General features: G+C 44.0%; 2 protein-coding genes across 4 annotated transcripts; one reads left to right on the forward strand and one right to left on the reverse strand.

Annotated features, from left to right (window-relative positions):
• Positions 1 to 1052: 1052 nt before the first annotated feature.
• LOC101685242 (translation initiation factor IF-2-like) lies at positions 1053 to 5584 on the reverse strand. Its single transcript, XM_045077119.1, has 3 exons — positions 5238 to 5584; positions 3478 to 3618; positions 1053 to 1405 (listed from the first exon to the last, which is right to left on the reverse strand). Exons 1-3 carry the CDS (start codon positions 5582 to 5584, stop codon positions 1393 to 1395), a joined length of 501 nt encoding a protein of 166 aa, XP_044933054.1. The 3' UTR covers positions 1053 to 1392.
• A 14-nt stretch (positions 5585 to 5598) lies between these two features.
• ANAPC4 (anaphase promoting complex subunit 4) lies at positions 5599 to 42100 on the forward strand. 3 transcript variants are annotated; one of them, XR_006605583.1, is made up of 28 exons: positions 5599 to 5728; positions 8602 to 8707; positions 10454 to 10586; positions 12818 to 12892; positions 13231 to 13257; positions 13350 to 13394; positions 14048 to 14132; positions 14805 to 14909; positions 17002 to 17085; positions 18164 to 18250; positions 18658 to 18722; positions 19442 to 19484; positions 19607 to 19683; positions 21323 to 21423; positions 21504 to 21555; positions 27628 to 27683; positions 30139 to 30185; positions 31430 to 31486; positions 31836 to 31892; positions 33901 to 33994; positions 37417 to 37514; positions 38135 to 38196; positions 38275 to 38313; positions 38413 to 38514; positions 39301 to 39375; positions 40258 to 40431; positions 41069 to 41239; positions 41750 to 41775. XR_006605583.1 is itself a non-coding variant. In XM_013061515.2 (28 exons), the coding sequence occupies exons 1-28, from the start codon at positions 5600 to 5602 to the stop codon at positions 41972 to 41974; spliced, it is 2424 nt and encodes an 807-aa protein (XP_012916969.1). In that variant the 5' UTR covers position 5599; the 3' UTR covers positions 41975 to 42100. The 3 variants fall into 3 exon arrangements, 2 of the variants coding, with proteins under 2 accessions (XP_012916969.1, XP_012916970.1); XM_013061515.2 differs by having other exon boundaries at positions 41116 to 41239; positions 41750 to 42100; XM_013061516.2 differs by lacking the exons at positions 5599 to 5728; positions 8602 to 8707 and adding an exon at positions 8879 to 10269 and having other exon boundaries at positions 41116 to 41239; positions 41750 to 42100.
• Positions 42101 to 70489: the final 28389 nt, after the last annotated feature.

Here is a 70489-nt window from a genome sequence, read left to right on the forward strand (position 1 = left end):
CCATCTCCAAATATAGCCCCATTCTGAAGTACTGGGGGCTAGGGCTTCAGCATCTGGATTTAGAGGATGTGATTCAGTTCCTAACAGTAGACATACCTAAGATATGGAGAGGACTTGGTCTTTTTCTTGTATTTATTTTTAATTTTTATTCATTTATTTTTGTTAAGTATGTGGGACTTGAACTCATGACCCCTAGATCAAGAACTGAGCTGAGATCAAGAGCTGGATGGCCAACCGACTGAGCCACCCAGGCTCCCCTTGGTCTTTTCTCTTTCCTATAAGGACTGAAAAAAGGAGAACAGGCGTAAACAATATTGGGGGTTATTTAGAGTCAGGAGGAAGACCATCTTGATATTCAGGGTTTAGATGTGTAGTTAAGGTTGGCATGTGCTGTGTGAGCAAGACTGACAGCCTTGAAGCTTAGAATAATTCAGCTTCCAAGGTTATTTTAAGAAAAACACTTAGGTTGTTGTCTGGCCCCTTCAAAGTCATTTACAAAATACTAGGCATCTAGGAGAAGTTTGACTAATTTTTTAAAAGAAAATCACAGCCCACAGAAGGTTCTGGTGTGTTGCTTCCTCCTTCACAATGTCATTGTTGGGGTCTCCACTACATGTCTTGCCAGTGAAATAAAAATGTGTTTGTGTGTCCTTTCATTTCTAATTCTTTTAAGGTACTTAATGTATGCCTTGTATTAGATCGACTTTTTTGTACTTATTTCTCCTGTATAGATTAGAAGCTCATTGGTGGCAGGGGCCTGTGGACACCGTGGTGTGTGTTCTCTAGCTCCTAGAGCTGTGCCCTGTGCACAGGGAGGCAACCAGCTGCTGCCCATGTGACTTCACTAACCCACGCCCCCCCTCCAACCCCAGAAAGTGGGTGGCCAGGCTGACACGTTTCCTCACCCACCAAATGGTAGCTGCTCGTAAGTCAGGACTGAGTGAATGGAAATGCCGTGTCATATACTGCATGAGGTCTCAGCACCCTAACTGGGTTACATGGGGAAGAAGCTAATACGCTTAGAGCTGCCTTGGTAAGGAAGGCTTGCACAGACTGCAAAGGAAAATCCAATTTCACTTATTTGATGCGATTTTAATTGGAACATTAGGACAGGGTTACATTAGTCAAGGGTCAGCCAAGAAGGTCATTGCAATCAAGTGTTGATAAGATCTCGACAATTTGATTTCAAGCGATTTAGTATAAATGTTAACTCAGCAAGACTGAGGGAAGAAAGCTCCCCACAGTGAGCAAGCAGATCTCAGAGCTCGGAGAGGTGAGTTTTATCCCATTAGCTGGACAGTCACAAGATTCTCACTGTTTAGTTGCTTAGTACCAGTGCAGATGAGAAGCGTGACAGTTGCTGTTCTGAGAAATGGAACCCGAGGAGATGGGTCAGTTTCTTTGCCTGTGAATATAAGGGTGAGGAGTAGGAGAAACCAGAAAAATCAGACTGAACGTTATATATGCCTAATGAGGACAAAAAGAGAAAAAGGGCTTGCCTGTTAGCTTAACAGTTAATGCATGAGCCAGGTAAATAAAAGAAGATGAAAAGTTTCTCCAATCTTTCCATCCAGAGAGAACCACAGTCAGAACTTGTATGTGTGTTCTTCAAAGGTAAATTTTTGTATAAATAGCCATATAAATAGACACTCTAAAATTTCCCCACAGAAATGGAATTAGGAGTACATACTGTTTTATAATCTTCTTTTTCATAAACATCTGAACATCAGTTTATATTTACAACAGTAATACTCTTCAGTATGGGTACATTTTTTAAATCAGTATCTGATGTTTGGACTTCTCATTTGTTTGCATTTTTTCCCTCTTGTAAACTACCCTATGCTGAACATACTTATGACCAAATCTTTTATTTCCTTAGAATAAATTTCTAGACATGAATACCGGTCTGCAGCTCTTATTAGAACCTCTTTCTTCAGATTGGAATCGCATGAGTTGGTCTCTGAATTTCTTTTGCAGAGAAAAAACACCCTGGATTTAGACTCTCTGCTGGGATGGACAATCTCCCAAATGCCTTTTGTACTTAAAAACTTGGGTGGTTGTGATTGATGGTCATACTGAACAGTGTTGATTGGTTGTGTCAGTAGGATCTTTCCCATTCTCTCCATCGTGTGCCTATTGTGGGGTTTGGGAGAGAGATGACGGATATCCTCTCCAACTCTTGGGGAGGACTTTTTATTGGGCATAATTCCATGCCCTTCTGATTTTGGGTGGGTTCATGCTAGGGGTTGGTCTAATTACAGGAAAACTCAAGACTTCAGTCTTGTGATGGGTGAAGAGGTGTTTGTTCTCTCTCTGAATGCAGGTGCATGTAGATTAGTTGCTGTTGGTAGCTTTCCAGTAACCACATGGGGAGCTAGACTTATGATGTACACCATGAGCTTGGTCAGGGTTGATGACTGAGTTTGCTGGATCTAGCCTGACCTGAACTTGAGCCTATTTTTGGACTTGTAATTTACATGAGCCAGTACATTCCAGTTACTACTTCTGCCACTTTAAGTTGGGATTTGTTACCTAATAAATGCAACCATGGTAGGACAAGAGATTCTAACACCAATCTTCTACATTTATCTCTTGCCAGCAAATTCGGTCAAGTTCTTATTTTGTATGTTTCACCCATTTTAGGACTTGGAAATAGACCTCTCAAAATAACAGCCTTTCACATGGCCTAGATTAGACACATCCCACATAGTTCTATCTTCCATTCTTGTATACAGTGTTTCCCCCATCTTTGCTCAGGCCCTGACTTTTCCCCTTCAAACCTGCCATTCCAGGTTCCTGTAGGTCATCGTAGGTTCACACACATACCTCCACCTGAACATAGTCTTCACTCAGCTCCTTTCCTCTGGTCTGCTTTCCCTTCCTTCCCCTTCACACCTCCTTCATTACCTCTGCCCTAAACCAGCAATAACCATTTCTCTGCCCCCTGGTATATCTGCATACCCAAATATCCCAGTCTTGACTAGTCCCTTGCTTTCATTCCCTCAGTCTAATCAATAATCAGTTCTTTGTATTCTCCTTCAGAAACCTCTGGAATTGCGCCTCCCCCATCCCCACCTAACTAGTCTTCCTGCCCATCTTTACTCCTCCAGTCATCACCCCATCACATGAGTTAAGGTCCTGAATAATCAATGAACCAGTGTGATGCAACCAATGATACAACTCCCCCCGCCCTGCTGCCCGCAATAAATCTGTTGACAGCAGCCTTGCCCTTCAAAATCCAGCCTTATACCATTACAACACATGGAATGATGCCTTCAGCTTGAGCTAGCCCAAGGGGTGCAGTGATCAAATAAACAGCCTAGCTACCAAAATGTTATTTCACGAAAGCTAGTTCTTGCATTCCCTACCCCCCCCCCGCCAAGCACTAGAAAGAGCATGGAAATTCTTCAGGGTATTCTCCATTTCTCTCAAACCCTTCCGCTCCTACCCCTATACATTTCTGTCTCCTATCCTTACCTCCTTAAAAAGCACCTGGGCATTCTTCCCTTTTCCTCTTGATTCTGTGCCACAGAAGTGCAGGTAAACCAATTTGCCAGAGCAATGTTTTCCATGGAGAATGGGCAAGGCAAAGAAAAGGAGTAAGGTCCAAAATCTCTTCTGGGTCAGTGGGAAAAAGAAGAAGCTGGAAACACTGTGTTAGTGGCTACTTTGTCCTATGGCTACTTTGGACAATTTACAGTGTCCCCCAGTCCCACCAATATGCATGAGGCACTTGGCTACATAAAATCATTTGCTCTTTCCTGGCCACATCCTGGCCACACGTGGAACTACACCGCTATACTGTTTCCTGGGCAATTCTCCCCTGTGAATGCACTACTCTCCTGTTCAGTAGCACCTTTTTTTTTTTTTTTTTTTTTTTTTTTTAAGATTTTATTGAGAGAGAGAGCAGGAGCAAAGGTATAGAGAGAGAAGGAGAAGCAGGCTCCCCACTGAGCCTGGAGCCCGATGCGGGACTTGATTCCAGGACCCTGGGATCATGACTTGAGCCGAAGGCAGCTGCTTAACAAACTGAGCCACCCAGGCACCCCTAGGTAGTACCTATTAACAGTCTTCCTGTGTTATATGAGGAAATGGGCATTCCATTTCTGTAAGAATGTTAGGTGGGTGGATATTGCCTCCCCCAACTCCAGCATCCAGATTATCCATTACTGCCACCCCAAAACTTTAAATAATGCCTGAAAATGCATTTCATGAATAACAAAGGTAAGTGCATTCTCACCTTAGAAATATTGCCTCTGGAAGAATTTGGGAGTCATGCTAAATTGTTTGCAGCAAAGGCAAGGGGAAAAGCCTATCTCTAAAGAGGAGAGCAGGGTAGGCATCAGGTAAGAACACTGCCACAAAATAGTGCCTCGAAAATATGCTTGTGAATGAATGGGTCTACCTCTGACACCTACTTCCCCGGGGCTAGATCCAGATAGAGTGCAAGAAGATGGGTTTTGTTAAACTCGAAGATTCTACCATTTATTTCTCCTTTAAATAAGTGAAAGGTAGATGGTTTTCTACCATAGATTTTAAGTTCAAGAATCACAGGATATGGTCACGTTCTCTTAACCGGGGTCATAACTTGTGTGAACTTTTGCACCTGCTAACATTTTAAATTTGTCCGTATAAAGCAGTATCTTGCTTGTTGGTAGGCCGAATTGTAAGCCTTTTAGGGCAGAGCCCATGCCCTGTGCGTTTGTGTAGCCCAAATTCTTTCAGATTCTTTTTCCTGGTAGATCTCAGACAGCTGTAGGATAAGCCCTGCGGGAGCCCACAGCCCTCATTTATTAAGGGGGGCGGGGACTACTACCACCAATGAGTTGTTGAGGCTTAATGGGATAATCAAGGTATTTGACTACTCAGGGGTTTTAGGTAGAGCCCTTCCACCTTGGCTGCCAACCAGACTCACCTAGAAGAGTTGGTACTGGGTCGCATTCCTTATCAGTTATCTTTTCATTGATCTACGGTGCTGCCTGGGTTAGGGTTAGGGTTTAGAAAATAAATGTCTTCAGGTGATTCTACTGAGCGCCTTGGGACTGTTAACTAACTGTTTAGAGACTGTCCAGGGACGCTCCAGCCGATCAGGACCTAATGTTTCCCTTCCTTTTCCTCCTCGCGGTCTCTGAGGACTCACCCTCAACCCTATGCCCGCCCACCGACCCTCTAGCAGCTTTCCGGGACAACGGACCCGGCCAACGAACGCGCGAACACACGTGGGGAGCACGCCTCACCTGCAGGCGTTCCTGCGGCCCCGGGAACACCCGCGCGCCCCCGCCCCGCGCGCCCCCGCCCCGCGCGCCCCCGCCCCGCGCGCCCCCGCCCCGCGCGCCCCCGCCCCGCGCGCCCCCGCCGCCAGGTCCTCTCGCGAGGAAGTCCGGGCGCCGGAAGTGCCTGCAGCGCGCAGCGGCGGGGCAGCGCTGAGGCTCCGGCGCGAAGGAGGTGGAGGGTGGGTGAGGCCGCTGGGATTGCGTGGACCGCGGAGAGGGGTCTCACAGGTACCACCGGGGGCCGAGCTCTCCGGGGAGGGCCGGGGGCAGGGCGGTCTCCGGCCCCTGCCGGTCTCCGACTGTGGTGTCATTGCAGGGTCGCCCCCATGTTGCGTTTTCCGACCTGTTTCCCGTCCTTCCGGGTGGTGGGAGAGAAGCAGCTGCCGCAGGAGATAATTTTCCTGGTCTGGTCACCCAAGCGGGATCTCATCGCTTTGGCCAACACGGCGGGCGAGGTGAGTGAGCCCGACCCGACAGCAAGCGCGTTGCAGCCTGGCCCAGCCTCAGTTTCCCTTTTTGTGGACTTGCTGGGCCGCCTGTGGACCCCGCCCCCTTCCTCTCCAAGCAGCTGTAAACCTTAGGTGAAAGTAGAAGGGAGCATCTACGGGAAGGATCATCTGTGTGCCCATTTCCCCTATTTCATGGCGAAAATAATAGTTTTCACACAGCACACTCAGTCCTGCATTCCCCGGTCTCCTTTAGTCATTTGTTAGATGGGCTTTTTAAAAGCCCATAATGTGTCACTCATCAACTAGACATCGTAGATCCACAGACCCTGCCCTGAATTTGCTTAGGGTTCCGTAGCAGAAGGAAGCTGAGTTCCTCTCAGACCTGAGCTGCGAATGTGCATACAAGCAGCTGCCACAGAGAACGGGTTAAAAAATCGAGAATCTCTTGTCCAAGTTCCCCACTGTGGAGGGGATCACCACCTCCTCCTGAAAATACCTTTAAATTTAGGAAGGGAGTGATGCTTCCTTGGGTTCCTGATGGAGTGTACATGAGTGGTGTCACTTAGGGGTTCCAGTTCGTACCACACTAGGCTTCATCAAGTATACCCGCTGCATCTACTTTTCTCTGGAGAGTCCCTGGTTACCTGGCAACCATTTTTGGGAGGAAACCTTCAGCTCCGCATCTTTCCCCCTTTGGCCTTCAGGCAGGTTTCCTAGGAATTACCTGGCCAGGTGAGAGTGGTGTTGTGTGCAGACAGGCTTGGACACCAGGTGGTAAGCAATACTTAGCATCCGCAAAGCTGCGTCGCTGTGCTGACTACTAATAGCTTCTCACCAGGCACTGAGGTCTCCTTTTTCGAGGCCCTCTCGGATGTCTCCTGGTCCCTCACCTTTGCCATTGGGCCTTGGAACTCTTCATGCTCTGGAGAGGAGAGCCGCAGCAGCAAGATGGAAGGGAGAGAATGGGGCATCGGTGCAACTAGATGTGTAGATGTAATAGGCACTTGTTTCTGTTTCCTCAGTGAAGAAGAAAGAGTGGTGTCCAGGAGTGAGGATGGAGAAGAAAATACTGGAAGTTTGAGGAGAAAGGAGGGGTATGGGAAGCTGACGAGGCAGGCAGACTAGGGAAACTTGTAGTGAGATTGCTGGTTGGTGTTAAGAGCCATGGGAGGTTAGTGGTCTTGTACTTTGAGAGACTGTAGTGAGCACGGTTGTGTCTCTGTTGTTCTGTTTGACTGGGTGAGTGTAGACATGGTTGGGTTTCACTAGGGTTGTTATTTTGCAAATGAGACATAGCCAGAGAGATCCAAGGGAGTTAAAGTTACATGTCAGAGGCGCGATGGTAATGATCCTTGGATTCTAATATGATTACGTATGGAAATGGGGGTATGTGTCAGTGAGGGACAGTGAATAGGTGGAATCCATGGATTGTAGGACTTGGTGAGGTTGAAGAGTGAAGTCAGGTATTAGTAGGGATGAGCTAGAAGGGTAGAGGCACTGATGGAAGGTGGGAGGTTTGAGACATGGCAGTGCTTGTAACTAGAAGGATGAGGTCAGAGCATGACTCTGGGATTGGCTGAGGTGAGTAAAAGACATGGTTGTTGGAAGAAAGGTAATTGAGAACTGAAAAGTCAGGACATTGTGGGTCTTGAAATCCTCAAGAATGGTGACGAATAGTGTTGGAAAGCATGAGTGAACAGGACAGGCGTCTTTATCTTCCAGGAATGAGGGGAATGCCTAGGGGTCTTTAGGGAATGGCAATTAGGGGGAGTGGGTGGAATGGTGTGATTGGATATAATTCAGAGTTAGAGGATTTTAGAGAAGAAAAGTTATCCAGAAATGGCATCAGGGATCAGGGAGGAAACTTACTTTATCTCCTGGCCCAGTAGAATGGAGAACATGGGACGCAGAATGGCTATCAGCTGAGAATTCTCTGGAAAGTGGTGTCCTAGGGTGAGAAGCAGATTTCAGAGAAGAGAAGGAAGATACGAGCATCATGATGATACCTGACCATGAATTTCAGAGGGCGCAGAGGAAAGGTTTTGGAAGTAAGAAATGGCAGAGACGGGCTCAGAAAAGAGCAGTGTGTCTAGGGAATGAAGGAATCCGTGGGATTCCTGGCTTCCTGTGGGGTCTGATGGACCAGGAGTGAAGAGTGCTGTGAGCTAAGGGCAGGAGAGGTGAAGCTGTGAGTGTGGGGACCTGAGAAGGTGTGGAGGCTCTGTCGGGGTACATACCATTTCTTATTTTCCATGGTTGTATAGAGGATGAAGTAGGCACAGTTTTTGTTTTGAGTCAGAAAGAGCTCTGGGGGCAAGAAAGAGCTCTGGGAATTTTCCCTTGTGGAAGTGGAAATTTAGAATGACTAAGTGACTTGTCCAAGATCTATAGCCAGCTGAATTCCATCCCAGGATGTCTGATTTCAAGTTTGGTGTTATTTGACTATTACAGCTAGTTTTCTAGTGCTGTTTATGTTCCTTGTTTCTTTCTCTGTTGTGATCTTCTTCGACAACCTCATTTCTTTCTAAGAACTATGTCTCTTGTTGACATTGAAGATAGAAAAGTGGTGTATAGAGTACAGAGTTAAATAGGTCTTGTTTCACCCATCACTTTGAATATACCTTCAGTTCATTCAGACCTTGTTGTCTTCTCATTTCTTCTGATAGCTAAATATTATGCTTTGAGATTATTTATTTATTTTTAGTAACATATAATGTGTTATTTGTTTCAGGGGTACAGGTCTGTGAATCATCAGTCTTAAAGAATTCTCAGCATTATGCTTGCGATTATTTTTAAAGATCTTATTGTGATGATCTAGGTTTATTTCAGTTTTGGAAATGGGTTTTTTATTTTTTGCCGTTGTATCTGTTTTGTCTTAGGTTTTACTTCATCGACTTGCAAGTTTTCATCGAGTTTGGAGTTTTCCACCCAATGAAAATACAGGAAAGGAAGTTACCTGTCTGGCATGGAGACCAGATGGCAAACGTAATATAAGAATCTTTGAAAATACGTTGTTATTATTATTCCCCCAAAAAGTCTTTTGTAAAGAAAGCTTATTTCTAGAAAGAATGTATTGTTCTTACTATATTCTTATTACTTACTAAATATAGTTTATTTATTACTAAATATCTTAGTAAGTATACTAAATACACTTACTAAATATCAGTTTGGAAACTTTGCTTTTTGGAAGCTTTAAAGTGTTTTCATAGAGATGAGGTTAATTTTGCTGTGTTGTTCTCTAAAATGAAATTTGACTTCTTGGCAAAGGTAAAGCTAAAATCAAATCTGATGGAATGTGCAAAATACTTAGGCTTTGCTCTTGACACTATCTTGTCCTTCCATGATAGCCCAAGCTCCAGCTACATTCACTAGTCCGTTCAGTACCATTGTGGTCTTTTCTCCCCAAAATGTACATTAGCATTAAATGTGTGGCTCATAAATATTCTCTTAGCATGACTGCTTAGCTCACCTGAAGGACTATCAGCTCTGACCCCATCCCTTCCTCCTTCTCCTCTAATGTTTATTTTGTAGCTTCTTACAGCTTTGACGACTGAACTCTGCTTCCACCTGTTGTTTTTACAATGGCAGTCATAATTTGAGCTGCTGTACACATAGAGTCAGTACAGTAAAATGCTATAAATTACACAGGTTGAAATTCATCTCTTATCATTGGTGCTTTGAGAAAAAAAGCTGAATCATTTTTGTAAAATGATATGTACTCCGTATTGCCTGTTTTTTTCCTGGTAAATATAAATGAGTAGGGAAAAACATGCTGAAAGCCTCAACTACCTGTTCATATTCATTTTGTTCAGCTCTCGTTCTTTTAGTAAAAAAAAAGGGGGAGCATATGTGTAAAATTAGAGGACTTTTATAAGTAACATCATGAGATCTTGCACTATTCATCCCTAACCAGATGAAGTTTTTAATCATTAAAAAATATGCCTTGTGTTTTTGGACAGTGAAATAAGGTTTTTTAAGCAATGATTATTTCAAGATTGCCTTAAATTGTTTGAGGAAGAGGAGATGTGGATTGCCTCACATCTTGTAAAACTGTGTGTCTTGATGTACTGTGAAATGCATAGCTCCCTACTTAGAAATTCTTAAATTTGATGTGTTAGGAAGATATTAGTGACATATGTGGAGAAACTATACTAGATAATTCAGCCACAGTGAAAGGAGGAAGCCTCATCAGCATTTGATAGTCTCGTTTCCCATTAAGGGTTAGAGACAGAAGGGGACACTAAGCCTTCTAAGAACCAAGCAGATGGAATCGCTTCTTAACATTTTAGGCTTGTTCACTAGACCAGCGTCTCTTGGTGATAGGATATTGTTGTTTGTCTGTTGAGACCTATTCTGTGTCTTCTTCTGGGAAGCAGGGCTCCAATCCAGAGGCTTTGATGTGTGAGATGCATAAGACATTAAGTACAGTACACTAGGAAGTAGTAGGTCACTCACAAGACTTTAAGCCTTTGAAAATAAGCTTGGGTCTACGGCCATACCACCCTGAACGCGCCCGATCTCGTCTGAAAATAAGCTTGGATAACAGCGTAAGTACATGTAAAGATATCTTTCTGTATTTAAAAATGTTATTGGAAGGAAGGATTTTTAGGTTAAGTAATTTCTGTGATTATGATGCATTTAAAATAGTAAAACCGGGCAAGAAGTGAAATAGCCATTTTGTTTTCTCGAATGTTTACAGTAATTTGTCCTGATCGTCTCTTCTTGTTTCAGTTTTGGCGTTTGCTCTTGCTGACACCAAGAAAATTGTTCTGTGCGATGTAGAGAAACCTGAAAGCTTGCACTCCTTCTCTGTGGAGGCCCCAGTGTCTTGTATGCATTGGATGGAAGTGACTGCAGAAAGCAGGTAAAGGAGTAGAAGGAGGAACTCCAGCAGCCACAGTGGACAGTTGTGCACTTGCCGGGACTAAAACAGACCCTTGGGAGGATCTGAGTATTGAGCCTGGGCACACTGCATTTCACTTTGGATTTTCAGTTTATCAAGATAAGATTTTGTAATGCTTTGTTAGGTTTTTTTTTCTTCTGAAAAAAAAAAAAATTATTTTTTTCTTTATTGGAGCAATAATGCCTGAAAAGCTAAGATTTTTCTTTACTTTTAGTAGTTATGTCAGTGATTTGTACTTTATTATTTATTTATTTTTCCTTAACTTAAATTTTAGGTAGTTAGCAGTGCAATATTGGTTTCTGGAGTAGAATTCAGTGGTTCGTCACTTAAATACAGTGCCCAGTGCTCATCACAAGTGGCCACCTTCATGCCCGTCACCCATTTAGCCCATCCCCTGTCTGCCTCCCTCCATCAGCCCTCGGTTTATTCTCTATTGTTTAGAGTTTTTTATTGCTTATTTCTCTCCTTTTTTTCTTTTCCTCCCTTCCTGTGCATTTTTTTTTTTTTAATTCTACATGAGTGAGATCCTATGGTAGTGATTTGTACTTTCAAGTAATAGAAATTAAAATCATTGATTAACAAGTTGAGGTTCTTTTTGCCGCCAATTTCTTTTGGAGCTCGGGGTTATTTTGCATCTTAGTAAATATCCTCAGAATATAGAAAGTGCTAAGTTAAGCACTCTGGGGGTTTTGTTTTGTTTTGTTTTGTTTTTTTGTCTTAAGATTTCATTTATTTGAGAAAGAGAGTGAGTGAGCACGAGTAGGGGGAAGGGCTGAGGGAGATGGAGAAGGAGACCCCCCACTGATGTTTGACTCCATCCTAAGACCCTGATCGTGACCTGAACTGAAGGCAGATGGACCACCCAGGCACCCCTGAGCGCTTTGTTTTGATGCTGAATGAGCTCTTTCTGTGTCTGTGGTCCTGATAGCTTGCTGGTCTCATGAAAATAACTGCCTTAGTCTGCATTCAAGTCATATACCAGGTTTGCAGTCAAGATGGCTTAAAGGATGAGTTTGTTTAGCTAATACTGAAAATAAAAGGTTTTCTTGTTTGTTTGTTTTTAGGAAGTGTGATAATTTTCTTACCAATAGTTTTTCCTTTCTAATAAAGTGTTAAGTTAATTTCAAATTAACTAAGGAGGAGTCTATAATAAGAATACTAAGGATCTCACCTGGTGTTTGAAATTCACTATAGATAAAACATTTATCTATAATTGATGTATCATCAGATAATCCAGGGTTGCAAGTAGCCATGTGAATTTATCAATGCTTAGAGGAGCAGAGTATACCGTGTCATTTCTGTCCCATTCCAGGTACCTGCTAAGTGTATTCCTAATACACTTTCTGCCAATAGTTGAGAAATAAAATGTGGAGATTCCAGGATCTCTCAGGACACCTAGTTTGTGTTTTAAATGGGAAAAAAATGCATGCCAAGTTGCCACTTTTTCACCTTTTCACTCATTACCACCCTTATTTGGAAGTAGAATTGAGAAACAGGAACAAGCAAGACTATTTCAGAATGCGTGTTGCCGTCTTAGATACCTGTCAGGTTGTCAAATCCCAAATGCGTGTAAGCCATAGAACCCACAGTTAAATGAGGTAATAACTGCAGTATTCTTTAAAATCCATTCATCCTTGGTACTCATATATGTTAGTGTTGGTTCTCAGAGTTAAAAAAATCATAAATTCTTGGGGCACCTGGGTGGCCCAGTTGGGTAAATGTCTGCCTTCAGCTCAGGTCCAGGGATCAAGCCCCATGTTGGCCTCCTTGCTCATTGACAAGTCTGTTACCCCCTTTTCCTCTGCCCTCCCCCCACCACCTCCTGCTCATGTGTTCTCTCTCTCTCATTTTCTGTCTCTCAAAATCTTAAAAAGGAAAAATTCTAAATTCTTAGAATCTCATACTGAATACATAGAGAAAATTGTTTATTAGTATTTTTCCTCTAAGTAAAGTGGCTGGGTTTTTTTCCCCCCGGAAACAAAGCCCCTCATAAAGGAAGAATTTCCTATTTTTCTCTTTGTTGTTTGTGATTGTTACAATGACTGTTTTATAATAGTAAAATAAGTGTGGCATCTGTTTACTTGATAATGTATATATAATATATAAAACTGGGCAATTTTTTAAAAAGTACTTTTTAATGGAAAGACAAAATCTTTGGTATTTTTGTAATGCCTCTTTGTTTTTCTTTTCAGTGTTCTAACATCCTTTTATAATGCTGAGGATGAATCAAATCTTCTCTTACCTAAACTGCCCACCCTGCCAAAAAAGTATGTATCAGTTTAATTTTATTGGAATCCATGTTGCAGATTTCTCTTTCCTTTAGCTTTATTTTTTTAAAAAAAGATTTATTTGATAGAGCGAGCGAGCACAAGTAGGCAGAGAGGCAGGCGGGGAGGGGGGAGCAGGCTCCCTGCTGAGCAGAGAGCCCCATGGGGGACTGGATCCCAGGACCCTGAGATTATGACCTGAGCCAAAGGCAGAGACTTAACCCACTGAGCCACCCAAGTGCCCCTTTCCTTTACCTTTAAATATTGCGATGATTTTCTCATGTGTTTTGAAAAATATATTGTTACTGCTTTTTACACTAGTCTCTGTTTTTCTCTAGTTACAGCAACACCTCAAAAATTTTTAGGTAAGATATGTCTTTTTTGTTTTCAGGTAAAAGAATCTTTTATTAGTTGAAAGATGTAGTTGAAAGGTAACCCAGTTGTTTTTATATTTTAGTGAAGAAAACTCTGATGAAATTATTAAGCTTTTGGGAGACGTCAGGTAAATCTTGCCAATATCTTAAATAACAAATCTAATTTCTTAACATTGATGTTTGGTATTTGAGACAGAGTTCAGAGTTTCAAGGGCAGTTCCTTTATGTGTTATGTTATTTCCCTGCTGACAAACACCACTGAATAATATACAGACATTAGTGTCTATTATTTACTTGTTTTTATTGTATGGTCTTTTAAATATGAAGTATTTACTTGTTTTTGTTGTATAGTCTTTTAAATATGAAGTAAAGGAAGATAGATGTTACTAGAATTTCTAAAATTTAAATTTAAATATTCCAGATTTTTTAAGCCCTTTTAATGCATTTAGCATCAGAGCCATGATATCACTGATGGCGCTTTGCTCAGCTGGAAAAAAGATTGTGTTATTTAGAGTATATAAATACAGTAGTTGTTAAAATACTGTATTCTTATTTTACTATAAACTGATGTTTTTTAGGTGACAGCAAATTTATGTTTCTTTGAGAAAAAGAAGCAGCCCAGTGTGATTGAATATTGAGTATTTGTGAATTTGTTTGGGGCTTGTTTCCCTGCAGGGGAGCCTTAGCATGCAGATTATCTGAGAGCAAGAATAATTTATATCTTAGTTTAAGAATTTGGTCTTTTCTGTTGTCCTCAGCTTGTTACATTCCTTTTAATTAGGCTTAATATTCTTGTCCTCGGAGGAAGCTCTGGATTTATTGAGCTTTATGCATATGGAATGTTCAAAATTGCTCGAGTCACAGGGGTACGTTTTCCTTTAAAATTTTCACATCATTTCTCTTAGACTATACCACCTAGAATATACCAGCTAACTGATTTATAGGGGGGTGGAAAAAGCACTAGTTTTTTTTTTTTTCTCACTTTCAATTTATGGAGTTATTCATTTTTAAAAAGTTAGGATAATTTTCTTACTAAGATAAAATAGTGGTGATAATGATATCTGTGAAGCTCAGGTACTATTAGTGGAAATAGTCAACTTTTTCTTAACAAAAAGATTGATACAGGATACACTTGATTCTGACTCAGTGTCTTTCTAGCCTGTAGTCAGGGCGAGAGCTGCAGTTTGTGACTGGAACGTGAAGGAACATCATGAGAAGCACTCTTCTACTCAGCACCAGATCTGTGCTGGTTGCTTAGTTTTGGTCTTCACAGCTTTTCGGTCCTATTCTCACCATTTCTGAGGGGGGAGAAATATTGTGGGCTCTCCAGCACTTGATTTGGTTCCCCTTATGGAGGGGTGTGTGTCCATGAGGGGTGTGGACTGGGGGGACACACATCTTCCCTCTCTTGAACGTGTGGAACGCGTCAGGCTTGTGTTTTGCTTCGGAGAGTTCCATTAGTTTCTGTTGCCTGTATCGTAAGCACGTGCAGACTAGCAGTGATACTAAATGGACCAGAGGATTTGATTGTCTTACAGATCGTTGGTACTTGCCTTGCATTGTGTTTATCCAGTGATTTGAAGTCATTATCAGTGGTCACAGAGGTTTCTGCTGGCGCTGCTTCAGAGGTCTCATACTTCCAGGTAAGTGTGAAAACCTGGTAGCTGCAGACAGTAAAGATCTATATATTTTTTAAAGATTTTATTTATTTATTTGACCGACAGAGATCACAGTAGGCAGAGAGGCAGGCAGTTGGGGGTGAGGCAGGGTCTCTGCTGAGCAGAGAGCCAGATAGGGGGCTCGATCCCAGGATCCTGGGATCATGACCTGAGCTTAAGGCAGAAACTTTAACACACTGAGCCACCCGGGTGCCTCAGTAAATATATTTTTTTAAGGTTTTATAGTTTTTATTATTCTTATCTTTGGATTCTAATGGTTATTAAAACAAAGCAAAAAAACAAACTTGGAGCTTCTAAATCTCATGTATAGAATCTTACTCTAGTGAACACTTCATTATTCCCAGAGTCCAGTATAGTTTTCATAAAAACAATGTTTTGATAGTTTATTAATGACCATGATAATTGGTTGCTATATCAGTCTGTCTTTGTATCAAGTATTTTTTTTTTTTTTAAGATTTATTTATTTGAAAGAGATAGTATGAGCAGGGGGAGAGGGAGAGGGAGAGAGACTCCCAAGCAGATTCTGTGCGGAGCGCAAAGCCTGTCATGGGACCCCATCTCACCACCCAGGAGATCATGACCTGAGCTGAAACCAGGGGTCAGACATGTAACTGACCAAGCCACCTAGGCACCCCTGTATCAAGTGTGTTCTTTGGACTCTGATCCTAGGGGCACCTGGGTGGATCTTTTGGTTAAGCATCTGCCTTCAGCTTAAGTCCTTCAGGGTCCTGAGATTGAGCCCTGCATCAGGCTCCCTGCTCAGGGGAGAGCCTGCTTTTCCCTCTCCCTGCTATTTCCCTGGTTGTGTCCCCTCTCTCTGTCAAATAAATAAATTATTCTAAAAAAAAAAAAGAAAAGGGACTCTGATCCTAATACAAATAAAAACTAATACAGATCAGTTGTTTAATATGTGCGAAGTACTGAGTAGTTTAGTATAATTCATTTGAATCTTATTATCCCCATTTTATAGATAAGTAGAAACTGCAGAACTTGCTCGACATCACTCACATGGAAGTGATGCTGGGCAGTATGGCTCCAGAGTCCGTGCTCATCACCAGCATGTTGCCTCTTGTGTCAGATGATCATTTAACGTTGGGAAAAGCTTTGTACTCTGTGCTGTTTATATGGAAGCCATGTGGGCTCCTATAGAGTATTTAGGTTATAGCCTTGACTTTAAGAAAGTCTTCCCTAGATAGGTGTGTGTGTGTTTCTTTTTTTTTTTTTTAAAGATTTTATTTTTAAGTAACCTCTATACCCAACAGAGAGCTCAAACTCACAACCCCAAGATCGAGTTGCGCTCTACCAACTGAGCCAGGTGCCCCTTCCCTAGATTTTCATGCCAGATAACCCTGCTGCTTAGCCTAAGGATGCACAAATTCTAAGCAAAAATAGAACAAAAAGATGCATTGTGCACTCTATCTGATGATTTCCAGTATTTGTTGTTGTATTCAGAGCACCAGGGAGCTCTTAACTTCCTAATTGCCCAGAATAGTTGGTCACATTTGCGCTTCAGCTTTGGGTTCTGTGAAAATATGATTTCTAGAATTGCATTTGGTGCTGTAATAAAAAGATTTGCTATTTCTTTGAAGTTTGGCATGGATATTTTGTTAAATAATAGCTTTTTAAAGATACGATTTTTATTTCATTGTAATGGATAATGTAACTTGTGTTTATCAGTAGCATATAGTTCTTTAAAAACTTTTTATGTATATTTGTAATCATTTCTTAATTTTAGCATAATAGTGTTACAAAATAGATTGTATTTATCTAGCTTTGGAGATGGCACTGCAAACCTAGAGAGGGTTGATCTGTGCACAGGTGAACATGTCAGATTAGAAAATCCTAAAGTTCTGTTCTGTTAGTCTTCAAAGTAGTAGGCTCAAAGATAGCAGAATTCAGACATGGTCTTTCTGACACATACTTAGACCTTGACTTTAACTCTTTAAATTGTAGGATTTCTTTTTTTTAGAGCTGGTACTGATTTATCTTTAAAAGAAGTGTGTGTGTGTGTGTGTGTGTGTGTGTGATTGTAACTCACTTTATTTTGATTTTACAGCTTGAAACCAATCTACTGTACTCTTTCTTACCTGAAGTAACTAGGATGGCTAGAAAGTTTACTCACATTTCTGCACTTTTACAGGTATTTCTTTGTTTTATGTGAATATTTACTCTTAAGTTTCTCACAGTCTATAAATAAAAGACTTACAAATTTCATTCTGTAAAGCTGTCTGTGGTATAAATGTCTGTTCCGATAATCTTATAATGTCTGTTAACAAGAAAAAGGAATTTGATTGAAAATCTATTCCCACCAGAAAAGAAAAAAGTAGTTCAGATCTTTTAAAAATACTCCCCTAAGTGAAATAACATTTTGGAATTTTAAAAGTCTTACTGCAAATCGAGCATTATGGAAAACAGCCATTATGTCAGTTCACTCATATGTGTAAAAACCCACCCCAAATTAGCTGATTCCGCAAGTCTGAGTTTGGGCTGGGTTCAGCTAGAAGGTTCTGTCGATCCGGGCCAGGTTCAGCTCATCTCAGCCGAGCCTGGTCAAGCATCATTGGCTAGCTGGCTGTTCTGAGTGTCCCTCAGCAGTGGTGGCTCCCCACGTGACATGTCCCAGCAGGCTAGCCCAGGCTTGTTCGTGAAGTGGCAGCCACAGCAGGGGTGTCAGGAGTGCAAGTGGGAACATGCAGAGCCTTTGGAGGCCTTGGACTCGGTGTCCCTTCTGCTGTGTGTTGGTCACAGCACGATATAAGACCAGCCCAGATTCAGGGACTGGGGAGGCCGAGTTTGCATCCAGATAGAGGAGCTACAAAGAACTGTGGCTTTTCTCTTTCAGTCTGCCACAGTCCCTGACATGTCAAAGATTTCTGGATGGTGTCTTTTTAAGGATTTTGTTTGAAAATTGAATAGCTGACTCAACCAGCATTTTGACAGTCAGTGTACATGAAGCATATATATATATATATAAGCTGGAGGATGTCTGTTTTACCAGATAAAAACTTAATTTCAGAATGTTTGCTGGTTAAGTGGTTATCAAGCATTAGCTGTGGTCTTCTCTTTCACAGGCTGAGTGGAAAATGATTGAAAGTGAATTCTGGATTTCTTTGAGATAGTTGGCAGGAAGAAGCATATATTACTTAGCACATTGATTTAACATAGGTTTTTTTGTTTGTTTTTACTATTCTGATATTTTGTTTCCTTCTTGTTAATAGTATATAAATTTGTCACTAACATGTATGTGTGAAGCATGGGAAGAAATACTGATGCAGATGGATTCTCGTCTCACCAAGTTTGTGCAGGTAATGTTTGTGAAGTTTCCCCTGGATGGAGTGAAAGCAGGCATGCTGTGCTGCTTTCATTTCATTTCATTGACTTCATGAGCTCCCTGGTGGATACTGGTCGGGTTTGTAAAAGGTGAAGGTTAAGCTTTCAGATGGCTCAGAGAGAAAAGGCTCTCCTCGCATCGGACAACCTAGGTGGGGACAGGTCTGTGAAGTGGAGCTGGTGGGGAGTGGGGAGTCAGGACAGGTACTGGAAGAGCTGACTGGCTACTTGCCATGAACTGATAGTCAGATAATCAGTTTAAATAAGGATTTGAAAGAAGGTTAAGGAAAAGCAAGGGATTCATGCTCCTGTAGTTTTAATTTTGAATTGTACATGTAGTTATAATTTTAAAAATACATATGATGTTATCCATTTTTTCTAGGAGAAGAGCACAACCACTTCCGTGCAGGATGAATTCATGCACTTGCTGTTATGGGGGAAAGCAAGGTAGTGAACTCATACTAGGTGCTCTTGTGTTTTCTTCCTTTTTTACAGTGTTTTTTTTTTGTTTTTTTTTTTTTTAATAATTCGTGTTTGTTGTAAAAAAAAATAGAAAATTCTGGTACATAAGAATAAAAAATAGTATTGCTTTTCCTATTCATCTTTTGTAAATGTAATCATTTACTGTGGCTATAATATATGTATGTATTTCTGCATGTGTAAAAAAATTTCCAATTTTTTATGGTCCCATCAGTTTTCTCCTTTATGGTATCTGCCTTAGTGTTATTCTTAAAAAGACCTTTCCCATCTTAAGTGTATTCAAATTTTGATCTGTATTTTCTTTGAGAGTTTTTGTTATAGTTTATGTTTTATTCCATCTGCATGTTCCAGATGTGATTTATTTGGTTATATGCTATGGAAGATTTAACTACTTCTTTTCTGAAGGTTTAGATAATTGCCCAGCATAATTTATTGACTATTATACTTTCTCCTTATGGATTTGAAATGCCATTTTAGCATTTGGTATGTCTTAAGTATACTTTAGTCTATTTCTGGACTTTATTGTTTTCTGTTTTCTGTCTGTTCCTTAAGTCTTAATTTTTGTTGGAGTTTCTTTTTGTTTGTTTAAAAATGTTTTTTTTTTTACTTTTAAAATGTAAAAGTTTTAAGTGATGGATTTACATTTTGAATAGGAAAGACTAAAAATACTTTCTTTTTCATTGTAGTGCTGAACTTCAGACCCTCTTAATGAACCAGTTAACAGTAAAGGTACAGTTAAATTATTTTTGTTTTTAAATGGCTATGTGCACTTTCTTGAATTTTTTTTTTTTTTTTAGAGCAGCATGCAGTGTCTTACTTATATGCTAAATATATTTTTTTCTCTTACTTAGGGCTTAAAGAAACTTGGTCAGTCTATAGAGTCATCATATTCCAGTATACAAAAATTGGTTATAAGTCACTTACAGAGGTATGAAGGTGATGTTGAGTTTTTGGTGTTGTGTCTGTATGTACTTGGTGTCGGTGTTCTTCATCAGCTGTCATTCTCTTTTAGCCTTTTCTAGCTAAAATTGTTGCATTGGCACTGGAAGGGAATCTTGGAGTGCCCGAGATATAAAGAGTCAATAATGGTACATTTTGAAATAATTTTCAAACATCTTTTCACTGGAGTAGGCTCTCTGGGTTTTTTTTTTTCCTCAGCCAGACAGCCAGTATATGTCTTTTGAAAAGACATATACCCTTTTTTTTTTCTTTTAAAGATTTTACTTATTTGTCAGAGAGCGCACAAGCAGGGGGAGCTGTAGGCAGAGGGAGAAGCAGGCTCCCCACGGAACAAGGAGCCCAATGCAGAGCTCGATCCCAGGACACTGGGATCATGACCTGGGCTAAAGGCAGACACTTAACCCACTGAGCCACCCAGGCATCCCCATATACCCTTTTTTGATCAAGGAAATTATGTTTATCATTTTACAGTTTATAAAACATGATACGTGTTTTTACATTTAACACTTCTGCAAGGAGTTGATTATGATTATCCTCCTTTCACGCAGAAAGAAACTGAAATCCAAACTGGCCTGAACTTACTAAGTGTCACACCAGACTCTGATCTTCAGGTCTCATGCTACTTCTATCCACAGCTCCCTCGCGAAGCAGTTTGCATGTGGCTGCTCAGTGTTTGACTTAAATTTCGATATATCCCTTTATGCTGAGTTCCCTAGCCCCTACTGCATCACCTCAGCCTTGGATCACTGCAGTAGCCTTTGGCCTGGCTTCCAGGCCACAAATAGATTTGTGCCCCTCAAATAAATTCCCAGAACAGATCTGATCATGTTACTCTTCCTTAAAAACTTCCAGCGCCTTCCTATTGCTCTCAGGACCAAGACGTTTTCATGGTCTTTAACACACCTGCCTCTCTGCTTCATGCACACTGGTGGACTTACCAGACTTGACATTTTTTCTTCCTACCCAGGGCTTTTGTGCATTCATCTTGCCTTCTGGAACACTCCCACCCTGCTCTTCACTTGAACCCCTTAACTCAAATCTCACTTGTTCCAAGAGGCTTTCCCTAATTCCTCAGATTAGGTCAGGTTATTCCATTACACCTATACTGGTGTGCATTTCCTTCCAGGCACTTATGATAGTGGGAATGATATTTTGTCCGATTGTGGTCATGAGTGTCCTTTCCCCATGACACTGTCAGTGCTGTAAGGATCCTTTTGTTTTGGTCACTGCTGTGTCTCCAGTATGTAGCACAGTGCTGACTTAAAGTTAGAGATTGTACATGTTTGTTGAATGTTAAATACATATCTTTTGGGTGAATAGGATGACCATCCGACTGTCTTCAGGGTGCCAGGTCTAACTGTAGAACATAATGTGATCTCGTAAGATTAAATCTTGCAGTTGTGTATTCATCTCCATCGTCAGAATGGCCAGATGGTTCTGTTAGAGTTTTTAGAGAAAAGTTTGAGAAATGATCATTTCTCATGGAAAGAAAATTGTTACTTTCAGTTTTTATTTCTGAAAATTTGGAAATGTTTAGGTGAGGTCATAGCTATCTGCCACCTTGATGATGGTAATGATAATAACTTATTTCTGCTCTGTTTTGATAGCGGTTCCGAGTCTTTATTATACCATTTGAGTGAACTGAAAGGAATGGCTTCATGGAAGCAAAAATATGAACCTCTTGGACTAGATGCTGCAGGAATTGAAGGTAGTAATTTAGTTTTTTGGTAGAGTACATTAAACACACTTTACTTAATGGACAAATGATACTTATTTATTTCTCTTTAGATGCTATTACTGCTGTGGGTTCTTTCATACTCAAGGCAAATGAACTTCTTCAGTAAGTATTGGGGATACCTGGAATCATTGACGTGAGAATATTTTATTCTTATAAGCAAGAACACAGCAAATTGTCATGATTTTTTTTAAATTGGTTTTATAAGTTTTTATCAAAGTTATCACCTTTACATGATTAAAACAAGCCAATAACATAGCTGTCTTATCAGTTAAAGCGGTATCGTATTCTCCCGCCTGTCCTCATTCCAGTCCCTTCTCCAGGGGGATTCCTTGAACTCCTGTAACTGTTTCTGTTTTTAGTTCTTACCTCCATACTCTAAATTGTATAACTATACTGCAATTATTTTATTTATCCAGTTTTAGAAATTCTTTGTTTCATTTTTCCTAGACGTTGTTTTCTCTTTTCTTGTGTTGTTTGCCTTTTTTATATCCTTAGATTCTTCCCCTGTCTCCAAGGCAGGATCACACCCTGGAACCCCCTCCCTCCCTGACATTTCTCCTCCAGCCTTCCCTCCCTCACGCTGGTCTGGATGCACTGTTGTAGCTGCCACAACAGCCTGCCAGGCAGGCATTTCGGTGCTTTCTTGGGTTAGGTCCAGACATCACGATCGCCTTTGCTTCTTGCTTCCTTTCATCACTTTGTTGGGAAACATCTCCAGTAACTTGCTCAGGAAGTAGTTATGCAATGATAAACTCTATGTCTTTTCTCCTACCTTCACGCTTTATTATTGATGGTTTCCAATGGGTATAGGATGATGAAGGGGAAATCATTTTCTCAGAGAACTTTGAAAGTATTGCTGTATGATATGCTGGTCTTTCTGTCGCTGTTGGAAGGTCTGGTGCTTCTGATTCTCATCCCTCTATAGGGTTTTTTTTTGTTTGTTTTTCATCTCTCAAAGCTTCATTCTTTATCCTTGATATGTTGAAATTTCACAGTAGTGTTTTTAGATGTGAGTCTTTTCATTGTGCTGGTAATAAGAAAATATTTGAACCTGAATTCTACTGTGTTACTATTTTAGTAATCTCCTTTTCTCTTTCTCCTCCTCTTGTTTTTTGTTTTGTTTTGTTTTTTTAATTAGATTTTTTTGTTCTAGAAACTTGGTTGGTCAGATACTAGGCCGTGAACTGACCTGTATCTTCTGTTTTTCTTCACGTAATTCTCAAAACTGTTTCTTTTCTATTTCCTGAGAAATTTTCTTGACTGAATTATGCAACATTGTCATTCATCGTGGACCTTTATTGAGTACTTAACTATATTTTAAACATTATTCTAGATGCTGAGGGTATAGCAGTGAACACAACTGATAAAATCTATATGGATCTTATATTCTAATGTGGTGAGATAGACAATAAAGAAATGAATGATGAAAATACCTAGCAAGACAGATAAGTGTCAGGAGTGGTGAGAAAAATCAAGCACGGAAGGGAGACTTTTGAGATGCGATTTATATAGGGCAGACCTCACCAAGATGATGATGTTGGAAGGAGTGAGTCATCGATATTTGGTAAAAGAGATAGCAAGTATGAAGGCGCTGAGTTTGGAGCATACCTCAGGAGCCACTCTAGCTGAAGTGAATGGAACAGAGTGTGAGAGAGGATGAGCTGATCATGGAGGATGGGCCACGTTGTGTAGCGCCTATAGGCAGTTGGAAGGACTTTGGCTTTTACTCTGGATGTAAGAAGAAGCAATTAAGGTTATGAAGTGACAGGATATGACTTAGGTTTTTAAAAGATCCTCTTGTTCATTGCTTAGTTTTGAGAATAAATTAAAAGAGGGCAAGGACAGAAGCCAAGAGAGAAATGGTGGTTACAATCCAAAGAGGTCAGAATCTGGGTGCATTTTCGAAGTAGAAATAACAGGATTTGCTAAATGAGTGTGTGAATGGTAAAATAAAAGAGTTATTGATAATTATGAATCTAGGGTCTGAGCACCTGGAAAAGTAGGATTGACATTTACTAAAATGTGGAAAACTAGGGAGAGAATATATAAATTATATATATGTATCTTGTGTTCCTCAATTTGGGTTTATCTGGTATTTTTACAATTAGATTTAGGTTATACATCCCTGGCCAGAATATACATAACTGGTAGAATGTTCTTCTCAAGATGTCACATCCAGAGGCAAATGATGTCTGTCTGCTTCTCCTTAGTGGCGTGAATTTTGATGACCTGATGAATGTGTCAGCTGTATTAAATTTGAAATGTCTGTTAGATACCCTCATGGGTATCTGTCCAAGAAATTGTTGATCATATTAGACTAATATTCAAGGGAAGGATCCAGGCTGGAGATGGTAGTTTGAGAGCCATCAACACATTGGTGTTATCTTGAGCCATGAGGCTAGATGAGGTAGTCTGTGTGCTTAGAGAAGAGGACAGATCTGAAGACAGTGATGAGCATTCCAACATTTAGAAAGGGTATTGATGGGGAGCTAGCAAAGGAAACTAAAGAGGTAGAAAGACCAGGAGAGTGGGTGGGTGTCCTATAGGCTAAGCAATGGAAACATCGTAAAAAGGAATGAGGGATCAGTTGTCAGATGCTGCTAAGTCAGGTAAGATGAAGACCAAGAATAGAACAGATAATCAGAGTATTACTAGAAATGATTATTGGTGACCTTGATCAGAGCCATGTCATGGAGTCATGGAGCCATTGGGATGAAGAATGAGAGCAGATGCAAAGAAAACAGCAAGTATCCTCTCTTGAGTAGTTTTGTTGTGAACAGAATGCCCAGTGGTTGCAAACAGTTGGGTTTTTCTGTCTTACGACGGGAGTTAGAGCATATTTATATGTGATGGGGTATTCTGGAAGGGAAACAGTTGATGATGGCAGAGAGAGGAGAGGATTGATGGAGTAAGAGTATGGGAGGGGAGGGCCATGTGGTGCATGTGGGGAATGGTCTGGAAAGATAGAGGGCCATGTGCACATGAGGGGGAATGGTCTGGAAAGATAGCATATCTATAATTACAGGAGAGAAGGCTGTGTAAAGGGTCACAGACGCTAGTATCTGGGCACATGGAGGCTTGGGGAGGTTCACTTCCAACTGTTCTTACTGTCTTAATGAGATAGGTAATGTTCTGTCAGCTGGAGGTAAGAGTGCGGAGGTGGTTTAAGAATAAAGGAAAAGGGGGCGCCTGGGTGGCTCAGTGGGTTAAAGCCTCTGCCTTCGGCTCAGGTCATGATTTCAGGGTCCTGGGATCGAGCCCTGCATCGGGCTCTCTGCTCAGCCGGGAGCCTGCTTCCTCCTCTTTCTCTCTGCCTGCCTCTCTGCCTACTTATGATCTCTGTCTGTCAAATAAATAAATCTTTAAAAAAAAAAAAAAAAGATAAAGGAAAAGGTGTGAGCCAGTTGCCTTCAGGAAAGTGGGAGAAAGAACGAGTAGGTGAAACAGGCAGATGCTGCTGGTGCTGAGGGTCACTTGGGGAGCCCTTGTGAGAATGTAGAAGTGCCCCAGGTCAGCGTGGCTGCTGGCTTTTCTCCAGCCGGGGTCAGCCAAGTGTGCTGGGGCACAGGGCAGGTGAGCACTTAGATTTGCTATGCTTGGTGACCAAAGCGAAGCCAAAGTGGGGCCAGGGAATTAAAGCGAGGGCACGATTCAAATGAACCTTGAATTGGAGCTGTTTTGGGGGGGAAAGTGGGAACACAGTGTGAGTAAGAAACAGGGAGGAGAGGTGGGGGAACCAGTAGGTGGTAGTTAGGGAGACAAAAGCTGGGGTGCTGAAGAGAGGTCCCTGGGAAGACCGGTGGTTGTTGGTGAGTGGCATGCTTGATGTTGAGAGTCAGAGGGTTCAAGTTGGTAGTGAAGGGGTGTGGGCTGTCAGCTTTGGAATTAGTAGTCAGGATGAGTGGAGAACTTTACCGTTACCTGAACTGTCGCATTGAATTCTTTATCACAGCAGTCCTTGTCTTTCAATTTCCAAACGTGTTTTCTTATTTCTTTAATCATTTTTCAAATCTTTGTAGATGACATCTTCTTAAATCTCTGAGGACGTTAATTAGATATTTTTATAAGCCTGCCGTTCCCTGAATGATCTCCACTTCCCGGGTCACTTATCTGTTTGTTTTGGTCTCGTTGCCAGCTTTCTTCAGATACCCGATGCTCCAGTGTTTACTCATGTTTCTTCGTGAGGTGATTTGAAGCTGCTTGGAATCTCTGTGGACAGGGCAGCAGAAAGCTGGCTTTGGCACTCGGGCAGGCATGTAGAGCTGTTTGGTGGGCCGCCAGCACCCGCGTGGGACCACCTCAGCTCTTCCCAGTTTATGCGCTTTCTTGGGAAAACCCTGTTCATTTCTGTTTGGGGCATAGACCCATAGGCATTCATGTTTAGGAGGAAAGAACATATTGACTGCTCTGTATTTTGGTTTGTCCTCCTGTGTCCAGCCCCGTGTGTGATCCTGAGGGCTGCTGTCGAGCCTGACATTTGCAAGGTCCAGAGTATCCCTGGGATTCTGCAGGCCGGAAGTGTCCTTGTTGTTCTCTCCATGTTCTGCGTGTGACTGCCTCTGTTGAGCTTCATCAGCCACGCGTCCTTTCTGACATTTCTGAAATTAATGTCTTTTCTACCATCCTTTTTGTTTTTGTGAGTTTATTGTACACCCCTCCCCTCCACCCCATTATCATTTTAATGGGGTTTTAGAAGGTAGAGGTTGGAGACATTTGTGTTCAGAAGACAAAATGAGAGAAGAGATGACATTGCTTTTCCTGTATGTTGAATTATTTTTTGGTCCACCGTATTTCCAGAGAGTAGATATAAAATACTAAGCTTTTTGTGATCACTTTTCAATATGAACGGAAGGTAGTTTATTTAACTTTTTTTGCTCCCTGGAAGAAGTTGAATATAGCATTGTTATTTTAGGTTATAGACGAAGAAGGTGAGGCAGTGAGAATTTTGATGTTCACCTCCAGCAGACCAGGGATTGCTTGCTGGGTGTAGGGGCCGGTCAGACTATTGATTGGGAAAGACAGAAAGGAACTTTTCTTTCCTTTTTTGTTTTGCCACAAGAGAGTTTTGATTATATTACTTGGTAATATCAGAAATGTGGCAGTCTTTTTATGTCCGGTGTTTTACTCTAGAGAGCTACGTTAATGATGCTGACCCACCTCTCCAGTAGTATGAAACTTCTTTCTTGGAAGGGGCTTTGAAATTTAGGAAAGAAAGATGCAGGCATCACTTGCTTAGAGTAGTTACCCTGTAGATGTGAGCCTAAAGAGATTTTTTTTTTAAGTGATAGCCCTGTCCATATTTAAAGATAGTTTCATCGAAATGAACGTGACTTCCACTTTTAATACTTAAATTTGGGGAGTCCATTTCTGTAAGGCTCAAGGAAATTCAGTTTTTTTTTTTTCCTTTAAAGATTTTATTTATTTATTTGACAAAGAGAGATCACAAGTAGGCAGAGAAGCAGGCAGAGAGAGAGAGAGAGGAGGAGGCAGGCTCCCTGCTGAGCAGAGAGCCTCATGCAGGGCTCGATCCCAGGACCCTGAGATCATGACCTGAGCCGAAGGCAGAGGCTTAACCCACTGAGCCACCCAGGCGCCCTGGAAATTCAGTTTTTGAGATCAGTTACTATAAGCATCAAAAATCAACTTCCAAAAATAATGTCCACTGATAGCAGAGATAGTGACATAGTACAAATTTATAATCTGGTTTTCTGTTGGCGTTGATGTTTTTTCTTCTTACTGACCAGTATTTTTTTTAACTGAGAAAAATGCTGAAAATGGTTTTTTGCCGACTTCTTTTGTTTTCAAAGTTGAAAAAGGATTTCATACTTTACTGAATGGTGGGAAAGACCATTACACAGTTTGTGGCAAGACTTATAACCAGTTAGAATCTGAGTCATTTGCTTTATTTTTGAGAAGAATCAGGACTTGCTCTTCTGAAGCTTTATTTTTAGGTATGTTTTTGATTTGTAAAATCAAAGGTTTAAATGTCCTTCAGACAGGATAAAAGAGAATGGTAAAGATGATTATATCCCAGAACAATTGAACGATGATATATGAACCACACATTATAATTTTATTTCTGATTTCTTTTATTTTTATCTTTTCAGAGTTATAGATAGTATGAAAAACCTCAAAGCATTTTTTCACTGATTTCTTTTATTTTTGTCTTTTCAGAGTTATAGATAGTAGTATGAAAAACTTCAAAGCATTTTTTCGCTGGCTTTATGTGGGTAAGTTGGTCGAATGAAGGATTCTTGTTACCTTAACCCTTCCTTAAAAACTGTGGGTGTATCAATTTAGAATATTTCAGTTATTCTGGTAAAATTTCGAGTAACTGTAGAAGTAGAGCTCTTTTACCCTTCACGGGAGTCAGTGTTTTCAACATACAGCCCGCCTTCCTCCCTCCATACCACCAGCACCAACTTTCCCAGATGTCACTTGGAGCACCAGTTGTCCCTGTCACTCACTGCTGAAGGGTAACCTTTTTTTTGTTGTTGTTTAAATTTTTTTTGACCTAGTAACTTCTCCTTAGGTTAAAATAACATTTTTGCATCTCTGCTATGTAGGTGTTAGGTTTTTTAAAACAAGACGGTGAAAAAGCGAAGATCTGGCCTCTGCTCTTGAGTAGCTTATTTTCTGTTCTGTTTCTTGATCTTCTGTTTCTAGAGGTATGCCATCCATTAGGGTAGCCAGTAGCCACCTGTGGCTCTTTAAATTAGTTGAAATTACAGGGCTTCTTAGTGGCTCCGTCCACTAAGCAGCTGCCCTTCAGCTCAGGTCATGATACCAGGATCCTGGGATTGAGCCCCCGCATCTGGCTTCCTGTTCAGTGGGAAGCCTGCTTCTCCCTTTCCATCATTCTCTCTCTCTCTTTCAAGCAATAAAGGAATAAAATCTTTAAAATAAATAAATTAGTTGAAATTATGTAAGTTACGTGTTCAGTTTTTTAGTGACGTTATGCACATTTGAAGTCCTCTGTAGCCACACACTGTCAGTGCCTGCCACATTGAACAGCACCAAACAAGAAGTTTCTAGCATCCTTTCCATCAGACACTAGTGTCCTAACTAAGTTGAATGCAGACCACTCATTGCCTTTTTTTGTTCTATATAGCGTCTTTTCATTTGTAGGTAGTTAACCAGGATTAACTGACTTCATAGTCCATGTTCTCATGCTTACTCTGCAGCATGTGCATATTTTATGTAGGTCCATTTGAACTATTTTTGTGATCCCCCCGTTAATATCATTGAAATAATCCAGCATACATTGCCTTCCAACACAGGCAAAAATTTGATTATAAATGAGATTTATTCCTCATTTGTTAAAATTCTAAAGAGTAAATAAAATAGAAGTTAAATTATCTATAATGTGCTCACATCTTTTAACAAATGTCCAGATCTTCAATTCTGGTATCTTACAAACAGACTTTATATTTGTCAGCCTAATGTAATTGCTTGTGGTAAAAAAAGAATGGGATCCACAGATGTTGGCATTTAAAATTCTTTTTTTTTTCTCCTCAAAACCGTACCAGTGCTAGCCAGAATGGGGAGCCAGAGTGTTCATCAGGCCAGCCTGTTTAATATCAGAAATGCTGATTAGAATAAATTACAATATTAAAACTCAATGAGATCTTCGAAATAATTTTCTTTTACAGAAGAGGTTTGGTTTTACTTGTAATTACTGGAGTAGTTGAGGCAGTTTATATTCTGCTGCATGTCCTAACTCTAATGAGAAGCCTGATTAGGAGAGAAATGAATTACTGCTCAATCCTTATCATTAGAGCAGGGCAGCAGAAAGCACGCTCGATGGGAGAACCCTAGACCTCATTATAATCCTGGCTCTGCCACTTGTTAGTGGTGTCGCCTGGGTTTGCTCCTTTGGAAAATGTAGCCCCCATGAAGGCAGGAACAACTTTTGTACTGCTATATCCCCAGCACCCATAGTGTGCTCAGTGAGTACTTTTTGGATGGATAAATGAATGAATGAGTGCACTAGATCATGGCTTGTTTTTCAGATAATTTAGAAGTTTGAACTAATGAAGAACGGTTTCTAAAGTAATCCATGTTTGCAGAATCACATCCAGCATGCTTATTCCTGACCGAATGCAATTACGAGGGATATTCAAACAGTGCAAAAACACATGCAGCATTCCCCTTGACTTAGGTGGACATAATATAAAAATACAACCATCAGAGAGGACAAAAAGAATTGGCTGCAGATATTAGAGAGTCTGTAAATACATGTATATTTAAGTGTATGTATGTACACAAAAGTCTTAGTGCAAATATCTTTGTGTAGCAAAAAACTCAAGGAAGAGTAACATGTTTGTTTGGTATTCTAAAGCTTTTGAAGGACCAAATTGTTTGCAGATTTTAAGAGAAGAAATGCCATATGTTAGGAGAGGAATGAATCTGGTCTGTGCATGTCATTGAGTTGACGTAGAAAATAAAAAATAATAGTTTAGGATTGTTAGACCAGCCTTTTTGAACCTGAAAATACAAGTCAAATTTACAGTCTTCACACTTTAGTTTTTAAAAGGAAAATAAGTTTTCCTTGGTGAAAAGATTTCTTTGGTTGAATATTGAAGATTTAGTCCAATGAAACACATTTAGTCTTTGAAATGTATCTATATTAAAGTTAGGTTTGTACCTTTCCTTTAAAGATAGTTTTTTGATTTCTGTTTCCAGCAATGTTGAGAATGACAGAAGACCATGTGCTTCCAGAGCTGAATAAGGTAGTATGTGGTAGTACGTTTTCCAGTGTGTTAACTGCTGCTCTGACTGAGCTCAGCTTGGCTGCTTGGCTCAGTATTCATACACCACTGCTAGTTGACAAGGTGTCAGGCTGTAGACCCTAAATGCAGCTTTGTAATTGAGGGTTTTTTTTCCTTTAAGAAATTTTATTTTTTCATCTCACAAAATACCTTTACTATGGTTATCTAATTTTATAATTTTCATGTTTATATAAGATTTTGTAATCTGTATTATGTAGGGTGCTTGTATTCTTTACCTTTCTTAAGTTTTGAATATATTTTTATTTCCTTGGAAATCTGGTACTTTAAATATTAGTCCCAATGCTGATGTCTGGTAAACAGTAGTTTCCCTGATTACAAGGATTGTGACAGTGGCATTGGAATTTCCTTTAAGTAAGAACTTTCAGACTAGGGCAACATTCCCTCCTGATTTCTGTGGTCACTCATCCTCACCCCTGCCCAAACTCTGATTCAGATAGATGAGGTAATCTTGGGCCTGTGAAAGTGGAGAGCATTAGAATTAGCTCCAGTGGACTGGATGAATAAGGGATCGCCATTCTGAGACTTTTACAAGAAGCAGATCTTTTGTGCTGTGGATGACTGGCCTCACAAACCAGGGAGGTTCACATTAGCTGTTTCGCTGAGACCACTCTTTTGTTTGAGGAAGTAAAATGTGTCTGTTAATGGGGGAGACCTCTGGGTGTATTCCTCAGGTATAATTCTGTGAGGACTGAAGAACTGGGGTGGGGTGAATGCAGGGTCACTGCAAGAAGCAGAGACCAACTGCTAAGCAAGCATCACTGTTGAGTTGTAGGTCCTCACTCAAGTCAAGGTGACTTCTCTGGACATAGTCTCTTCTTCCAGAGCAGGGACCCTGTACATAGACTTATTAGCACAAGGCCTAAAATAATAAACAGCTTCAGGCCATAAGGAATTCTGTAGCTCTTGGATTAGGTGTAGCTCTTGGATTAGCTGATTGGAAAAAGGGGTTTAAAATGTTTAATTACATGCTTGCCAAAGCTTCAAGATTTCATATTTTCACAGTTGCATAATCTTTTGGATTTCTATTGATGTTTCTTTGAAGGAACTTTGCCTCTTAGTATCATGGCTTTTAGTAGACAGTAAAAAAAAAAAGTCACATTTATTATTACATAATATAAGATCTTTTGGGAAGCTTTCTTTTTCCTTGATTTGTTTTTCCTTTTGTTCCTTTTTGATTTTGATAGATGACTCAGAAAGATATCACATTTGTTGCTGAATTTCTTACTGAACATTTCAATGAGGTACGAAAGTGTTATTTCTATAATGCTGGGATTTTTGTGTTTTTTATTGAAAGAGTTAAACAGTTGCCATAAACCTGGGTAATGGTGAGAAGTAATCACATTTAATCCAGTTTAATTGACATTTTTAGCAGCTGTGCTTTTTAAACTATTGAACTAATTAATGGCAATACTTATTTTAGAGCCTTTATAAATCCAACTTTTGTTTGGATGTTTGTCATACAATCCCTAGAAGAAAAAGATAACTGCCACTAACGGCTCTCTTAAAAAATAAACGTTTTCATTAAGCTTAAGAATTTTTTTTTCTTTCTCTTCTGTGAGTTAAGAGCTAAACTATGCTTATTCTTTCTAGGCTCCAGACCTTTATAATCGAAAAGGAAAATACTTCAATGTTGAAAAAGTTGGTCAGGTATGGGCATTTGATTGAATGTGGATATTACTTTTTTTTTAGAAATTATTAAAACTAATGCTAAAACTTTAGCAGTGTTAGTCTTTATTATCCAAAGTTTCTGGAAAATAATACAGTGCTAGCTTACACAGCAGCCCTTTTCTTTTAGTAAAGTAACGAAAAAGGAGCAGTTTTTAAACTTTTGGTCTCAGAACTTGTTTATATTCTTAATAACTATTGAAGACTCTGAAGAGTTTTGCTAATATAGGTTATATTTATCAATGGGAGATGTTAGTAGGCATTAGAAATATAACAGAATACAAAATTAAAAGTAACAGCAATTCCACTTAACTGTTACATGTTACAGAAATATTTATAATAAAAATGACTATATTTTTTTAAACAGTTTAGTGAAGAGTGACATTGTTTTGTAGTTTTGCAAATCTCTGCTGTCTGCCTTAATAGAAGACAGCTTCTCATAGCTGCTGCTTCGTCTCCCATGTTGGGTTTTTATGTTTAATGTATGTAAAGAAAATCTGGCCTCACATAGGTTTTAGAAAGGGAGAAGTATTGTAATGGCTGTTTCCGATAATTGTGGATGTTTTTTGATATTATACTGAGTCTTGATAAGAGATAGTATCTTAAGGTTAGCTTTAATATGGAATCTAAAATTGCATCAGTGAACTTTTCATACTCTGATACATTAAAATCCATTCATCTGTCTTATGCTTTGAATGGATCTTTTACCTGTGCATGATTTTGTAGTATTGTGTATTGGTCATTTGGAAAATACTGGCTCACTGAGTTATGCAGATCTTCTGAATGCTGACATCTTTCCCTATGCAGTATCCAAAAGTCAGATTTAAGAATATCTGCAACCGTATCATCAGAAAATCTTCAAGTACCATGGCTGTCAAGTACACAGTGGTAGATACAGATCTTCCAAAATTTTAATTTTTGCTTGAATGTTTAAATTTTATCATTGGCACCAAATACTGTCAGTTGTTTTGCTTAAAGTGACAGGCTTGCTTTATTTTCAAGAAAATATCTACCAAATACCCACGTACGAATAATCATAGCTTATCTGCCAGTCATTCTTTCAAATAAAAATAGAATTCCATTAACAGCAACAAAGTGCCTGGCTTACCCCACAACTACAACAATTTCTTAAATGTTTTTCCTCATGGTCACCATTGTACTTTGGTATTGGCCAAAGTGCTTTATGTTTACTTCTCAACTTTGTCACAGAGAACAGTAAAAAGATTTGTACTCCAGGGTTGAGGTTTAATAAAATTAATTATTTATTAATTAATTATTAATTAATTATTTTAATAGCTTCATTAAATAAGTGAAACTGTCAGTATGTAACAAAAGGAATACAGTGCCCACTAGTATGGCTTCAGACCACCCGGCGTCAGTTTTCCCCACCTGTGCTTTTGACCCTTAGTGCAGATGTCAACAGAGTTGAAAGGGCAAATAATATTTCAACATTATAAAAATAGTATAATGAAATCTAGAAATACTAAAAACAAAACAAAACAAAAAAGATAAATAAAAATAGTATTGACCGCATGGATCCTTGAAGCATCTTTAGGGCTCCACGGGGTCTGTCGACCACACTTTGAGGACTACTATCCTAGAGTAGATTGACAAGTTGATACTTTTAAAATTAATGTATAACATAGGTGCGGATGCACGATCTCTCTCTCTCTCTCTCTCTCTCTCTCTCTCACATACACAGACACACACACAAGATTAAAATGTCCTTCATGAAAATGGAACACAAAATTTAAACTCTGTGTGTGGTCTCTGCATCCATAGCATTCTGATCTTCCAGAAGTTTGCAGCTTGCCAAGTGGCTCGGCATTTAGTGAATTTTGGTCACTTCACTTGGAATAATAGCCGTGCAATTTCAGAGCACTTGTCAGTAAAACAATCACTTTTAAAATAGAATAATGCTAACAATAAGTCTTTGAAGCCTCCTCCTTTGTTTATGACATTTAAAATTTTGATTTGGTATTAATTCTAGTACTTGAAAGATGAAGATGATGATCTTGTGTCACCACCTAACACAGAAGGAAACCAGTGGTATGATTTTCTTCAAAATAGCAACCACCTTAAAGGTATTTAATGAACTTTGTGGATTTGGGCCATGTTTATACTTGCTTTGAGACCAGTTTATTAACTAGGAGTGTTGCTGGACAATTACTGAATATTTATTTCAGGTCTTTAGATCAGTTGTGCCTATTGTTTTTGATTAGAGAAACAGCAAAATAAATAGTATATGACTTTACCGTGATAGAAAACAGTCTGAAATTAACTGTGATAGGGTAAGATTGTTTATTCTCAGATACTCTTGTCTGTTTTTTACCCTATGAAAAAAATAGGATATTAGGAAGAAAATTCCACAGCCTGCTAGTGAGAGAAGTCTTTTGCTGATTCCCATTTGTGAACTCCTGAAAGCATAGTGATGCTTAACTATTCTCCTGAGATTGTAGGTTTTTTTGTGTACTTGTGCTTTTCATTCTCTAGGATCTTGAAATGTTGGTATAGTAAAATGATGCAACATTATTCGGGATGCAACACAAAATAGCAACCACTAAATATATCAGAACTTCAGTATTTTAGATGCAGATATTTTGGAAGCAGTATTTCTTTGCTTGCCTCACAGAGTAATTTGATCATAGCCTGTCATTTCTTAGGTCATTAGGGTAATAGCCCCCAGCATGTAGTTCTTTCCTTCATGCCCCCAGGAACCTAGGCACCTGTTATCCCCATTTCTTAATAACGAAGCTGAAGATCAGAGAAGGCCCAAATCACACAAGCTGGTACGTGATGAAGCTAGGTGTCTGCTGACCTCAAAGCCCAAGTTTTTAACTTGACTCAGTGGTGACCTCTGCCACTCTTCTCTGGTTTCTGTTTATCTGAATGAATGAGGATGGATGGGAGAAGGAGAGAATTCTCTGAAGCCCAAAACTTGGCTTGTTGCCCTTTTATTTTAACCTTAGAAGTTTAAATTCTTTTTCAGAACAGCACATTTGATTCAGTTAGTTATTGAAAGGAGGGAGAATAAAGGTACAGCTGACTCAGCTCATTGCTGTTTAATCAGGATGCATCCCCAGCCTGAGGAGGGCTCATGGCAGTGTGCCAGGAGTGGTGGCACCAGTGCCCTGTCTGAGAGTGGGCTAATACTGGTCCTGGGAACTTGGGTGGGTTAAAAATGGGCCCTACCCTCTTTTTCCTCACATCTATGGCTGAACAGGAAGGCCTAATCTTAGCTAGGAGCATGACGTTTAACCAAGATAACACCTCGTATTATTAACTTCATCTCAAGGTTTTGCTAGTATATGAATTGGGACAAGTTCATTAATTATCGTTTCTTAGTCTAGTGTGAAGAAATACTCTCATTATGGAACTGTTTCTGGTTTTTGTCTTTTTTTGTAAGCTTTATTTATTAGAAAGAGAGTATGTGGTGGGGAGGGATGGAGCAAGAGGGAGAGAGAATCTCAGACAGACTCAGGGCTGACCATGAAGCCCAACAGAGCTCAGTCCCATGACCCTGAGCTCAAGACCTGAGCCAAAACCAAGACTTGGATGCCCAATAGACTGTGTCACCCAGACGCCACATCGTTATGGAACTGTTAAGAAAACTTTTGTGAAACTTCTTTCTAGCACTTTGCAAAAATCATGTGCTCAATATTTGCTACATGTACTTTCTCAGGGTACATGAGGGAGTGCTGGGGCTGTAGGATGGGTGAAAGTCACTGCTCTGAGCTTCGGGGGTTGGAATCTGCTCTGCGTCTTCTTGTGATGTGGCTGAGGGCAGACTGTCTAACCTCTCTGTGCCCGTTTTCTCATCAGTAAAATGAGGGCAGTAGTGGTGCCTCCCTCAAAACACCATTGTGAGGATTCTGTAAATGCAGGTGGAGCGCTGGGTGCCCAGTTCATGGCTCCTGAGCAGTAGGGATGCTGTCACGTGAGCTGTGGGTACTCAGAACACTTCTGACACTAAAATGAGAGGGTTTTACTCCTGAGACCAATTCTGAAACCAACTGTGTGTCCTGTGATTCATTTCTGATGCTGACTACACAGACTCCACAGCTTCCATGGCTCAGTCCCACAAGACCGCCTCTGTGGCTTCAGTCCCGAGGATTAGGTCCCCGGGTGGCCTACATTTCTGTCCCCACCCTCCCTCCCTCCCCCTTTCAGGTTGATTATTTGCTAAAATGGCCCATAAACCCCAAACACTTCACTTAGGTTTACTGCTTTATTATAAAGACACAAGTCAGAACAGCCAAGTGGAAGAGCTGCAGAGTCAGGGTGTGGGGGGAAGGGCTCAGAGCCCCCGCGCCTGCTCTGGGTGTGTCACCCAGCACCCAGAAGCCCTCTGTTCAGGGGTTCTTTATGGGGTTTTCATTATGCGGGTGGGATTGATTAAGTGATCGATGACTGGTGATTGGACTCAAGTCCAGCTCTTCTCCCCACCCTGGTAGTTGGGGGATGAGGGCTAGAAAGTCCAGGCTTCTATCAGGGCTTAGTCTCTCTGGTGACCAGTCCTCATTCTGAAACCGTCTAGGGATCTTCCCACAGTCGCATTGTTACACCAAAAGATGTTCCTATCACCCTTATCACTCAGGAAATTCTGAGGGTTTTAGATGCTCTATGCCAGGAACCAGGGACAAAGATCTGATACCTTTCTCTGCTCCCCAGCATCTCTCTCCTGTGGGAAGCTTAAAATGTTAACCTGATTAAAACTCACTTTGTCCAGCATAGCTGGGACATGAGATGCTGGGAGTGAGGGAAGCCTACAGAGCTCAGGAGAAGAGGGTGGGCCTGGGAGTCTGAGGGTTGGATTCAGAGGTGTGAATTCGTTATCATTTTCACCCCAGGCAGATTGCCCAAACCTCCTGGGCCTCATTTTTTAAATCTGTAATTTGAAGGGTGTGATGCTTACTTTGTCCAGCTGTTATAAGCAATAGAAGTAACAGGATGGAATCTCACATAGTCGCTACCCCTGAGTGCTTAATTATGTATTACTCACTACTGGTAAAGTAGCCTTTTGCAAAGTAAAGTGCTTATTTACACCGCACTAGTTTCTTGTGTCTTGTTTCTGGTTTCAGTATTATACTTTTCGAAAACAATACTGGACTACTGTTGTCAGCCCGTTGTGGCAAAGAGTAGAGAATGAACTCTATTTTATTGTGTCTTGTGGTTCCCAGATCACCCCTTCCTTCCTATACCCAGCAGAAGCAAACTGTCAGATTTGGGTAGGGGAAAATAGAATAAAGAGTACGGAGCTGCTAGGCCTCGGCCTGCAGTGGGTGCGGCAGGTTTTAGTGGGCCGGCAGCAGGGGATGGTGAAGAAAAGGCAGGAGGCCACAGTCATTTGTGGTGAGGTTGTGTGAGGGGCTAATGAAGCAGCCAGGGAGATTGCCACTGTCAGGTGAGCGGTGCGGGCTGCCTCTGACAGATTATTTTCTCCTAATCATTTGGTTTACTCTAACTTTGTGATTTTGTTTTTGTTTCTCTTCTTGTTTGAAACCAGAAAGTCCTTTGCTGTTTCCTTATTATCCTCGAAAATCATTGCATTTTGTGAAAAGGCGGATGGAGAACATTATTGATCTGTGCTTGCAAAAACCAGCAGTAAGTTTGAAAAAGCAATGCATGCCTTTGTGGAGGAGTGAGAATATCTGCAGCATGGGGTTCACTTATGTAAACGGTCATGGTTACTAAGGTGAGCCGTATGAATTGCTGCTTGTTCACCCTTTGGCTGACAAGAATGGCAGGTTCATTGGGTTCACCCTAACATTTCCTCTACCTGTTAGTTTCTTAAATATACTAAGAAGTAAACAGATTAACAAGGTTATTAGGAGTGTTGGTATCCCTATTATTTTATTTGTTCCTAGAACAAACTTCTTATAAACAGTTTCGGCTAGAGAGCTATCATATGTCTAGCTTACTGCTGCAGGAGGGAAGTAAGATGCTGTGAGAGAAGGGGATGATGGGCTGGGTGTTCCTAGTCTTCTATGCATACTTCTTTCTGGTGTATTTTTCAGAATTTCTTCTGAATTTCAGAATTTCAGAAATTCTTCAGAATTTCTTTTCCTTGCTGTTAGAACTGTCATTGACGTTTCTTGTTTGAAAGCTTGCTGATCTAGATGGTTTTTTACTAGACTTGAATAGTGAAGATCAGGTACTTTCTGTAGAGTACTTGTGTGTATGTAAATGCTTTGATTGTACTTTTAAAAATCTATTTTATTTAGGATGTCATTGGAAAATCGATGAATCAAGCAATCTGTATTCCATTATACAGGGATGCTAGAAGGTAATTCTATTTACTTTTTGGGTGGTAAAATTTAGTGGCCAATTTAATTTTTTCTTACCTTTTTTTCTTTTGTTTTAGTCAGGACTGTACACGCAGATTATTCAAATTTCCTTTTCTGTAAGTGTGTGTTTCTTCTTGTCTCATACGAGCAATACATTTTTGTTCTCTGATGCGATAGCTAAATACTGTGTTTTGACATTAAATTTTTTTCCTTAGGTGGAATAATAAAACCTCAAATCTACATTATCTTCTTTTTACTATTTTAGAAGATTCACTTTATAAAATGTGCATTTTAAGGAGACATACTGATATTTCCCAGTAAGTATTAATCTAAAGTTGAGATAGAGAGTGAGATTTTATTATTTTTAGTAATAAATGTACCGCTTCCCTCCCTTATATTTTGGGATTCAGTTAGCTGCCTTATGAGTTTAGGCTTGCTGGTACACTGTTCTTAGTCTTACATTTCACATCATTAAGATGATAATGCCAAATCACAAGCTTCATGATCCCTTTTGATTCTAGATTATTAATTTTGTACAGGTGTAGTTGTGACTTGTAGGATTTCTTTAGCATTAAGAAAAATACAACAGCGGAACACTCGGGATTATATCTCACGAACTTGAAGCATTCGGAACTGTGGCTTGGGTTCCTTACGGAAAGGAGTTTAGCCTCGGGTTAGGTATGCCTTTCATTAAACAAGAGGCCTGCCTGTAGAGACTTCTTTTGAGAATCTGAAGTAGAAGTTCTAAAAAATAAATCATGTACAGAATACCATTAATATCGTAGATGGTTTTAATCTGAATTTGAAGGAAATGTTTTGAGATGGGCCGAAGAGAAATAATTTGGTTGTTCCCAATTGTCCTTAATTTTATAAGGTATCAGTGACTAAGATTTTAAACAAGTTGCAATTTTGATGTAGGTTTGTCTATCTAGGGGTTTAAATTAATTGTCAGTTTTGCAGTGTGAGCATAATGGTATTTTGGGCCTGGGACTTGGCTGTTTAGGTAAATATACTAACACTGACAATCATGTTCTTTCAAGCATTTAGATTATTGGCTATCCAAGTTGTTCCACAGTCTTTTTTCCCCCCCTTCTTTCTTCAAGATCTGTAAGTAATGGACTAATTGCTATTAAATTTGGGAGCTTCACATATGCCACAACTGAAAAAGTGAGACGAAGGTAAATCTTGAATCTTGTTTGAATGAGATTATATACATATACAAATGATATGTACATATGTTTAATTATAGAAATATGGTCAGACTCAGGTACAGTGATTATGTTACACTTAGGAGGCCTTTGTAACTTGCAGCAGAGTGCACAGGATTGCTTACATAGCTTATACTTCGATTGACTTAACAAGAATAGAACCTTACTTCCCTTCAGGAACTTACATAACTGTGGTTTCCTGTGATAATACTTCTGAGCTCCCCGTCTGTTCAGAAAGCAAGATGGCTTCAGGGGGCATGTGACTGAAGTTGTTGTTACAACCAGCAGTAACATGTAGTGGCCTCATTGTCACTGCTCTGGGATGTTCTTAGAATATAAAAGGGTAACAGTAGCAAAGTCATCCCTGAGGCTGTGGAGTAGACACTCCTCACAGGCCAAACCTTTCCTCACTCTCTTTTCCTTACATAAAAGGAGTTTTTTTTATGATAATGTCTTTAAAGTTGTTTGAATTTTCCTCTGTCAATCTTGTTTTTACTTCTCAGTCTAGTTAGCCCTGTTTGTTTAGCCAGTATATCTACAAGGTGCCATTCCTGGAATTTCCACAGCCTTAAGGCCTGACTATTGGTATCAGGAGTTTTCTGAAACTGTGAACCAATCTCACCCTCCCAGATTTTTCTTTTTTCATGGTAACCTGTTTTTTAGGGCCTACTTCTGTTTGTGAATAATCACTGCAATTGGTAACTGATTTTAATGCAAACTGATGATGTATTTTCAGTGTATGAGTATAGAATGTCACTTGGTTTTTGTTGTATTAAATTTTTGCATGGTACCATAATACTTTCTCAGTTGTCCCAGTCATCTATGATGTAACAGAACGTCATTCACTTCTAGCGCCTACAGCTGCTTAGATGCACAGTTCTATGATGATGAGACTGTAACAGTAGTTCTGAAAGACACCGTGGGACGTGAAGGGAGAGATAGGCTTCTGGTCCAGTTGCCATTATCTTCAGTGTATAATAGCGAGGATGCCTCAGAGTATCAGTTCACGGGGGCTTACTCCACAAGGTAACTAACTCATCAGTAAGAAACTCTTGCTGATGAAATAGTTCTATGCTTTTGAATATGTATTGTACATTGTGGTTCCTTAGGTATGCTAGGCAGTGCTTACGAGGGATAGTAGGAAAATCAGCTGGACAGAAGTACTATTTTTTTTTTTTTAAATACTGGCTTCAACAGCTCTCCTGCCCTTGTGCTTTGCTAATAAAGCAAGAGTATTTGGTGAAATAAGGTGGGGAATTATTTGGAGTAGCGAATGGGACTTATGTACTGTTTTCAAGGGTAGCTTGAGCCTCAGTGAATAACAGAATTAGTTATTTTAGATTTGCTTCTATTGGTTTCCTCCCAGTATCAGGACTTCAGGAGTCAGTGGAGTATACACAGCCAATTCTAGAGATGGCTTTAGTTTTCTTAGATTTAAGTGAGTAGGTCCCTTCTCTAATTAAAAAATTTGTCTGTTTGCTTTCCTTGAGCAGGAATCAGAAACCTTAGTAAGATGCCATTCTAGCTATTTGGAATTGCAGTATTTTCCTAGGATATAGGAAAATGCCTTTTATACAGTGGCTGATAGAATTATTTTGGAACTGGGAATGTTGGTAGAAATCAAACCCATGGTAGATCCTTATATTACCTCCTTGTAAACCAGAGAGAAGATCGCCTTTTCATTTTGGGGTTGGATTTTCCCTTCTCCAGGCTAGATGAACAGTGCAGTGCTATTCCCACACGTACCATGCATTTTGAAAAGCATTGGCGATTACTGGAAAGTATGAAAGCACAGTATGTTGCTGGGAATGGTTTTCGCAAAGTGTCCTGTGTGGTAAGTATTTACAGGTTGTTTACTGACAGAGTAATGGGAGGAAGTGACTTTGAATCTATAAGGTCCTTTCAGAAAGTGTAAGCATTTCATGGTGTATTGCTTTTATTGATTATGAACATGAACATGTGGCCATAGCTATGTAGCTTTCTCGTTTTTGAGAAAGTTGAGTGAGTAATACAGTATTAGATGTTAATTAAATAAATAATTAATTAATTTTTAAAGTGGTCTTGACCCCCAGCCTGGGGCTCAACCTCATGACCCTGGGATCAAGTATCTCATGCATTTGTGACTGAGCCACCAGGCACCCCTTGATTTCAATTATTAGGAAAATTGTCACTATTGTATATAGAGATCCTTTTATAGCAAATGAGGCTAAGTTTAGTGATTTTGTTGTAAATCAATGGGAAATAACTCATACAAAACCATTTTTCAAAATTTTGATTTCTTATATATTATTTATTAGTTCAGTCATGAATTTAAAGATTCTTTATTTGACCTTTTCTTCTCCAGTTAAGCTCAAATCTCCGTCATGTAAGAGTATTTGAAATGGACATAGATGATGAATGGGAGCTTGATGAATCTTCGGATGAAGAGGAGGAAGCCAGTAATAAGCCTGTGAAGATAAAGGAAGAAGTGTTGTCAGAGTCAGAGGTTGAGAACCAGCAGGCCAGTGCTGCCGCATCCGCTCCAGAGATAGTCATCAAAGTGGAAAAACTTGACCCTGAGCTGGACTAGCTTGCCCTGATTTTGTATGTCCTCATTATGTCAGGAAGGATATGGGAGATAGGTGAAGATGTTTTGGATCACTTTTAATTTTCTTTGTATAACAAAGAAATAAACCATACATTTTATTTTTCCTTATTCTGCTTCAGCTTCTCTTAGTAGTAGAATCACTATGATAGACTTTCTTTTTGGTGAGATTTCTTTTTAATACTGTGTGCAGAACTCATGTTTAAAGAAAACATAAATTGAGTGTGAAGAAAATTTCAGTCTTTTCTGTTAAAAGATAGGTATCAGGAATCATTCCTATATCAAGAAGAAATTACATTTAAGTAGTCATTCATCCCTAGAATTTTTGATGCCTTTAGTATTTTAAAAACATAGATACTTATTCCTTTTCCATCTTCCCCCTTCTATTTGATTCTCGGTCTCCAGAATGCTTTCAAAATTATATTTTCAAAATTATACTGCATTACTGTAATGCTAAATAAGCCAAAAGATGGGTACTGTCTTTATCATCTAAACAGCAAAAACACTGCTTGACACCTACGTAACTACCTTCTCATTTTGTTACTGGATTTGAGCTCTGAATACTTTGAATTGGCAGCGTTTAGATGTGTCTTTTTCCTCTGTTTGGAATTGGCCAAGGACACATGGTGGCTTTGTGTGCAACGTCTTATAAACACAAGAAATGTGGATCAACTAAGCCTAATGTAGCATTAGTGCAAATGAGCTCCTATTGATTTCCTGGAGCTCATTCCTAAAGTTGAGTAGTGTTCTCATGAGACGTTCAAAGAGTTTCTGTTTTATATATGAATTCTAGTATCAGTTCATCGATGAATGAAAGCATTACTTTTTAAAGCTTTTAGTATCTTCAGGCAGGAAAATGCACTATAACCACATGAGTGGCTAACTGCCAGATTCTGTGTCATTTGTCTGTTTCTTTCATAATACCCATTGCACTTGGAATTTAGGTACGTCATGCTTTGGATACTCCAGGTACCTCAGTTGGTCTGATCTGTGTTGGTTTCGAAGGGGAAACTGAAGAGAAGCCACTATTGTGTGCATGAGTTTGGCGATGAGAACTATGATCTTCAGGAGCCGGGCTATGTCCGTGTGTGGCCTGGCACATAGCAGGCCTCCAACTTGCTTAATATATGGTTTACATCAGTACTTTGTGGTGGTTGGTCAGTTTCATGGTGTAGTGCAGATGTCTTGAATGAGCTTTTGTGAGCAAGAAAGGTAATCTCTAAGGTGCTACTATAGCTTGTTAGAATGAATTACAATTTTCCAATGAGCCATCAGTTAATTAGACGGTAATCTGTCCCATGTGACTTCAGCATGAAATTTATAAAGATTTTTTGGTTTGTACATGCTTGCTTTCTGCAGTTCCAGGCTAGGGATGAATTGAAAACAATTGCCTTCATCTCAAGCCAGGCATCAGTACTAGTTCTACTGATGTACTAACTATCCCTTATCATCAAGTTAAATAATTGTGAATCATTCCTAATTTTAGGAGGAGTGCTTTTCCATTAATGATTTTAATGATTATCATAAATAATAGGAACTGGCTTTGTGTTACACCAAAGCAGAAAATTTGAGCTGATACCTGAATTCCTTCTTAAAGTTTTAATAATTGTAGTGCAGATAATGTTTTATTATATTTTTAGATAGAGGCTATGATTTCCACACCATTAGAAACTTTACTTTTAATATTTAGAAAGAATTTGAGCATTATAGACTATCATTTCTAGTTTATTTAGCAGATGCTGAATTTGAGTTTTGAATTGAGTTAATGACAAGAAAAATGGGACATGTGGGATCCTGATCCCTGACCTTCAGGGGTCAGTGGGGATAAATTGATTACCTATCTCACTGTCTGAGGACTAAATGGGTGTTGTAGAGCATTGTGTTTGGCCCATAGGAGGCCCCTGATAAAGATCAGCATTTACTAAAATTCTGTGCTGCTCTTTTCCAGGATAAAATGTATTGATATTCTAGGAATTCAAATAGAGCCCCCCCATTTTGGGGGGGGTGCCTGACTTAATGGGACTATGATAATAGTCTTGCTAATTCTCTGGCTTTGTAGGGTTTTTTTTTTTTTTTCTTCCATTTTCTTCTTCACTTTTTTCCAAAAAAAAAATTTTACACTTAGCAAAATGCTAAAACATTTTCTCTTCTTTATTCAGAGCGTTTGAATATAAATGTGAAGAAAACTATTCATTATAGAATAACCTTGGGTTTATGACCCCATAACTAGGAAATGTCTCTTAGATATAGGTACAGATACAGATCTCTGAGTTAATCTAAATACTTGTAATTCTTGAGGAAATCCAGCAAGCAGACGTGCTAAATACTTCTAGAGAATGCTATAATTGAAATCATGGGTTGCATGAATTCTCTAGGGCAAATCAGTTTCTTTGGCATCTCTTGCATTTGTGACAGTTATTGTAGACTGATTGCATTTATTAGAATATGCATCTGACCAACATATCATTTTTAGTTCTCACTGAGTAGAGGGAGATGGTACTTAGGATTATACCAAGTCAAGGTCACAAAAACCTTAACAGTATGAGAATAAGGATTATTTTAGAGCAGGCAATAGTATGTGAACTCTTAGGAATATTCAGTTTAGAAATTCTCACTTATTAAAGGGTTGGTTTTAAGTAAATGATTTATTAATATATAGATAATGTTTTTCACTTTCTGGGGTCACTGGAGCAGGATCTTACATGAAGCACACACCTATCACATCAAAATTTCCTGGGCCCGTGATTAACAATGCAAATTTATAGGCGCCACCCAAGACCATTCAGAATGTGGCGGTAGGGCCCTGGCCTGCATTTTTAACCAACTCATCTGATCTTATGCCCACTAAAGTTGAGAACCTTTGTAGTCTACAGAAGCTACTTTTTAATAATTAGATGTTTATCATTTTTTAATTAGAAGCTGCTCCCTTAGATGCATTGGAAACATATATTTTTTTTTCCCTACGAATGACCCTGATGTGATTAATTTTACATGCAACATGCTCACAGTTCTGTAAATTTGTTTAAACGATGGTGAGCCTAATTATCCCGAGTCTGTGTACTGCAGCATGTAGAACCCAATCCCGGAAGGCCACATTTCAACCCTAAGCTCACGTTCCACAGAATGGTAGATGCCGAGTGGGTCTGTGTGCTGAGATGCCAGGCAGGCCGGCTAATAGGTGATTATGACTCATAAATGACACCCTCGCTCTGGGGTGTGTACTCAGACTGAACACACAGTACCCCAGATGCTAAGTGGACTGTGTGGTTACTGCCATCCAGATGACCAGTCCACCCTGCAGACGTGACTGCCTGACATGTGGCACCAGCTGCATAGATACTTGCAATGTTAAAGCAGGGAGACAAGCTTGTAATTCATGCCTCCTCCCTTCCAACTGCCAGTGTTCCCATATTCCCCCAACCAGGCTGGAAAACTTTAGGAACTATTTCTATTCAGTTCTGTATTCCTAATTCTTGTTCCAGAATGACGATTATAATTTTAAGTTGTATTTTTTTCCCCACTTTTCAGATAGTAGAGTGAGAAGCAGATTTCCTGCTAAGCAGGGAGCCTGATGAGGGACTCCACCTTGGGATCCTAAGATCATGACCTGAGCTGAAGGCAGACGCTTAACTGACTGAGCCATCCAGGCGCCCTTGTAGAACTGGGTATTTAGGAGCCCAACCAGATACTATGAACTGGCACCTGTGACTGTCGGCATGTCAAATGATGCTGTGAAGTGTTCTCATGATGTTAACATGTTTTCCTGTTTTCCCTTCTACCACTTACTTTGCACCACTGTGCCCTGCCTGTCTACTGCAGGAAGAGGTATGAAGGATGAAGTTTAATATATATGGTACGGTTTGCTGTCTTAGGCTGTACAGTCAAGATCTCTGAGTCGCAGAGTGGACATGGAAGGGGCAAAGACCATGGCTGTGGGGTCCTATGGGGTGTAGAGCCCATTCTCTCTGTGCTAGGGAAGGAGCCATTGGAGAAGACTTAGGAAGAGTGGTCCCTAGAAGCTGGAGGAGACCCAGGTGACGCCTTTAATTGCGACCCAGTCAGGGGAGCCTTCATTCCTGTCAAATGCTGCCAAGAAGTGGAGGAAGGGAGTGATGAGTATTGGCTAATATGTCTGAACACTTGAGTCAGTGGTGGTTGCATCTGGAACAAATTACAGTCTTGCGAGTGTGTTCCCCAAGGCTCGGCAGCCCCTGCAGTCTTCCCTGGCATCATCTCGGGGCTCATCTTAGTTTTCTTTCTTCTTCTTGGAGGAACCAGATTCTTTCTGCCCCAGAGATTTGGGATGTGCCGTTTTCCAGGAATGCCCTTCCCTTACTCCTGACTCAATTCCTCAGGCTATGTCATTCTCAGAAAACCCACTGAGATTTCAAGAGTCCCTCCTCCCCTCCCCCATCAGGCCAGATGTCAGTTTGCACTTACATCCTAATCAGGTGCTTATGTTATTGCCTAAATTAGATTATAAACCCTGTGACAGAGATCATGCCCATTTTGTTTACCTCTCTATACCCAGTGCCTATCAGAGTACCTAGCACATAGTAGGTGCTCAAGAAATAAGTCCTAACACACAGCGAAGTGGATACTGGTTTGAGATATGAAAGATAAATTATCTTGAAATTTTAACAACAGTACAGTGCTTTGAATTTGTTCACAAACAGGTTGGACCTCCAAATTTGCAAACTGATTGACAGATTACCTTCATCTCCTTAAAAACCGCCATGGATGGTCCAGGCTGCGCCCACTGAAAGTGACCATTATCGATCTTCCGGGACCCTGCCCTCCAACCAACTACTGGTGACCTTACACCCATATTTCCAAATCAGGATCCCTAGTTTTCAGCCTCCACATAATTTTTAAAGTCTCTGTTTTTGTAAGCTTAAGAAACGATGTATTTAAAAGATGACCTATAGTTAAAAAAAAAAAAATCAGTCATGACAACAACAGGCATGGTTTCTCAGGGTGGCGGAGGCGGTGGCAGCAGCTGGGTGCGAGTGGATGTGGAGCAGAGGTGAGGTGAGAAGCAGAGGCCACCCAGAGGGGCAATGCACAAGAGTCTTGCTGCAAGAGTAGGAGGGGTCATGTATGGCATCAGGAAGCTTCAAAAAAGACCGATGACACGGAGGCATAGCTAGACATCCACAGCAGTGACGTGCTGAAGGGTGAGAGACTGGCCATGTCTGAAGAGAAGGGGAAGTGTGAGAGCGAAATCCTTAAGAAGCCCAAACATTTGAGACCCAGCGACCAGGGGAGATCTCAGCGCTGGGAGGGAGCACGATGTCCCTTGCATCCTAATGGGGGCTGCGTAGGAACACGGGTGAGCAGTCCATACAATTTCCCCGGGGAACTTAGGTGTCAAGGTCTCAGCCTAGAGCCCCGAGCCGTAGCTTCCCCCCGCTTGCTGGGGAGGTGGGAATGTCGAGAGCACCCAGGAGACCTGTGGTGTCCATTTCAAGGGAGTCCAGTTCATGGGATCTTCTCCACTGGGCCGTTGAGTTTCATCCGGGTTGGGGTTTTGTCAACCCATTAGGACCAGACAGAGGGTGAGGGGGTTGGGAAGGTAGTCACACCATGACAGGGGCAGTGGGTTAGAGGGTGGGGAATTGTGGGATTCTGGAATCAGCATTGGGAGGACAAGGAGAGATGGTAGCCAGAGAGGGCCATTTTCAGTGACTGTTCCAGAACTGATGGAGCCCATGTGTTTCCTGCAGGGCAACTGCAGGGCTGGGGGCTTCCTCCGGGAATGAGGGACTCACTGGAGCCAGGTGGGTCAAGAACGGAGGGGCTGGGGTTTCAGGATGGCTATGACAGTCCCGGAGCAGTGACAGCTGCGATGGTGGGGAAAGTAGGAAGGCATGGACCAGAGGTCGCCTGTGAGTGGCGAGGACAGGACTGAGCACAACAGCAGAGACGGGAAGATGTCTGTGCTTCCAGAGGCCTGGAGGGAGTCAGCGACTCATTTACTTGGTAGGTGATGAGGCTGGGATTTGATCCTAGGCAGGGTGAGGCCACGCCAGCTCCCAGGTCCCAGGCCAACTGCCCCAGAGGAGCTGGAAACAGATAACCACGCTGTGTCTAGGGTGGCCGTCTGGCTGAATCCTGCCCTTGGTGTAGGACTGCTTGCAGAAACAGCTGTGTGGCAGAGCACGCAGACCACGAGGGAATTGCTTTGAGCTTGAGGGAACCTGGCTCAAGGGCTGGACAGGGCCCTGGAGGAACTCAAACAGAGCCATCTGCCTGCCCCACTGTGCGGAGGTGCCAGTCAGGGCCTGCTGGCTCTGGGTCAGCAGACCTGGCTCTAGGAACCTGCAGGTCTGCAAGGCTGTACGTGAAAATCCCCTGTGCTTGGGGCTACAGGCCTTCTGGGGCCAGGTCTGAGGCCTTCATCATCCCAGGGTCTTTTCCTGCACCTGCGGACGTCCATCCCCTTCGTCCTTCTCCACCTGTGGCTTGTCCAAGTTCACTTATGCAGACGTCTGTCCCAGAGGAGGAACAGCAAGAGAAGGACCGCAAGGTCCCCTAGAATCCTCTGATGAGCTCTGCAACCAAGGCACTGCTATCCTTATTTTATAGAAAAGAAAGTAAGTTCAGAGGGCTTTGCTGTGTCTCAGACACACTCGTAGGTGGTGGAGCCCGGAGGCAACACCGATGATCTGAGCCCAGGTAACAACGATTGCTGACCGTGTTCGAGGGCTTAGGAGGCACTATGTGCTGTGCCAGCCACCGCTCATGAGTAATGCACTGATGCCCACCACGGTCCTGCGAGGCAAGTGCTCTTACTGACACCATCCCTAATTCACAGATGAGGAAACCGAGGTGGAGGGCAGTTTTCTGACCTGTCCATGGCAGTGACATGGGCAGCGGGGTGTGTGTGTGTGGGGGGGTGAGGCCAGGCGGTACAGGGCAGGACCCTTGCATCTGGGATCTGGTTTGTTCCGCAACACCCCTACCCCCCTGCCAGCTGCCTTGCCCACAGTTGTCTCTTGAGCACAGTCTTCCCTCAATGGCCTGGTCACCATCTTGTCTGTGCCACGTGGACCAGATGACGACACAGCTTCCGCTCTGGCCGAGCTCCTTCATTCGGGATTGCTGTCAGCTCTGTGAGCAGACAGGCTGCGAGGTGGAGCAATGCTTTTCCTCCTGCAGACATGGGGGTGGCATGTGGTCCAGCTGGGGTGTGAAGCCCAAGTTCTGACCCCCAAGAGGAGGGTGGTTTCCTCCCAGACAGTACTGCCCACAGCCAACTGCCCATGTCCTCTTCCTTCACCTCCTGGGAAGGTTCTGGAATGTGTGGGTCCATGTGTCAGAGAGAGGGCCATGCTTTCTCCCCAGCAGGGCCCAATTCATCAAGACTGTGCTACGTTTTGTTCGTCTGCAGACTTTCTGTGGGTAAGGACGCCCGCAGCAGATGGACAGCAGATGAGCTTGGGAGAGGCAGGGAACTGATCTTCAGTCTGAAAACATGGGCCAAGCAGAGGGCGAATCTGCGGTCTATGGTGGGCAACCACTGAACCCAGGACGGTCAGCTGTGAACCCTGAGGAAGACGGTGAAACTTCATGAAACCCAAACGAAAACAACACACTCGGGCCATTAATTGTAAGCTAGAAACTGTGATAATGCAGCGTCAGAAAACACCAGGGACATCTTCTGTTTTTGCACAAAGTAGCTCGGAACACCACAGGCCAATGATGCTGCTTACTCATCCGACAGGTAAAGGGGGTATGATGGAGCGAGAGAGACTGCCAGGGGCGGAGGGGTGTGTGTGTGGCAGAGCGGGGCCACATAATAATGCAGCTTCCATCTGAGAAGTGGAAGTTAAAGGAACAGATTTGCAGATTGGCTCAGCAATGCCACTCACTTACGATCCGTGGCCCCTGGGAAGCTCTGCCCCTGAAACTGGTGGGGTCTGAGCCCCCTGAGTCCTTTTTGGGAAGCCACAGCACTGCCTGGGGCCTGAGAAAGCTCACTTGAGCCCCCCGTGGGCCAGTGCTCCAGGGCTCTCAGCCTGCAGGGCCAGGTCCACAGAGCCAGCCGTCTAAGGTAGGAGGGACTGCTCCCCACGGCCACGGCCATACCCCCATGGGTTTCTGAAGGGAGGGTGCTCTGTGGGAATGCCTCCACCCAGGCAACCCAGGCACAGCATGGGTTATGCTGGTCATCAGGCAGTGCTCTGCCAGGTCGAGGGGCCTGCGATGGACATCCCTGAGGGGGAGATTGTGTGGGAGGCTCCCCATCTGGAAATGGGGTCCCTGAGGTCGTCTTGGCCTGGCAGTTGGAGAAGGTCAGAAATCCCAGCAGAGGGCAGTAGTTCGCTTGTTTGCACATTCCTGTGAGGCTCGGCTGGGCCACCTGTCGGTGGGTCCAGGGCTGCGAGCTCCGAAGGGCTGGGCTTAGGGAGGCTAAATGAGGACCAACCAAGTGAGCAGAAGCAAAGGCTGCTTACCCTGAGCAGGGGTGCCAGCCCCGGTCCCTTGCGTGTTGGTAGAGACTCGAAGGTGGAAGAGCAGTGGGGCAGCTTTGGAGGGCAGAAGAGGGGAGTGTCCAGGCAGGGAAGCGGGAGGCAGGCAACCTGGAAACTGGGCCACCTCTGGGACTGGTGCGGGGTGCAGGCTGGGCGTCCTCTGGGTGGTGCCAAGTGCGAACTGGGAGCAGACACTAAGGAAGCTCTTGCTTATTGATCAAGTCCCGGCCACTTGGGGAGGGTTGTTACAAGCGTTATTGTTTGGTCTTTCGGATTGTCACAGGAGAGAGTAGTGTGACTTCCTGCAGGAATGACAGCGGGCAGGCTGGCCCCCTGGGCTGAGCGTCATGGGTGGGGTGCTGGTGTCCTGGCCGGGCTGCTGCAGGCTGGGGGTCAGAGTCCTCCTTTTATACATGCTCCTGGCAACTGACCATCCATTTGTAGGTTCAGTCTGTCACCCTGCTGTCGCCGCCCGGGGATTCTGGACAGGGGTTTCCATATTTCCACATCATCCCGGGCCCCGCAAAGGCCGTCATTCCCGGGTTCATCTTTGGACTCATGACCAGGCAGGCTTGTGTGTGGTTTTGGATGGAGGCTGATCGAGCTGCAGGTTTCCCAACTTTTACTTAGATTGGGAGATGGTACTGTCCCTAGGAACTGAGGGCCTCCAGTGAGGGGTTGAGGGGGTAGCCCAGGCACCCAGGAGAAAGCCCTCGGGGCCTGGCTGACAAGCCCTTTTCCTTCTCAAGCTGGCAAACCTTCTGGTTTGCTCTTTCCTTCCTGGCATGGCCAGTGTCTTCTGGACCGGGTGAGTTTGCTGTGAGTGCTGGCCGAAACGCTCGTCTACCTCCACTCCAGTCTTACTAATTCGGATCCTACTCATTGGTCTATTTTTGGGAAAAAAAAAAAAAAAGATTTTCTAAGCAAATGCACTGTGCAAAAAGTTTGCAGGGAGAAGGGTCATATTTAATCGGTTGCAAAAGCAACATTTTCAAGCATCTCAGCAGTACCGTGTTAATACAAAACCAGTGAATGACCTTACCAGTGTAAAACCCAATTTCAAGGCATTCTTTGCTATTCCTTTGTTGGAAGAGATCCTGAAGAGGATGTGACCTCTGGCTGACCCAGGAGCTGTCTGTCGTCCATCCCCCCCCAACCTCACCCCCTAGCCCCGCCTCCACCCCCCCACCCCCGCCCCGCAGCAATCCAGCAATCCTCACCCCCTTCCCCTGGCCTTGGAATGTAGCTCTGCCCATCGTTCCCACAGGGGAAGCTGTTTCAAGGATGTAGTCTTGGTGTTGAGACCATCTGGATGGTCTAGACATAACTGAACCACGTTAAGGCCTCCACAGAAAGTTTTACAGTTGTGGCAGGCAGGGGTGGGGGCGGGGATCTACGGAGCTTGCAGCTTCATGATGCCTGACACCTACCAGTCTGCAGTGGCCTTTTTCTTCAGCGCCTCCTTGCCCTCCTGTGTATGGGGCCAGTTTGGGATTTCACCTGGGGAACTCCCTAGGTTTGCAAATCCACATTCTTGCAGGGACTCCCCTCGCCTACCCTTGTAGCCACGTCAGGGCCCCTGAAATTCTCAGAAGCAAGAAAATGGAAACTTTTTACAATAATTTGCTAATCTGGGCTCACTGCAAAAAAAGCAACATATGGCTTTTTAAACCCTTATATGGAAGTGTTGAGGCTTCTTTGTCCATATTAGTCGCTGCTCCCCCTGTCACAGTTCTCCCAGGGCCACCCAACTTTCCTCCATCCTCTGCCCACGCCAGGCCCTCTGTGTCAGCACCCTGCACAAAGCCAGCTTCCCCAAGCAGCGGTCCCCCAGCCCCTTCCCCAGCCCTGACAGAGCCTGGGGAGCAGACAGAGCTAGCTCCCAGGCCACACTCTGCCACCTAGTAGCCACGAGGTCTTAACCAAACTACTTAACCTCCCCGAGCCTCAGCTTCCTTGTCTGTGAAATGGGACAATGGTCCTGCACTGCAGGGGCCCACGCCCAGACCCACAGTCTGCAAATCCGCTCGCTTGTGGGCCTAGCTCTAGATCAGCGCCATCACCTCACTGCTGGGGTTCAGGTTTGCTTTCTGGTCAAAAAAATATTCCCATTTCCTATCACCTGGGATATCACGGCTGTGAATGCCCTCCAAACTCTCAAAGGATAACAGTCTTTCTCTATGGAGGCGGTTCAAGAGAATATGCCACAGGGGGCTGTGGGCAGCGGCAGAGGAGGTCCTCCCTGAACTTTGGGAAAAGCAGTAGTTTGGGTTGCAGTAGAAAGGTGGCCTCCCCCACTGGCCATCGACAGGGAGCAAGAGCTTATTTGCATGCACAGGACTGAGGGTTATTTTGGAAGAAGCTGCACCACTCTATAGCCTCACCTCCAAAGCAGAGTGTTGGGGGAAGGGCCATGGATACGGTAAATGGCGTGGATTAGTAACCAGCACCGGGCTACTGCCACCTTCCTCCACACCAGGTGTCCCTGGTTCCCCCCGTGACACTATCAGTTTCAAGTCTGTTGCATCTGGCTGGTCCCGGTGTGGGTGGCTTGTGGGACAATGCGGTTGTGATGCTTTGCAAACGCCTGGTGCTTACTTTGGTACTGAGTGGCCAGAAAAAGAGAGTCAGTGCTCACTAAACGCCTTACCTGGCCATCGGCACCCTGCCCCGGTTTCTTGGGGACCTCCATCCACACATCCTCCCTCGGTTCTTTGCAGCCTTCACAAAAGTCTCTGGGAAGCCTGAGAGCACCTGAGTCACAGACCAGAAAACAAGATTCAGATGCACTTTCTTTTGATTGAACCAAACCCAAGGGGTTTTGACCCAAGGGTTTTTCATACACAAGTCCCAGGATTCTTATAATTGACGTGGGAGATGATTGTCAAAAATGTACACAAACCAAGATGAGCTTTTTGTCCTGCTCCAGTCTGCCCAGAGCTGTCTCGGCCGGAGCCGGCACTCTCCCAGCCACCAACAACACCCCAGGATTCCCTTCACCTCTGTTTCCTGGGTCCTTTCCTCCCTCTTTCTGAGTCAATCCCCCATTTGGGAGGAGCACGTTTTCCAGAAGCTTCCTAAGGAAGGGTATATGAGATTAGCCTTTCTGAGACGTCTTGTTTCTGAAAAAGTCTTTGCTGTGACATCCATTGACACTTTGGTTGGGTGCATGTTTCCAGGTTAGAAACCATTACTGCTCAGGGTTTAGAAGGTGCTGCTCCCTTACTCCCCAGCAGTCCGTGTTGGCCAGGGATCTGTCCTTCCTACGTGATGACCTGGGCTGTGGGTTTATGTCTGTTTTCTCCTCTGGATGCATTTAGCATCATCCATTTCCCCGCCCCAGTATTCTGAGATCGCCATGATGTGTTTCCATGTGGGACTCTTTGCGTTCATTCATTGGGACCTTAATGGGCTTTCATCTGGAAAGCTAGACCCTCCATTTACAAAGAAGAATAAAATATGCAGTAGCCTTTGCTCTAAATTCTACATGGCCAATTGATTCTCAAAGAGTGCTTTCCTTGTTGCTGCTGAACTCTTAAATTGTAACCGACCATTAGCTCCAATTCAGGCATGATTGGACAAAATCAGACTATGGGTTTATTGGCCAGTTCAGCCAAGGGGGCGTTTGTGCCATCGATGAACCTGTGTACTTCTGGAAGGGTTGTTGGCTGTTCTGCTCATGTTAAAGAGCAAGACAAAGTCAGACAGCACAGATGTTGTATGTTGCAGACACAACAGGTATAAATAACCTCGAAGGTATGGAGAATAATAGTAATTCATAAAATATCGCAAACTAATGAGAAGTAAGGCATTTTGAATGTTCATTACATTTGTTTTTAATACAATTTATTTAATTGTAAGTTTACATATATCTTTTTTTCTTAGTAGTTGTGTTTAGAAAACACCTTGAAAAACTCCTGAAAATTTAAAAAGCGGCTGTCACAGGTCAGAATAAGACCACACCCACTCGCCCCTGCCACCTGTGTCCTTCATCTCTGGGACTTAAAAAAAAAAAAATTATGATTTCTTGACTTTTTTCTTCTCGTCATTTTTCTCTGTTCTCCTGGAATTTGTATGAACTGATTTTCTTATTTTTAAAATCTTTTTTCTCTTTCTTTAAAAAAAAAATCTCACTGCTTTTTGGCTTTATTTTCTGAAAGATTTCTTCAACTTCGTCTTCCAATCTTTGAATTAATTTTAATTTTTTCTAGCATATTTTAATTTCCAAGAGCTCTTTCTTTTTCCTCGATTATTAAGATTTTCCTTCTCTACACCCATCCCCTTCTTCTGCAAAATCCTGTTCTTGTCTCCTTGTCTCATGGGTGTCTCCATCTTGTCTGATGTCCCTGAAAATGTATGTGATTGAGGTGTGTGTGTAGTTTTTATTTCCAAGCATAATCTTTAGCTTGATTTTGGACACATGGTATGGGAGGTGCCTTTGATATATTCAAGTGTGGTTGTTGGCTATCAGGGGTGTTCAGAAGAGTGATTTAAAATTGGGATATAGGGGTACCTGGCTGGCTCAGGTGATAGGGCATGAGACTCTTGATCTTGGGGTCATGAGTTCAAGCCGCATGTTGGGTTCAAAACTTACTTAAAAAAAAATTAAAAATGAAGAATGAAAAATAAAAGTTAACTATAACTTCCGAAATTGGCCTGGGAGTGATGAGATGATCTAAGGAGGGAACAGAGAGTAAGATAAGCACAGGGTCTTGGTAGAACCTGTCTGTAGTCCTCCCAGATGTGGAAACTCTGCAAAAAGGAAGGAACTGCAGAGAAACCCAAGAAGGAGCAGTTGGGAAGGTCAGAGGAGCCCGGGCACATAATGTTCAGAGAAGCCAGGTAGAGCTTTCTGGAAGTAGAGATGGTCAAATGTGGATTCTGAGAGGCCTGGTAAGATAGGGAGTGAAGACTCCTCTGGTGAGAAATCCCATGGAGTGGTTTGGGCTCATCATTTATTTGTTTGTTTTTTAAAGGTTATTCATTTGTTTGAAAGAGAGAGAGAGAAGAGGGGACAGGGGGAGTGGAAGAGAGAGAAAGAGAGAATCTTAAGCAGACTCCCTACTGAGCATGGATCCCAGCTCTGGGCTTGGTCTCATGACCCTGAGACCATTTTGGCTTGAGCCAAAGGCAAAAGTCAGATGCTCAACCAGCTGAGCCACTCAGGCACCCCGTGGCTTGTCATCGAGACCCAAGTGTCTGCCTCTTCTTCATTTCCATTTTGTTCCATGCCTTTCATGCTCATACTCCCCTAGATGTGATATTTCCACATCAACACCCTCCTTCCTTCTTGGCACCTTCTGCTTTTCCTCTTCATGCGCATTTGCGTCCTTAGCACCTACCACACATGGCACTGGGACCCATGTCTCTTCCTCACTGTGTTGCCCTTCACAGGAAGCACGGGTGGCCTCCTGGAGACAGTTGCGGCGCTCTGTGGACCATCTTTAAGTCTTGCAACAATGCCAAGGTCAGCGATTTGCAGGGGAGTCACAGGCTCCGGGGGTAAACTGCCCAGGGTCACCCCAGGGGAGGGGCCCACAGGACCCCCAGCCTCATCAGAACAACTTCCAAGTGTTCCCAGCTCTTTCCTTTTTCATAGCACATCGCTGTGTCTGGTGGACCCCAAGCCACGATGCTTAGGTCGTCCTGTCCCACTTTCTGAGGAAATGTCACCCCCTTGGAAAGACCCACTTTGACTCCTCAGAGGGTCTGTGACAGGGGTGAGAAGTCTCAGGTCTTTGGTCTCGGGCTAACTTCAGACTGAGCTAAAGAGACATCTTGGACACTTTTTGCCCTTGCGTTCCTCTTCCCACTTACAGACACAAGCCTCATCGTCCCCACTCCCGGAAAATGTGGGGTGAAAACAGAGAGCCCCACGCTTGCTTTTGAAATCCCACCACCTGGATAAATTTTCATCCAAAAGCACGCAGACGTTGGGTGGGCCCGTAGTGGGAGGGGGGCTCCAGGCCTGGACTGGATGGCTGTGAGCCCTGGTGCCCCCTTTCCTCTTAGGAGGCCTTGGCTCACTCATGAAGCCTCCGCTCCTTCAGTGGGGAACTGGGGGCAGACGGGCCCACAGAGGGTGTCAGAGAATTATGTGAGCCAAGGGCTGGAAAGTGTGAAGTTCCCTGTGCTCTTGGAGACGTGCTCAGAGATGTTAGCGGCCCCTGCTGTGGGCAAAAGAAGGAGTGAGAACTGTGGTGGTCCTAGGACCCCCCACCACCCCCGAGATCCACCCCTCCCTCCCCACGCAATGCCTGTTGAGTAACCTTGAGTCAGTCACCGAACTGCTCTGTGCCTCAGTTTCCTTATCTGTAAGTTGAGGATTATCATTTTACCCACAGTAGAAGGCCGTGAATATGTGTGTGTGTGTGTGTGTGTGTGTGTGTGTGTGTGTGTATTTTATTTTTTTATTTGAGAGGAAGAGGGGGAAGAGCAGAGGAAGAGGGACAACCGGACTGTGACCTGGTTTTCAAGGGACTTGAACTTACATGCTCTGAGTCTCTTGTTGATGTTAGAACAAAGTTTTGAGCCTCTTGCTCAGGATTTCTGAAACTTAAGCTATTTACGGTGTCCTTTATAGGAAACATTTTTACAGACCTCTGAGAGTTTTCCATCAGGGAAACTTTCAGGTATCCTGGGGACCTTGTTTGAGAAACAACAGTACATTAGATGGGACTGGCAAACGAAGAGATGGTGAATAAATGGATGGATCTGGGCAGCAGACACCTGCCTTGGCAGAGAGCCACCCGGGGCCTATTAAAAAGGCTTCTGCTGTTGGACGTGTGGGCCTGTGGCCGTGATCCGTGTCTGTAATACAGGCATGGTTCAGACCAACAGCCAACCATGTGCCATTCCTGCTACTTGCCATCCATTCTGTCTTTTGACTCCTGTTCAGACTTCTCTTTGTTCAATTTGTAGCACCCAGGCTACTCCGTCTGTAACTGTCTCCACCTACCTACACATGGCTCTAGTCAGTAACCCACTCCACCAACAGGGAAAGATGTGAGATTGTCTGTATCATTCCAACCCACCACCACTGAAGCCTGTATTTATCCTCTGCCCCTATCAAACTAACAGTCTTAAAAATCCTTCAGGGAAGTATTACCTGCAGTCAGAAAGGTAAGCCCATAATCACCGTGTAGTCTCATGAATTGTCATGACCTGAGAACTTCAGGTTACCAGCCCTTAGATGAAGAAACAGGATGTTGTCAGTATCCTAGAAGCCTCTGCGATGCCCCCTCCCCACGGGAATCGTGTGCTGACCATCCATTACCTTTGCCTGCCCTTGAACTTCATATAAGCAGACCTATATGCAGGCTATATGTATTTTTTTTTGCGATGTGTTTAATTTCTTTCTCTGAACAGCGTCTTTGTGAGATTCTTCTGTGTTACATGGAGTGACAATCCGATATTCTCATTGGCTGATCATATTGAATTGTCTGAGTATACCAGAATGTATTGCACTGTTCTATTGCTGATAGATATTGAGTAGTTTTCAGTGAAAGGCTCTTCAAAATGAAACAGCCATGACATCCTTGTACATGTATTTCGGGTAACCCTTGTAAGCATTTCTGCTGGCGTATACCTAGGAGTGAGGCACGAGATGTATGCCAGCAGTTTTTCCAATAGTCGTACCAATTTACACTCCCACCAGCAGTGTAGGAATGTTCCAGCAGCACCGTCTCTTCGCCGAGACTTGGCATCACCCCCGTCTTTCACCTCGTCCTTTCTGTTGGATGTGTGGTGGTTTCACATGCATTTCCATAGCACTTGTGAAGTTGAACACCTTCTCCTGTGGTTATTGGCCATTTATAAGTCATCTTTGAACCATCTTTGGTTCAAGGGTCTTACCTCGGGAAGTGGGATGGGAAAGAATCCAGAGATGGGCCAGGGTAAAGCCGTGAGGACTTTGGGGCCGCCATTTTATTGAAATGTAAGGACTGACTCCAAGGTGACTGGGAAACAATACCCCATTATTCTGAGTTGTCCGGAGCTGCAAAATTCTTTTGCATGACATGGTGCCTGCCAGGAGACTCGATCCCTCACGTGAGCTGGGACCCATAAGGCAGATGATAGCTCATGAGGAGCATGTCCCAGCCTGACTCGTGGAAAGCCTGCTGTGTGTCCTGGGCCATTGGAATATAAATCTCCCACCATCGGCTGGAGAACAGCCTGACTCCGTAACACCCAAGAAGACATCGGCTGTAGTGCTACTGCAGCTAAATGAACCAGCCCTGCCTGGCCCAAGTCATGCATTTGGTCAGAATTGACATAATCCTCTCCGTTCTACTGAGTCTCATTACAGTGTTTCCCCCACCCTGTGATGCTCATTAAAATGATGAAATTTGGGGTACCTGGGCGGCTCAGTCAGCCAAGTGTCTGCCTTCAGCTCAGGTCATGATCCTGGGGTCCTGGGATGGAGCCCCACGTCGGGCTCCCTGCTCCGCGGGGAACCTGCTTCTCCCTCTCTCTCTCTCTGCCTGCCCTCTCCCTGCTTGTGTTCTTTGTCTCTCTAAAATAAATAAATAATCTAAAATGATGCAATTCAACACCTCTCTGAGTCTTCTCTATAGTTCTATTTTTTCCATTAAAAAAAAAAACATATTTATTTATTTATTTATTTATTTGAGGGAAAGAGTGAGAGAGAGAGAGAGAGAGAGAATGAGCAGCAGAGAGGAAGGCAGAGGGAGAGGGAGAAGAAGGTTCCCAGACGGAGCAGGAACCACAGCGCGGGATCCCCGAGGCGTGTTGTTCCATCTTGGTTTTGCCACAGGAGGCGCAAGTGTGTCAGTGTGCTGGCCTAGTGCCATCTTCTTCATCATTTTCCCGTGTGAGGTACCATGCTGGCTCCGTAGTTCCTGAGGATTCTGACCTTCTCTGTGCCTTCACAAACCAGCTCTGAGCCCAGGGAGCTTCTTTTCTGTATGTCAGATGAAGCAGATGATCTCCCCTGGTGTGCTGCAGTAGAGACGGAGAAGCACCCGCCTCTGGATCAGACTGTGCACGTCCGTGTCTCTGTGCACTATGTAACCCGCTGTGCAATTTTGAGCGAATCACTGTCCCTTTCTGCTGCTCAGTCTCCTCCCCTGTAACCTTGGTCTCCGCTCCCCACAAGGAGAGGGTTCAATCAGATAATTGATGCAAAAGCAAATCATGAACCTTAGGTATTAGGCAGATGTGAATTATGATTTACATTGGGGTATGGACCTGATACATTTGGTCAAGCAAACCAGTGAGAGGAGACCTTGGCAAAGTGTCAGCCTTGGGGGCCAGAGCCAGGGACCATGGCTAAGGTGGTAAAAGGGACGTGGAGTAGACTTTGGAAAGTTAATGCCCAGAGTTCTTTTAGGAGTGAAAAAAATCGAAAAATCACAACATACAATGGGAAGTACAATTTTCGAACCAACCAGGGACTCGTTTCTGCCAACTGGGACATCATTTTTCTGTAATAAAATTGTGCAGGATGCCAACTTTTGAGCTGTAAGTTGACTGGCTCACTTGGGTCTACCAGAAGGATGGGCTGCCTTGGAGTGCTGTGTGGGCCTGGCCGCCAAGGGCCTTTGGTGGTAGCATTTGATTTCTGCAGAAGGAGAATCCCAAGGCCATGGTGGGGGTCCAGCTTGAGAAAGAATCTGTGTATTTCCCAAACCAGGAGAAGAAGAAGAAATAGAAAGGCCAAACTTTGAACAAATCCATTTTCCTGATGCTAATGTTAGCAACTTCTCCGGGAAGTTTTAATATGGGCAACCCCAAAGTGATAAGAGAGGAGCATCTGCACATTTTCTCCTGGACTGGGGGGAGGGGAGGGCAGAGGGGGTCACAGGTTTCTTGTAGAGGAGTCAGCTAGACTGCTGTGTCAGCCTCAACCTCCTCACCGAGGGATTTCACTCTCATTTCTACTTGGTATGTGCACGGAGGACCCAGGTAGGCCATGGCCAGGTCCTGGGGCTGTCTCCTTTCCCTGCACCGTCTGGCTCTCTGCCTGGGCTCCCCCAAGCTAGAGAGGAAGTGCTTGGGGTCAGAAGCAGCTCAAGAGAGTCCTGAAAAATTCGGAATTTTACTTTCCCCTGATATGCACACTTGGGTATTTGCACAACTAATTAGCATGGATTACCTTTGTAATTTTAAGAGTGATGTTAAGAGAAATACAACTCAGAAGGTTTGGCTGATTCTTTCTCTTATTCAGTCAACACCCGTTGGGTACATGTGGGTACCAGGCTCTCGGTTGGCTCCTGCAGATTCAAGATGAAGGAGGCCCTGGCCTTGCCCTTAAGTGGCTGGAGGAGGACACAGATGGACAAGCACCTAGGTGAGATAAGAGGTGTAGAGGCCGGAGTATGGGAGGTACCAGACAGAGGGGTGAGAGGGGTAGGTTGGTCCGTGGGAGCCTGGGAAGGCTTTGTCAGGATGTAGAGCTCGAGCTGAACTAGAGCTAGAACCAGAACCAGAACTAGAACTAGAACTAGAACTAGAGTAAGCTGTCTGCAGACTCAAAAGGGAGGGGAGGGCATTCCAGACTATTAGTACATTCTGAGCAAAGGGCTTAGGTGCATTTAATGACTGGGTCACCTCCCCAGCCCATCAGTGTTCAGTATTGTTGGAGTATTCTTGGAGAGAAGGACAGGACATCTGGCTGGAAAAGTGGGCAGGGGCCAGATCATGGAGATACTGTGTGTCATGCTAAGAAGTTAGGATGTCATTTATTCACTTGACAAACATTTATTGAGCACTTCCTATGTGCTCTCACCACTGTTGGCACTGGTGATAGACACCCCATTGACACCCCATTGACACCCCATCCTTGCCCTATGGTCTTACATGCTAATGGGGGGAGGGATAGATCATGAAGTAAACAAATACATGAGCAGGATTATTTCAGATAATGGCACTGCTTGTAAAGAACTGTGAAGCAGATTAAGGAGCTCAAGAGGAGGACGGAAGGAAGGAAGGAAGAGGAAAGAAGTTGCTATTTCAGGTTAGGCAGGGCCTTCTAGCAGAGATCTGAATGAGGTGGGAGAGGAGTCCAGGTGAATATCTGGGATAGATTCATTCCTGATGGAGAAAACAGCACCTGCAGAGGCCCTGTGGTTTGCACATGTGGGCAGGGAGGGGCCAGGCAGAGGTGGTAGAGGCCAGACATAGCAAGGTCTGTGGGTTTTATCCTGACCGAGATGGGACACCACTGGAGGATTTTAATCAGAGGAAGAACACGACCTGATTTCTGTTCCAGAAGAATCATTCGTGCTGCTGTGTTGAGAACAAAGTGTAGGGGAGAGAGGGCAGAGAGAGGTCGACCCATGAGGCTCTTGCAACAGTCCAGCACAAGGTCTCTGGTTGGGCAGAGGAGGGAGCAGTGGAGGGCTGAGAGGTGGTCAAATTTCATCTGCTGTATCCCCCAGGCCAATGGTTCTCGAAGTGGGGTCATGGGGGCATCACCTGGGAATGTGCTAGCAATACAGATTCTCAGGCTGACCCCAGACCTGCTGGCCCCAGAGATTCAGGGGACGGACCCAGCACTTTGTGGTGCGCACACACTTCAGGTGACAGGCAGAGGGTCCCTGCCTGTTAGAGGGTGCGCACACACTCGGTGACAGGCAGAGGGTCCCTGCCCACACATGATGGGGGCGGTCCTGAGGAGTCTGGGGCCAGAAGCTGGACTGGATGATCTGTTGGCTGGGAAAGGGGGTCTGGGCGCCCCATGGAGGAGGAGTGGGGGACCCACTCTTTGGCAAGAGGTGACGAGGACGCCCTGAGGGCTGGTGACTGAGGTGGACATAGGAGGAGAAAGGATGAAGGCCACCGAATGGTACGCTTGAAAAGGGCTACAAAGGCACATTTTACGTCACATGGGTTATCACAACTTAAAATACTTCTTCAAAGAGAAAACCAGTGTGGCAAACTGAAACCACACAGTTGCATCTGTGGGATACCCTGAATTCAAAGGCAAGCAGAGCGAGCCCAGGCCCTGGCATGAGGTCACGAGGCGGGCCATCTGAAGACTGTTCGTGGCAGGGTACCTGGGGCCGCCTCAGCTGGAGACTGGGGAGAAGGCAAGGGCCGCCAGCCATGTCCCTTCAGAGCGCCTCAAGCCCCGACCCCCTCCCGGCTGGGGACCCAGCTCCTCTCTAACTCCTGAGCATCGCGTCCCAGAGAGACCCCTTCTACCTCGAGGCCAGGCGCCAACCCACTGGGTGGCTCAGTGGGTTAAGCAGCTGACTCTTTATTTCAGTTCAATTAATTAACATATAATGCATTATGGGTTGCAGAGGCAGAGTAATTCATCAGTCTTCTATCACACCCGGTGCTCATTACATCACGTGCCCTCCTTAATGACCTTCACCCAGTTACCCCCTCCCCCACCTTTCTCCTCTCCAGCAACCCTTAGTTTGTTTCCTATGAATAAGAGTCTCTTGGGGTTTGTCTCCCTCTCTGATTTCATCTTGTTTTTATTTTTCTCTCCCTTCCCCTTTGATCCTCTGTTGTGTTTCTTAAATGCCACATAAGAGTGAGATCATAATTGTCTTTCTCTAACTGACTTAGAATTTCTAAGTGCCCAACTCTTGATCTCAGCTCTGGTCTTGATTGCAAGGTGGGGTAGTTCAAGCCCCACATTGGGCTCCACCCTAGACATGGAGCCTACTTAAAAAAAAAAGTGTTCATGTTTATTGTATTAATTTTTGTCATTTTATGAACATGTGCCACAGCCCGTGTTCCTGGGCCAAAAACCAATGGCTTGTCTTGGATGCTTTCCTTTCACTGATCACTGCACCCTGTCTGGATTATGCTTTTGAAGTTTTTCCTGGGTTTCATGCCCCACTGTCCACCCCCAGTGCCACCGTCTGACATTGCAGGCCAGAACTTCTAGCAGACTCTTCATGGGTCTCCCAGACTCCCTCCCTGCTCTTCTCCACACCCTACTTGTCATCCTACAATTCTGGGGTCATAGTGGACCTCTTTACTCAGAGGCTCGCAGCTCCAGTCTGATGATTTTCAGGTCCTAGAGGTGCCGGAGTGAGTCCTCTAACCAACATGCTGATTCTGCTCTTCTCAAAAGCCTCAAACTGTTCCTTTCCGCAGGAGTAAAAGACAAAGCCCTCAGGGACCAGCCCCTGAGAGATTTTGCACCCCACTCTGCCCCTGCCACTTTCACACACACTTAACTTTCTTCCTTCCCTATATTGATGCTGCTCCAGCCTGACTGGGCTCCTTATTGCTCTTGGAACCTGCCAGGCACATTTCCCCCTCCAGGCCTTTGTCCTGTGCCCTCTGCCAGAAACACTCTCCCTTCGACCATCAGGACGGCTCCCTCCTTCTCCTGAGCCTGTTGGCTCAATCTGATGCCCTATTTCAAACTGCACTTCCTTCCCCAGACCCCTGACCTCCCTCACTCTCTCCCTCCAAGGCTCTCATCGTCTTTGCACAGGGCATTGGAATCCAGGTGTGACTTCCGTCTCCAGTGAGGACGAGGACTTCTGTTATTTCATTCACAGACGTCTCCTAAACCACTGGGACATAGTAGGAGCTCGAGAAACATCTCGAATGGATGAATGAATGAATGAATGTGAATGAATGACTCTTTTCCAATCTCCCAAGGAAAACCTAGGGCCCATCATTTACTTCTTACCTCTGCGACCATTTGAGCCTCAGAGAATCTTACAGCAGACTCAAGCGAAGGCTGAGTTTCCACTTGACCTAGTGTCGGGACGATGGCCGATGCCTCTTTCCCAAGTCCGGCCCTCCACCCAGTGCCCTCTGCCTCACTCCAGGTCTCGCCTTCCCAAGGGGCTGAGCAGAGGAGAAAGGGGGCTACAGCAGGGTGGGGAGGGGGTGCCCACGGACGGGCTTGGAATTGGTTTGTGTTTCTCTGTAGGGATGGGGGCAGGAGGACCAAGGCCGAGGCACTGGGGTGATTTCTCATTTAAAGAAAGATGCTTTGTGATCTCTCCAAACTCAGCCTAACAAGGGCACACTAGGAAGAGTGGAAATGAAAGGTATCCTTGAAAGGTGTCCTTTGGGTAGCTTATTCTGTCACCTGGGGCTTTCCTGTCGCCTTCTCTGCCCTCATCCCCCTCTGTGTGCATGTGGCCGGCCGCTGTTTCCCTGGGAGGGAGCTGGTGCCCCGAGCAAGGGGCCACCTTGACCCTGGGAGAGAGCTGGTGCCTCGAGCAATGGGCTGCCTTGACCTCCCTTCCCGTGGTCTGGGCCATGCCAATGTGAGAATGTGGGGGCACCGGGTCCCAGCTTGCTTCCCCACCATTGTCACTTCAGAGGTCATAACACTGCACCCCTGATGCTCTGTGTGGACACCTAAGGGCTCTGAAACCCAAAAGCCATGTACTGATTTTGGTAACTAATTTGGCACCAAACAGGACCTGAATTTGGTCAAACTCACCGGACAGCTATCTTTTGGGCCTCCGCCCTTATTGAGCCCATGGAGTGTGAAGATGAGTCAGTTTTGCTGCCGAAATATGAATGTGTTGAATCGTGTTGAGCTATGCGGCAACGTTCAATGGCGGCATGTTCTTCCGGATCCCCCCACCACCCATACCGGGGTGTCACAGGTCACCTCGTACCTGTAGTGCGGGGACTTTATAAAATCAGTGCCTTCTGGATTTTGAGCCATGGCTGGCCTTGTTTGTGGAGCAGAGATGTGGGTCCGTGTGTGTGGGTTCTGTGGCAGGGACCCAGCGAGGCGTCAGGCCTCTCCAAGTCAGGCAGCCTGACTTCAACTTGCATGTACTGGCTTTGTGGTCTTGGCAAGCCCTGTGACCTCCTGGACCCTCTGTTTCTTCTTCTGTAAGATGGTAGCCAGGACCTTGCCAGTGACAAGGGCTGCCCCTGGCTGTCTCGCTCCCTGTGCCTCTTACCAGCTCCTCGCAGGGCCCCTCTTCTTGAACTGTTCCTCCCCCGGATGTCTCCAATGCCTGGCTCCCAGCCTGCGTTCAGATGTCTGCTCTGCTCAGAAGTCCCCTCCCTAGAGGGATCTCCCGAACCTTCGGGTGAGGCCCTGAGCTCCCTCCCTCACCTCCTGTCTCAGTCCTGCCTTCGCCCAGGCTCCCACTTTGCTTTTCTACCGAGCATGCGTCCCTGTGTGCCATGATGTTAGCTCATTATTTGTTTCCTTGTAAATCGCCCGTCTCCCTCCTAGAAGGTGAGCTCTGAGGAGGTGGGGAGTCATTGCCAGATTTGCCGCCGCTGGGCCAGCCTGTGCTCGCTATGGGACCACAGAGAGGGTGGAGCAGCACCCTTTGCAAAAGGGGCCTTGTGGAGCCCAGGGAAGAAGGCCAGCAAGGCCCGGACGGACTCGGCCCCCGTCCTGCCCTCCCAGGGTTCTGTCGGGTCCTCCTGGAATGTCACCTGGAATGAGTGAGTTCTCATCTTATCTGTAGCAGGGATTGGGGGAGGCCGAGAAATACATGTATGGGCGTGGGGGGTTTCTGAGGTAGGAAACAGAGGAACACTTTGCTTTTTCTTGTCAGGACCCAAGTACAAGCTGGTTAGAAAAGTCCTTAAATGCCTGTTTGCTGTGGATTTGGGGAAATAACTCGGAGGGGCATTCTTTCTGCCTCAAAGTGAAATTCTCCAAACCCTGGGGGTTGGTTTCTGCTTTCGGCAAAGGCGGACAACAACACCCCAGCCCCCCAAACCTCCCAAGGATGGAGATCCGCTGAGGGCTCGGAGGGGAGTCAGGCCTTCCAGGGGTGACGAGGATAGGAAAAGCCTTCACTTCTGCACAGGAGTCCTCAGGCTTCCCCATACCGGGGCTTTCCAGAGTTAGCTGGGGAGGAAGATGATTTTTCCAGACTCGTTTTGTCATGCTGGAAGCCTCTTGAGGGATCACGCAGAACAAAGTCGAGTGGAGTCAGGCTGCATATGAGATGATGCTTGAAACAAATTGGAGCAAATGCTGGATTGAAGAAAGGTGCGTTCTCCAGGACTCCAGGCTGGGGTGGAGGAGCCCGGGGTGGCTTTGAGGGAGCCCATGGGCAGAGGTTAGTGGAGGTTGCAAGTACTTCGAGACGAGGGAGCCAAGTTAGTTAGTTAAAGGGTGGTTTAAAATATTCAGCCCCAGGGTCCCAGAATGACATTCATGAAATATTAGAGACCTTGAAAATGTATGCAAGATCCCAGTGAGCAGAAGAGCAAGTCTCCTAATGAGCACCCGTGTACCTGCTACCCAGGTTTCTAGAATTTTAATTTTGCCCGATTTTCTTCAGATTTTTTTTTAAAACAGCAACACAGACACAATCAGAGTCCCCCCCATTCCCTTCCCTGATTTTTCCCTTTCTCCCCTCCCTCTGAGTTTAGTTATTATTCCCAGGTGTGTTTTTACATTATTAATACAAATATTGTCTCCATAAATAATTATGCTATTGCATAGGGTGTTAAAGTTCACATATCATTAAGTTTTTTATTCTATAATATTATATAATAGGAACACACACACACACACACCCCTAGAGACTGTTATACCACTATATACTGCCTGGTGCAACTCACCTTTTCTTGTTGAATATTACACTTTGGCAATTTGCCTGATGTTGATACATAGAGCAGGAGTTCAGTCACTTTGTGTCTGTAGAACGTTCCATCGTGTTAATACACGGCAGGTTATTGACGCCTTCTTCTGTGGACAGGCATTTCGACTGTTGCAAGTTTCTGCTGTCACAAACAATACGCTGATGACCATTTTCGTACCGGTATCCTCGCACTCTTACCCGCGTTTCTCTATCTCCGAGTAGAATTCTAGCTCAAGTGCTCTGCCAGCACCCCGCCGCACTTAGTCCTGCTGGATGGGTCTCCAGTTGGTCCATCCCAATTCACGCCCTCAGCAGAGCATCAGAGCTCCTGTCTAGACCTCCTCACCACCTCTGTAGTGTTGCCGAAATGTGTCACTCCCTTGAGGGCAGGGTTCCGGGACCTGGTGCCCGGACAAGGGCTGACATCTGAGGACTCACGGGGGCTAAGGAGGGCCCTTCAGTCATCAAAGGGGAGCAGAGGCCTGTGATGCCCTCCCCTCGCTTCCCTACCTGGTCTCCGCCTTTTGAGTCCCTGAACCTGTGCTGGCCAGCCTGGCAGCTATTGGTTATATCACGCAGGCTCCCTGGCCTTCTGCCTTCCTGTTGACTTTGACCAGAGACGTAGATGGGAGGCAGGTGGACAAGAGGGAAAGAGGTGGGGGTGTTTGTTCCTACCGGCACCACGCTGGCAGAGGTGGGGTCCTCTCTGGCCTGAGTTTCTGCCGAGACAGCTCCAGCAGCCCTGGGTTCCAGTTCCTCTTGCTCCCTCCCCCCACTCCCCCTCCCGCCAGGCCTCACAGAGTCAAGGCTCCCACGCTGGCTCCTCTCTGGGGGTTTGACCAGCCTCAAGAGCTTCCAGAATGACCCATTTGTTATAAACAGTAACTGTGATCCCTTTAGTAAGCTCGTCAACTCAGTCCTCAGGGTGTGCCATCTTCTCCCTCTTTCCCTAAATGATACACTTCTTGAGGTTTTAAAGATAATTGTAATATTTAGGAATACTACTCTCCTCCACCCAGCTCTCACTACAAAAGGGGAAACAATGTGGCACAGCAAAGGGAGGTTACAGCAGGAGGGCTTCAGAGCTGGAATGCGCCTCTGAGCGGGGAGCCAAGCACGGCCCTCCAGCTGGAGAGTCTGTGCCCCTGCCCGTGTGCTGGGTGGCCTCTCGGCCTCTTGGCTCTCGCAGAAGGAAGTAACCACTGGGTCCTATAATGGAGCCTCTGGCCTCTCCAGCCCCTGCCTAGCCTCTGCTGCAGGAGGGAGAATTTGGGAGGGAAGGAAGAGACGGTGAGGAGGTCGAGAGTGCCCCCCACCTCCCAGGTACCCAGAATCAATCTTCTGTTCCCGGGGTGGGGGTCAGGCCGAGCTCTCCAGACAGGGCAGTGGAGAGAAAGGCCAGGACTCCGGGAGGACATGAGGACCCACCGGGCCCAACCGGCCAGCACTCTCTCTGCTGGGGAGCTGGCCTGGCTCAGCGTGGCGTCCCCAGACTTGGTAAACTTTCGTTTGAACTTCTGGGATCATATAGATGTCTTGGTTTCACTGTTCTAGGAAGATTGAAGCCACGTGGGTTTGCTAAGAAGAAAGAGGAGTGTTTTCCAAAGCAGGCTTGTCGGAGACAGACAGAGACAGAGATACAGAGAAAGAGACAGAGGGGGGAGAAGGGGAGAGACAGACACACAGAGAGTGACGAAGACGGGGAGGGAGACAGAGACAGAAAAGGAGACAGAGAGAGAGAGGGAGACAGAAAGACATAAGGAGAGAGAAGAGACAGACAGACATAAAGAAAGAGACAGAGAGAGGAAGACACACACACAGAGACAGAGACAGAGAGACAGAAAGACAGGGAGAAAGAGAGAGAGAGAAAGGAGACAGAGACAGAGAAGTAGAGAGAGAAGAGACACAGACTCCCAGAGACAGCGAGGAGGTGGAAGGCGAGGGGAGGTGGCTCCCTCTAGTGGGCAGCGGTGGTGACAGTGTCCCACAGGAGCTGTGCCTACTAAGGGATCAGGAAGTGGAGCAATGACCCCAGGCGTGTTTCTGCCCAGGAGAGCCCGGACCCCTGTCCCTCTTCCATGGCTTCTGTGACAGCTGATCCCTTGTTGTAACAAACACTCCTCTGTAGCAGACCCTGAGTCCTTTAGCAGCAGGAATCCATTTAACGATAACACCCCTGTGAAGTGGGAACTACTGTGAGCGGTGATCTACAGAAGACACAGAGGCACAGAGAGGTTAAATAACTTGCCTGGGAACGCACAGCCAGGGAGAAGAGAGGCCAAGGGCTACAGGCTGCAGAGTCTGGGCCTTGACCACTGGCTGGGTGGCCCGGGGACCCCGGTTTCTCCAGAAGTCTTGTTGTGTGTGGGCCCAGACAGGAACACTGGTACCATCTCCCTGTCACCTTGGGAGTCAGGGCGGCCAGAGGCCTTTACTGTTTCCCCAGGTGCCCTGCAAAGTTGAAGGCCCAGGAGCTGCTGTCACCTCCATTTTACAGATGGGGACACGGGGGCTCAGGGAGGACAGAGAGAGATGGGGGGCAAGGTCCTCCTTCTCCTCTGGGTCACTCTCCTGCCACCCCCGCCCCTGGCGGTTCCTTTGCTTTCTTGATGCCTCATTCCAGCGTCTGTCCCTCTCTGTCCCCACCTGGCTGCCCGCTCCCTGTCTCACTCTGCTTGTAAAGACACCGTCTCGTTGGGTTTAATGCCCACCCTACTCTGGTAGGACTTCATCTTCACTTTCAGCTGATTATCTCTGCAGTGACCCTATCTCCAGATAAGGTCCCATTCCCAGGGACTAACTAGAAGTAGGGCTTCAACAAATCTTTTTTTTGGCGGGGGGCGATGGGGGGAACGTAGGTCAATTCTCAGCAGAGGGGATGGGATCATTTTGATGCTTTTGCTCAGGATGGGTACCGACAGGTGTAAGAATTTTCTCTCAGCTCACGAATGGGGGGTGGAGAGCATTAAATCACATAAAATGTCATCTTATGCACATAACACAGCCTTGGTTTTTATAAAAAGACGGGGGGGGGGGAGTATTCCCAGACCTAAGTCGCTTTCCTGCAGACAAAGACTTTCCCCACAACAGCAGGGCATAAAGGCAGGAGCTGGGGCTGCAGGTGTCCGTTCTGCAGAGGCCTGGGCACCTGTCCGGTGAAGGAGAAAGAAGACATAAAGACCAGTGATATAAATGTTCCTAGAGGCTGATTCGAAACCCCCTCGTTGATTCTCGCCAACCTCCAAGATGCTGGGGGTTCAGATCACACAAACTCTATGAACTCAGACAAACTCAGGAAAAAGGTTTTCCTCCGAAGGGGGGAAGATCACACACGACATGTCCCAGGCAGGGTTGCCGCAAGGCATTAAAGAAACACGGCAGAGAGGGAGTAGGCTACTAAGTAGGTGTCCAGAGCAAATTCCCTTCTCTTCTCCTTCTCCCTTTCTCTCTCTCTCTCCTCCTCAGGGGAAACCTAAGGCATCGGAGTCAAGATCTTCAGG

The sequence above is a fragment of the Mustela putorius genome, unplaced genomic scaffold (assembly GCF_011764305.1).
Source record: "Mustela putorius furo isolate JIRA1106 unplaced genomic scaffold, ASM1176430v1.1 tig00000083_pilon_pilon_pilon, whole genome shotgun sequence".
Lineage (NCBI taxonomy): Eukaryota > Metazoa > Chordata > Mammalia > Carnivora > Mustelidae > Mustela > Mustela putorius.

Bases quoted from the DNA above. Each gene is read 5' to 3' on its own strand.
- LOC101685242 (XM_045077119.1), bottom strand. From the start codon at position 5,584: ATGACACCACAGTCGGAGACCGGCAGGGGCCGGAGACCGCCCTGCCCC. The intron at 3,619-5,237 runs GTGAGGCGTGCT...CCACTGACCCAG, and splicing joins GGCCGCAGGAACGCCTGCAG to AAGAGATTTTGGACCTTACT.
- ANAPC4 (XM_013061515.2), top strand. From the start codon at position 5,600: ATGTTGCGTTTTCCGACCTGTTTCCCGTCCTTCCGGGTGGTGGGAGAG. The intron at 37,515-38,134 runs GTAAGTTTGAAA...TATTTTATTTAG, and splicing joins TGTGCTTGCAAAAACCAGCA to GATGTCATTGGAAAATCGAT. The intron at 41,240-41,749 runs GTAAGTATTTAC...TTTCTTCTCCAG, and splicing joins TTCGCAAAGTGTCCTGTGTG to TTAAGCTCAAATCTCCGTCA.